The sequence below is a fragment of the Pelecanus crispus genome, chromosome 1 (genome assembly GCF_030463565.1).
Source record: "Pelecanus crispus isolate bPelCri1 chromosome 1, bPelCri1.pri, whole genome shotgun sequence".
Lineage (NCBI taxonomy): Eukaryota > Metazoa > Chordata > Aves > Pelecaniformes > Pelecanidae > Pelecanus > Pelecanus crispus.
In genome coordinates, this window is record NC_134643.1 from 127,157,825 (window position 1) to 127,229,324 (window position 71,500).

Below are 71,500 nucleotides of genomic sequence, written 5' to 3' on the forward strand. Positions count from 1 at the left end.
TGTTTAGGGAGGGGGGGCATGTTCATAATGCATGCCATACCTTAAAGATTTATAGACACTCACACAGACACATATGTGCACACAGATGTGCACACGACCCAGGCACACCTCTGAACAGCAGCTCTTCAGAAACAGGCACAGTTCTTCAAATAAAACACTGGTCTCAATCGCTCGCTCTGGGAACATGGTGTGATTGTGTTGGAGGAGGGGAGAGGGATGTGTAGGAGACAAATAGACCAAAAGCACCGTTTTATTAAGAGAAACAAAGTGATGTGTTGCCTTTGGCCTTCTCCCTAGCAAAGGCAAGGGTCAAGCACTCATACGCTCCAAAGCAAGCAGGGCTTAGCATCTCTGCAGGAATCCTCTTTTGTGGGCAAGTGATTCTGGCTCGGTGGCTTTTCTGCTGCTCATGGGCACCGTTCCTTGGGTGGAGGGAAGGCAGAGAGCTGGTTGCACTGCTGGCAGGAGAGCTGGATGGCAAATGGCAGGGAGACTGTGCCCTGCGGATGAAATGGGGCAGGGGGAAAAGTGTGGAGCCCCTTCAGCCGTGGTGGGTGAAGGCACTGGGATAGATAGTGGGGAGCAGAGCACTGGTCAGAGGAGATGATGATAGAAGAGCAGCAGGAGAAACCAAAAAAAAAAAAAAAAAAAGGTGTGGGGTTGGAGAGAAGAGCTGGGCACAACATTGTGCCCTTTTTAGTGGAGAGATGCTGGGGTTTTACTTTATTTCTGCTTGTTTGCTTTATTTCTCTATGTTCTTGGTCTTCTCAGTTTCTTGTCTGAAAACTTGTTTGCTGCCTATGGGAAGCTAACAACAAACAGCCACTAACAAAGCCCCTCTGGAAGAAGCTTCCCACTAAAAGCCAGCAGCTGTCACGCTGGGAGCCCTCGGGGATGGCCGCGAGGGTTGTCCCTGGTGATGGTCCCTGAGCTGCTCTCCTCAATTTTGAGGCTCAATGTATGCTGTAGAGCTAGCCTCAGTGTGGTGGTGTTGTGTCCTTCCCTGTGTAGGAGCTAGGAAGGGAAGCACTGGCTTGAGCTTGTTTTGTTTGCCTCTTGCAATATCTTGGACTTCAATGTTCACATCTCAAACCCAGTGTTACTGGTCTCAGGGTTTGCCTGGGGCCACCTCTAAGAAAGGAAGGGCGAAGGAGGGGAGGTATGGGCTGAGACCCAGCACCGTGGTGAAAACTTGGGCTGTGCAGGGCGGAATCAAATGGAGAATGGAGAAAGGGTAGTAAAAAATATTTATTAAAAAAGTTTAAAATTCAGGTTTTGTGTGAGGCACTCACTCCCACTATAAGCTGCTTCCATTTCATTTTCTGCAATACTTCAGTGCTGCCCTTTCTCCTGACCATACCATTAATTTATGATATTTGCTGTTTTCCTCAGGAAATGAAATCGTCTTATTACGTGAAAATCTCTAGTCCAATTTTGTTCCTTGGTGAAAGTTTCTGGCTTTCAAAGTTGTAGAGGAAAGCTCACGTACGTGACCAAGTCATGTTCAGAAAATAGGAGGCAAGTAAAAGGAAGAGCCACAAATGTGTTATTTGAAAGCAGACGCTAATGATTTCTCATCCAATCTTTTGCTTTTCTTTGGTCATGACCTATGGTTTTTAGAAACGGTGATAATGCTAACAGAGAGACAGGTGATGGATGATTTTCTAGGTAATGCTCCCAGGGAAAAGCATCACTCAACTCAACATAGTTTTGGAAACTGCAAGAATAGTTAAAAATTTCCCCATTTCATGCAGCCTTCAGTATTCTGGTGGGGCAGATCATGCACCTTCAGTGCTACCTGAGGCTTTTGTCATCCTTTTCACCCAGCATCTGTGGCTCTGTTCTGGCCTCCCACCCTAAAAGCTGAGACTCTTCAATCTTTTCTTGAGAAAATGTGCTTCTGCCTGTTAATGGAAACAGCACTGAATGATCTGTGCAAACAGAACAAATATAAGAAAATACGTACATTCTAGAAAAGTGTTATATAGTTGAGATATTACCTAAGTATTTATGAAGATCTGTCTTTTAAAAATAATGTTAAAATAGAGGGAGGGTCTAGTTTTTTATGTACTGCAAGGAACTGTGCAAAGTCCCTTTATGCTGATCCTCCAGGAATTCACATGGCTAGCTCCGATTTTTATGGGATGCAGGTGTGATGCAGTTGAGGTACAATCTCCCACCCAGGGTCCGAACTCTGCCAATGCACTTGCTTGCTGAAAAGCAACCCCAAGTAGTGAAACATTTCGCAGCCATTCCTGGTGACGTGAGGTGGCTCGGTGTTGTAAGGAGGGGGTGATCGTCAGCGTGCAGATGAGGAGGCACCCAGGGATGAGTCACGGATGCAGCAACGATTGCCTCCTGCTCTGCCCACGTCAGGTCTTTAGACCAGACATAAAAGTGCATGGACACCCCCAGGCCCCACATCTCATGAATGTGTGAAATGCGTTACGCCAGGCTGGCACGGGTATTAGCAACCCTTCGCTAATCTTTGGGTTGCCAAGACTTTAGGGTGTCTGAGGTCTGCTTGTCAGAAAGATGGAAATAGCTGATTTACAGTGAGTCACCGAGCTGCTCAGATGGCAGTCTCCCAAAACAGGCATCTGAAGTAACTTCACTTTCCTGCACCACATAAAATGCCAGGCAGTTTTCTTCAAGTCGAGACATGTATTGCTTCCCTCCCATTTGGGAGCACAGGCTGCGGCCCCCACTCAGGCTTTCCTGCCAAGAGCATGAGCCAACCTGGTCCAGCAGTGGGAATTGACTTTTCCACTTCTTGGCCATCATCCCTCTGAATGATCTAGCGGGTGACTCCAGACACAGTTAATTTCATTTATTTTTTTTTTCTTATCAGCTCTTGAAAGTTCCAGTTGGGTCTGCTAATTTATTCCATGACCTTATGAAAATACAGCTTTTACAGCTGGGCTTTCCCAAAAGCTCTCTACTGGCATGCTGACTTCATGTGTCATTAGCAGCTAGTTAGTGTCTGTGTTTATGTATGTATTGCATGCTTCATATACAGCAGTGCCTAGGGCAAGATTTTGAGGCGCTCAGGTACTCTTGGCTCCATGTCAATACTTCAAATGAAGGGCTAGGAACAGATAGCTGGATTACAGGGATGGGAAGGGAGCGAGAAATAAAGGGAAGAGGTGGAAAATGGAAAACAGAGAGGGAAAGGAGCCTGTAAATCAAGCTGCGAGTTTGCAGGATCACTGCAACAGAAGAGGATGCAGCCAAGCCTCTGTAGGCAGCTGGCAGCACTTGGCACCATGGCATGGGGACGCCCAAGGTCGTGCCTGCTCCCAGCAGGGAGAAGGGAGCCAGGAGAGGGGGTCTCCTGGGGAGGAGATGCAAAGGGCTCTTAGCAAAATCAGGACCTAAGGTTGTCTGTGCCACTGCGTTGCAGAGCCTGTGTCAAGGACCTTACAGTAGTGCCGCAATGAAAAGAAACGCTTGTGGAGGCTGAGCTTCCCCCACACCCAGCAGGGAGCAGGGAAAGGCAATGAGTTTACACTGCTGGGAGACCTTCAGGAAATCAACCTGGGGAGCTGCCAGATATTGCAAGTGCTTTAGAAAACAGGTTACAAAAAAATTGCTAACACAGAGCTGGAGAAAGAAGGTTTTTTTCCTCAGTAGGCAAAAGAGGAAAGTCAAGAAATGCCAGATGCTGTAATGGACACATGCTTTCGTAAAGTGGAAGGATCGCCCGTGGCTTAAGACTGCTCTTTTCCTTCTCCAAACCAGTACTGCACACATGGACAAGTATTTGTGAGTTAACGGAGCTTGCTATTTTTACTTCCCCAAGATTTGAACCTATTAACTGGCATGCGTGAGTGTTGAGACACAAGCGAGAACTACCGCTACCAGAATTTTAACAATTGTAAACAGAATAAAGGCAGTATTATCACCAAGGTGGCCAGCATTGTTGGATTAAAGAGCAAGGCTGGTTTCCAAGTGAGTAATACTGCATCTCCGGCCCACAGGGCTGTGTATCTGCACCCTGCTGCCCCGGACCAGCCACATCAGGAGATGCTGCAGCTCCCTTCCAGCCCACGTTCCTGGGGGTTTGCCATGGAAACCGGGATGCAGGCGATTACAGCTGCACCACGTGGATTGGGGTTATGGCTGGAGTGAGCAATGGACACAGAAAAAGTGAGGTGGAGAGCTGCGCTGCTGCATGGTGAAGGGCCAAACGCAGGCTTCCAGGGCCCATACAGTCAAATCATATAAAGGTCCTGGTATTAATAATTAGTCATTCTGTAATTAGCATTAAATACGATCATTTCCAGGACCGGTCCTGTGGAAATCTGGCAGTCTATAGAAGAAAAGAGCAAAGAAGCGAGCTAAAATTTCCGTATACAGCAAGCCATACGCTTTCCATAGGCTTATGGAAAGGAGTGAGAGCTGGACTGAAAAGGTCAGTCATGCTCTGCAACAGGCGTGATGGAGGAGCTTATGCTGGCATAGCCATCGGTTTAGCTATTAACAGCCTAACCACCATGGAAAGTTAATTCCTGACTCACGGGTTTGTGGGGGAGAAAATTCTAGAAGCAAGAGTGGCAAAACAACAAAGATGGTGAAAGGAGGGAGAGAAAACTGAGCGAAGTAGGGAGAGGAGGAGGAGCTGGGGGAGTGAAGGGGAAACCTTCCCAGCTCCAGGGGCAATCAGGCATTTCGGTAGGTTTGAGGGAAATGGTGTGAAGAGGTCAAGCAGTAAGACGAGGCCCTGTGGGAACATGCAGACAGACACGTGCAAGAGACCTACAGCTGAAGGACCTCCTCCCTGCAGGACCCTGCAAGAGAAGGGACTAGTGGGCAGAGGAAGCAGCTCAGAGACTTAGATATGGAATAGGTAAGGAAAAAAATTGATTTTAAAAATAATATTCTTCTCTGCTTTTTCTTCTAGGAAAACTTTGTTCAAAATATATCACCATCCTTAAAATACTTGGCGCAGGGCAGGGGCAGGCGCCGCGGGCAGGGCACCGAGACGTCTTGCTTCATCACAGAGGACAAGGAGAGCCAAAGTGCAGCAGAGAGTGAGGAAACAGGGTCCAGTGATGACTCATGGAAACGTGTTTCTCTGAGGAAAAGTGAATGGGAGATCTTCCACTGAAAGGTTTAACTTACCTGCCTTTTTTTTCCACACCTAAATCCCTTTGAAGATGACCGCCCTGCACTCCCCAGTTGGTTGTGTAGCTGCTCACAGCAGGTTGCAAGGGACACTTAATTTCTTGAGTGCTGCAGGAAAACTAGGTTTTATAGAGGCTGGGAGTCATGGTCTGCAGTGGGTGCCACCGTGTGAGCACAGTGGCTTCAGGACTGGTGAAGCGAGCCCTGGAAACCCCGTCCCGTGGCTGTAAAAAGGTGACTGTGATTGATGGGAATGCTTCAGAGAAAGGACAGATTTCGGGAGACTACTGCGAAAGGATGCTGCCACCTCAAGATGTGTCTGACAGGGGCAGCTCCTCAGAGGGGCTGCACAGGCTGGCAGTCCATGGGAAAGGCAAGCGGAAGCAGCGGCACTGCTGTCCCTGCCTTGTTCTCAATGGCTTTCTGCCTCGTTCCCTTCTGCATAGTTGCAATCGTGGGCAGGGGGGACAAATTGGATGGGGATGGTGCCATGCCACCCGATGCCAGCCCTGCATGGAGAGTGCCTGGGGCAGCCCTCTTCATCCCTAAAGCTTTACACTCACCCTTTAAGCAGGGTTTGCAGCAGGGGCAGGGATCTCAACCTGTGTAAAGAGAGTGTGGATGTTTTGTCTCTTGACAGCAGTGAGTGTGTACCAAGTGCAAACTGTTTGTGACCTGAATATCCTACAGTTACACCTTGGAAACCCTAATAAAGCTGCCTCTGAACAGCATACGTGGAGCAGATGCTGGGACCAGGAGACAGAGGCACCTTTTTTACTCCTTGGGAGCACCCGCCAGGGTAAGTGACATCTGGCTGGGGCACCGCCAGCTCGTCGGGCCAAAGGCGCAAGCCCTCCAGCCCTCTGAAAGCCACATCTACTTTTAAGGGTTGTGTGTACAAAGTGGTGTGTGTTGGCCTTGGTAAACAACTTAGCACAGAAAGCAAAGCAGAGCTGTGCAACACTTGACGTGCTGCCTGCAATCTGGGGGATAATAGCTTAATGCTGCCTGTAGCTGGTCAAAATTCTCCTTTAAGGCAAACAATGGAGAAACATCGTCTGGCACTGTGTTGCCAGGATTTGGCCCAGCTGATGAACTGTTGAAGGGTTCGATAAGACAGGATAATTCTTCCAAGTCATTTCTTCCCGACATTGCACAGCATATAATGAAATAAGGAGATTTGGAAGGGTTAAACCAGCTAAAGAAAGGCAGCGATCTCAGAGAGCTGCACATCCTCTTTGATGAACTCTTTTGCTGCCTTTCATGCATGGGACTGAGTTGTGCCTTAGATTTCATCAAGCTTTTACCATAATTCTGAGCGCTTAGCTTTTGTAGAGTCATTTTGACATGAAAAGTTCTTGAAAAGTGCAGTAGTCAGCAATTTCACAGCAAAGCAGTTTTTCCACCAAGTATTAATGTAGTTAAGGGGGGGGCATGATGTGTGCTGGAGCTTAAGAAACACAATTTAAATACACAGGGACAATAGATATGACAAGGAGGATGGAGAGGCAGGAACAGGATCATCACCTGGATTTCAGAGCCTGTCTTTTTGCTGGCTGGAGAAGCTAGTCGCTTTTTTAAATAGAAATCAAAAGGTGGATGCTGACCCGTGTGAGATTCTGATCATTAGATGTCTCAGTGATGCGTGATCACATCCTGCAATGCAGCAGTAACCTCGTCCAACCACTCTTGGAGCAGGTCATCACGGGGGGAGATCTCAGCCTCCTCCTCTACAAAACCAAACACCCCATGTGCATCTCCTGGTGTGAGCACTCTTGCTGCCTCTTTGTAAATGGCTGCATTTTTGTCATCATGGCCATCTTCCTCAGCTACCTGCTGCACGCCAAGGTCAATAAAGTTACTCAGGAGTGAACCATGGTAAAACGGGGTTAAAGCACTGCTTAGCAGAGCAGGGTATGAAATGATCAGTTACAGAAGCCCCAGCTTATGTGCGGAAGCAGTGGGGTTGATGTGGAAGGGCTGTTGCATTGGGAGAGGCTGCACCCAGCTCAGAATAGCCATGGGGATAGCCTGCAGGGTAGCCTAGGGGATTAGCCTCCAGGAGAGCTTACAGGATAGCCTATGGGACAGACCGCAAAATAGCCTAGAGTAGCCTCTAGGACAGCTTACGGGATGCCTGTAACATAGCCTAGGGGACAGCTTACAGGATAGCCCTACAGTGGCGAGGGCTCTCTCCTGGAAGATTTCAAGTGCCTGCTCCAAGCTGGCAGAGGAAGGATGTGAAGCAAAGGCTTGCAGCTCCCAAAAGAGTCACCTTCCCGCTGGCTCTGAGGGCATTAGCAGTACCGTTGGCTTCGGTCCAAAAGGCCAGCCTGGCTCTGGCTCCCGGACTGGCTTCCCGGACCCGTTCAGCCCGGCTGGCTCTTGCGAATCTCCTTGGCACCGCTAAGGAGCCCTGCCTGCATGTTGCAGGGGGCAGCCGAGGCTGCACTTCACGCCCTGCCGCAGCCTGCGGGGCCACGTTGGAATTCTCTGCAGGTCAGTTGTGCCTCGCTCATGTTGCAGCGAGGGCCTGGGGGTGGGTAGGGAAGGCAGCACTGACCCCGCTGCCACGAGCCCAACTCTCCCAGACTGCAGCGCAGAAGAGGCCGGGAAATGTTTTTGCAGCTCCTCCATCAGAAGCCTCAGAAAACACCGAGAACTAATGCTCGCAGGACGAGCTGTTTCCAGCCGCTGTGCATGCTTGCAGCCCATCAGGCAGCCTCTCCCCTGCGAGGGCGGAGGAGCCGCTGTCTCCGAAGCGCTCTCCCCTCCATGACCGAGCGTCACCCGCCGCCGCCGCTTCTGCTCCCCACAGGCGCAGGCACTGCAGCACAGACACGCAGCAGATGGCATTTGGCATCCGCTCAGAGAATCGACCGTCGGATGCTTTGCTCCCTCCTGGTTTTCAGCTGCGCTTTCCCATGGGAGATGCCTTTGCCAGGATACTTCATGTTCCCTTAAATAACAAATTCCTTTGCTCCGGGGGTGGCATGGTGGGCGTTGGGCGAGAGCATGGGCTTTACGCTTTCTTCGTGCTTCTGGAGCTTGCAGATTAAAAAAAGCTGCTGCTTTTTCTTTCTGTCCTTGTAATGCTAATAGGAGGGATGTGGAAATTAAGCTGCTGAGTTTGGGCTGAGATGTTCCGAGCCCTGGCTGCGGAGGGTGTCCGAAAGGACACTCCCAGCGCAGGGCACAGCTTGGATGGAGCCTGTCGCACCGCTTGCAGGGTGCGGGCAGCTCACCAGAAGGGTCAGCGCTAATTAATAATTAGGGTCCTTTTTCACCACAAAAACAAATGACATCTCTCACCACCCTGATGAAGGAGGTGTCCGTCCCCCCAGCCCCCCCGGAGGATAAGTGCCACTTGGTCTTGTGTGTAACAGGAGCTCGTCAGCCCCAGGGTCAGAGCTACAATGCGGATGCCCAGCAGCTCTCAGCCCTAAAGCCGAGAGGGGTTGTTGCTATGGGAATTGAGAGGGCACTTGCAGACAGCATCTGGAGCCTGTGTCTTTCCTTGTCCAAGGCAGCTGGATTTGGAGGGAAGCAAAACTAAAAGGAGGTGGCAGAGAGAGACAGAGGCACAGCAAAATGCATGCATGTTAGAGGAGGGACCTTCCCAGAATGAGAGTACAGTGGGATATAGAAGAGCGGGGACACCAAACTGTCAGGCAGTGGTGGCTCGGCTTGGTTTTCTGCTCTGTTTGACACTGGAAAAAGGTCCGGTGAAAGCCCAACTGTAACAAGATGGGATCTGCCTCCTCAACTTACCGGCCCAAGTGTATTTATTTGGATATTGATGGAAGAATTCAAAAGGTACTTTTGCTGTTTTTCACAAAGTAGTGTCTCCAGACGCAGCAGCAGCTGCGGGCTGCGTTTGCTGCACGAGCTATTTCTGTAATGCGAGTTAGACGTCTGTTTGCATTCAGCAGCGTTGTGGGCTTCAAATCTCTTTTTAAGGGGAGGGGGGGGAATCTTGAGTGGCTTCTGCTTTGTACACGGATGTTTATTTAAAGGGGAAGGGGAGGCTGGTAGCAGGGGAGGGCTGGGCGCTGCCAGCTCTCGCTGCCTGTGCGGGGATCCTTGGTTTAGCAGCCGTGTAGGCTTCCTCTCCTGGAGCAGCGTCGCGATGTGTTTACAAAGTTTTGCCTGCAGAGAGGTTTTCACCCAAGCAGTGGGAGCCAGAAAGCACGGCATGCCGAGTTATTTGGAGATTGCCTGTCGGGGGGTTTAGCGATGGGCATTCTCCTACTGCCAAGCTGAACGGCAGGCAGGTGCCCGGCTGTTGTGCGATGGGTTGTGCTGCTGCATCGCCGGGGGGCTGCGGGGTCCCCGCTGCCTTTACCAACTTGTTCGTAAATGACGATAAATGTTAATTAAAACTTTTGCTTCCATTAGCCTGCCTTGTTTGCTTAACCACGGTTCATAGCACAGGGGAAACTGCAGGACAAATGTATTCTGGCTAAAAGGGAGAGCTCTCACGCTGTCGAGCTGACAGCCCACTGCTTTTAAACAGAAACAATGCCGCCGCATTTTTGTAAGTCGTCTTTTTCTTCTTTTTGTCAGCAATTCTTTGGCCACAAACCAAGTGCCTTTTTTATAATAGAGTGAAAGCGGCCGCGAGGCTCAAGAGCAAGTAAACTCTGACTTGCAAAATTCAAATCTCTCCCTCTCGTCTTCCTGTTCTAAATCTTCATTTCACCCAGCCTTGCCTTTTGTTTCTCCTTTAAAAATGAACAGCAAAGATACCCTTTCCCTTCCCTCCCCTTTGCTCTATGAGTGACCGCAGAAACGAGGTAAAGGGAGAGCTGATACTCACAGTCCCGTCCCACCACGAACACCTCCGTTGCCTATGGTCCCCTCTGCCCTGGAGACCCACCGTGACTGCCAGAGTCCTGTCCTCAGGAACAAGGCGTCGGAGAATCCATATCTGCACCAGGTGCCCCACAGCAGGCTGCTCCTCTTCATCCATCTCAGGGCTCAGATGTGACGGTGGTCCCTCTGCCGCCGCGGGCTCCTCCGTACCGGCAGGCGGGAGCGTGCCGGCTCTGCTGAGCTGAAGGCGCCGCTTCTCTTTTGCTGGGACTTAATGAGTTGGTCGCCTGGCAGCCCCCAGAAGCAAGGCTTGTACGGAGCTCCCTGGCACCTTTACTCTTTAGTACAAAAATGTTTCAGTATTTTGAAAGGGTGGCAAGTGTTTCCATAGATGTTGGTAAAGCACATCGTCTGTCATCTACTCTGGTTTTAAAAAAAAATAGCATTTCTCAGAACCAGTCTCTGGAGAGTAATTTTGACACTAAAAATGCAGAAGAGGCACAGTTGCATGAGCAAGCAAATGCAAACTCAGGCGGCATTAAGGTTTTTTTGCTTAATAAACGTTATCTGTTTCTTTTGTCAGATGTGAAATTCCATCTGTGCAATGTTTGGAAGGATTCCTGCAGTAAAAATGCCGTCTAAATGGGGTTCACCCAGGGGTAAGCAGGGCATATCTCAGATTCTCATGCCTCCTCAGTAACAACATCATTAGAAAGAAAAAAAACCCCAACCCTTAATCTTCCAAGGAATGCAGTATTGGAGGCTTCTAAAGGGAACTCATTAAATCAATGCGAATCTACTCGTCAACCCAGTAATGAGGTATGAGCTTCATTGTAGCAGCACTTGTTGAGTTTGAAAGGGCTCAGCTCCAACTTGCAGCTGGCTTGCTGGACACCGCAGAGTCACGCAATAGAACTGGGCATCCTACGTTAGCACTAGCTGTGATGGCAATTATTCACAGGTAATTCTGTGTTTCCTCGGCCTCATTCTGAACTTCCACCGGTGCGGCCATAGGGTATGCTGCCGACTTTGGGAGAAGTTGTTTTGCCTCGGCACTGGGGTAGATGAAGGGACACTCCAGGCTCAGAGAGCCACGTGCCACCTCCCCCGGGAGCCTGCGTGTTGCAGATGAGCACTTGAAAGTGTTCTGCAGCAGGAGTGTTGGATTAAGCTAAGTAGGTTTGTGTGTCAGCAGGTCCAGAGGGGCACAGCGGGGAGGGCAAAGGGACGCGGCAATTGTTGGAGGAGAGTTTTGCTGGCTTTGAAACCCTTCTCACAGTTGTTGAAATACAGGAGGCACCATTAGCAGGGGTTGAACGCTGGACTGCGCCCCAGGCCAGCACATCCCTGAGGAAGGGCTGAGGTCCGTACCTGCAAGGCCAGCGCCATGAACACCCAGGAGTCCAGCAGCCTTCTGCGGAAGGGTGGTGGGAGGCTGAGAGCAGGGGTGAGCTGAGCCCAGTGCTGCTGTGCATCACTCCTACATCACGCTGGGGAAGCCTGGCCCTTGCTGCAATAAATTCCTCGGCTCCTGCCCTTTCCTGTCAGCCCCATCCCACCTGCAACCCGCAAAGGCTCCCGGTCATTTGTCACAGTTTGATAAGCTGACCTTTCAGAGGCATGGGCAGGCACAAAATGGTCTTCACCAAAGCTGACCACAGGGATGGGCTCTCTTCCAGTGGGAAGAGTTGACTGAGCATCTCCCCATGCTGGGGCAGCAAGGGCTCTGCTTGGGGAGGGACATGAGATGACCCACCCCAGCCCAGCAGACACCAACCGTGGAACCCCTCACAGGCACCTGAGCTCAAGATCCCCAGAGGGGTGGCTTTCATGTCCACCAGGGAAAGGCTTTGGGCTGCTGGTAGCTGTGTCCTGGCCGAGGGGCAGGGGATGGGGGGGTCTCCCGTGGGGCGGCTGCCTGCCAAGCTGGTGGAGGTAGAGCCAAACGTGAAGCAGCAGGTGGAGGGGGCAGCTGCGCCGGGGCTGCTGGAGGGGGAAGATCAAAGGCTTTGCAGCATTGAAGCTGTGCGCCAAACCGGGGCTCTCTGCAAACTGGCTTCAAAGAGGCCACTTGTTCTCGGAGCAAGTTGAAAAATGAAGTTACAGCGTAATGCGCTTCCTATCCAGTGCCTGCGTAAAGGGGATGCACACCTGGGGGAAACAAGCGCTGCTCAGTTGGTTTATTTATTTTTAAAGGATCCTCCTGCCCAGAGACACCCAGCAGTTCATTACCCTCTTGCCTGGACACACACTTCCCTCTGCACTTTGCACGTGTGCCTGGGGCTTAGCACACCCGTGAAACACGTCTGTGTCCCACCCCTGCCACAGCCTGATCTGCTGCCAGGAAAGGAGAAGGTGGCGGGATGGGGGGAAGCCGTGGCAATCTTCCACACAGGACAAGGTGATCTTGCAGTACCACCATGAATGGGGATTTCTCATTGTTCCTGGAGTGCCACTAGATGGGGTCCAGCACCCAAACCCCCAACCTGCCAAGGAAAGTGAGGTTTGCTGTGCCAGATTTAAGCCGGATCTGGAGTCTTATTTTCCTTCGTAACGTTATTAACCCTTTGGCTGCATTTTTAAGAAAAATTCCTGTTGAGTCTGTTTCGAATTAGAAATCCACCAGCAAGGAAATGTTCCCCAGCCCATGCCCAAATTTTTTCCATGGAGAAACTACTGGCGAACATTTTTGTTTGACCTTTGAGATTTAAATGGTAGCAGAGCCAAACCAGCCAGTGGCCATATTCCCAGATGGGTGGCTTCATGGCTCTCATTTGCAAATGTCACAGGTAGTGGCTTTGCTCACAGAGTTGTAAGGAGTTCCTCCAAGAAAAATGCTTAATTCAAGATGATTTCTGTTTCCAGTGTCTTAATCAGCATCATATTTGTAACAAGGATGGAAAGTCAGAGGGGTACAGAGCCTGAGCTGACTGGAAAAAAGAAAAGGACCGCCGCCTTTGTCAAGGATTCAAGGAAATCACCCAGGGTGGTATTTTTTCCTCTTCAGAAAGCAAGTAAAGAATTTTGGAGCCATTTTGCTGGTTGACTGACTCATTCTGGATACCAGAGAAATGATCATTTTTTTTCTCAAAGAAATGTACTGAGTTCAACCTTTCTGGGTGTCTACTGTTCTAACCTGTGGAGCAGGACACTGGTCCATCCACAGCCATGGCTTCTCTTGAGGCAAGGTCCATGATGAACCGAACAAAGCTAAAGCTGCGTTTTGGTGCTGTGGTTATTGTATTGAAACGTCAGCACGTAGGAATCATTTCTGTCATGTGAGCTTTTCTTTTTAATTAGAGCAACAGCAACTGTGGTATAAATGCCTAAACTCTAGCAAACCCAACAGATTTTTCCAAAGCTCGCTGTGCTATTTTTAACATGCCAAACTGGATTCAGATTAGAAAAAAAACACAGCAGAAAAATAATGGTGTGATGATCAGTTCAAGGCGATTAAATATTTTTGCATCCCCATGACTCTCTCGTCACTGCAGGGAAGCATGCTCTGCGGTGCCCATGGACCCAATTCCCTGTCCATTTGGACTGGGGATTTAGGGCAATACCCTTTCAGCTGCTGACCATCAGAGGGGTGCATAGAGGCGGGGTTCACAGGCAGCTGGGACATGGACACCTCCAGGGGCCGCTCGGCCTGGCCGGTGTTCACAAGGTCCTCCCACATGTGGACAAGCCAATGCCAAAACCCTCTTCAGCATGGTGAGGCATAAGTATGTTTTTGTGGGATCGAGGCCGTTTTCTTAGTGTTGGCAGATGTCTGTGGGCGAGGGAAGGTGCAAGGTAGCACAGCCAGAGTCTGGCCAGTGGTCTGGGCTCACCTCGGGTCTCTGATTTTAGCTGGCCCCGGTGAATTCAAGGCGGCTGCTGGATGTTCTTGTTGTAAAGCAGCAAGAAATGAACAGCGGGTTCCTAAAACTCCATCACATTACAGCACATAAACATTTTAAAGTGTAAAAATGGCTTAAAACCAGGCTTTTAAAAAAGTGAGAGAAGATGTCATACTTGAGGCCTCTCTCTCTCTTACTCCCCCTTCTCTTTCCTCCCCAGCAAGGGCTCCTCAGAGCATTTCGAGAGCCAAACCATAATCCTAGCACAGCTCCGTAATTCCAGCATAGCTCCATAATTCTTCTGTACCCATCACCCAAGAAGGGTTGTTTACTGCTGTTTATCTGTCTGAAGTCACATGCAGTCTATTAGAGTTATTACAGTTTATGCTCACATTAGCCAAGACGAAGTGTAGGTCTAACACTCTCCTGCTAGCCTTACCCCCCATGGATTCAGACAAGCCAGATGTAGCAACTTACGCTACTTGCATACAAACTCTTTTGGCTTAAAACAAACGAGGCAAAACCATTTTGTTTCTATCACCTTTCTAGTGAACTTACTTCTACAGCTGCAAATTGGCCTTTCACTGGCCTCTCACCATACCTGCTTTTCCTTACTCTGTTAACTAACATTACCCTTCTGACAGTTCTGTATTATCAGGGGTGTTGTAATGTCAGACATTAATTGTGTGAGTAGTTTTGAACCAAACAGCCTAGCTTCACTCACATTTAGTGAGGACATTTGGTGCTAAACCATCCTTATTAACCAGTTTACAAAGCATTTCGAGCTTAATGCACTAATGTGGTACAGGGTTAATTGCACTCAGTACTCCATTAAGAGCAACTGTGTGCCCTTTTTATGTTAAGTAAAGCCAGAGTATAGACATTTCTGTTATTTGTCAAAGGTTGAAATACTTTTATGTCTGCTGCAGAAAATAAGGAACTTTCAGCTCAGCCTCTCACAACCAGCCTTGCTGGTTCCTGCTTACATTCTGCCATTAATCGTTAGTACTGAAGGACTGAATAGTAGCAATTTGTCCCTTAGTATAGCCAGCAGGTTGCACAAGGCTCTCTTTAATGTAACCTGGTTTCCCCTATGAGCCCCAGCAACTCTAAAAAGTAATGAGATCATTCCTTGCTCATAGTGACAAAGCCAACCCCTGCCATGCTGTCCCTCTCAATGGACGTCCAAGATTGCCCTGGGGGTAGCACATATGAGTGTATTGTAGACATTTTCTCTTTCCTGAAATGAGCAAAATCTCTTTTCCCATAGCATTCTGTTCAGGGATCTTATAAGGATGGGAACTGCAACTTACTATGTAGTCATGTTCCTCGGGATCCTGATATGTCAGCTCTGTCTGGTGGCTCCTGTTTCTCATTTTAGGGTAATGTATATAATTAGGAAACTAATGGGATTCACCCCACTTAACCATTAACTGTAGCCATCTAAAAGCTAGTGATGACTTCTCCAAGCTCATCACACAGGTTCCCCTGTAGTCACTGGGGAGGCGGGTGGTACCTCCAGAGAATGATTCATCCCATCTTAAACTGGGTTTTGGAGATGTGTGGGTTGATTTACCCTTTGGAAGTCGTCATCTTTCTCTATGGGCAAGAGATGGAGTCTAGCAGAGCAACATGCATGAGATGCCAAACTTGTAGATGTCTGAAGTTACGTCAGATGAATCCCATCCATACATTTCACTTAGGTGTTGTGTTGAAATTAATGTTGTCAAGCTGTGTCGCTGCCCGAAGGTAAGTCTGAATCAGCAGGACAGCAGAGCTCCGGCTGTTGGAAGTAAAACATCTACCGTGCTCCTCATCCTCTAACAGAAGCAGTGTTTGAAGAGCTCAGGGGAGCCTTCATTTTTGCTCAGACTCTCAGCTGAGGGCTCTCACGCTTTCTTCCCCACACATGCACATGCACACATGCACTTATTCTCTGTTCATCTCTTAGAGAAGCTCCTACTGCATCAAGCAGATGGCAAATCTGACATACTATTTTTAATACTGCCTAACATTTGAAGCTCAGATATATGGAGTGGTTTTCCGAATATCAACTGTTAATTAGTGCAAGAAATAAAAAAATAGGTATTTTGGATATAGCTGGGCTAATGCTATGCCTGTATCTGAATTCAAAGAATGAGAAACCTGGGAGATGTTTAGATGTGGGGTTTAGGTAAGCCTGCTGTTGGATATTGGGAACTGTGACTAATAAGGTCATTTATCACCATTTTTTGAGGAAGACCTATTTGCTTACATGTTTAGAAATATTAATTCCTTCCAGTAATTTCTACAGAATGGTATCTAAAAGTTCTGGATCCTGCTTCATTTTGATATGGACAACGAAGACTGCTGGAGAGACAGGGAAAATCACAACGAAAAATTTCATGTCAGCCTTCTGCCTTAGCAATCCAGAAATCCTCCACGAAAGCTGCTGTTACAGAAGCAGGAAAAATTTTCACAGTCCCTGCAAGATACATAACTGAGTTTTACCAGACTCTTTTCTGACACACTCTCCTCCAATCTCATTAGTGAAAGATTATCATTTTAGATTGTTTCAACTTCGCACTTTCAGCCCCAACTCTGAACATTGCTCACTGAGCTGAATGAAAGACATCACCAAGTGCTAAAAGTCTTGAACACAGCAGGCTGAGACCAGCAGAAGGAAGTAGGACTGAAAACTGAGGATAGACTGGCTTTGAAAATATGTCTGCATTATTTATTTAGGAATTTTACTAGGGTAAAAAAACCAAACATGAGTTAAATTCTTGGAAGAAACCCCAATTACCAACAACAGATCAGAACAGGATAACATTCTGGACAGGGTTTACAGTTTACAGAGAGGATTAGCTGTTCTGAGGATCAAATATAGAACAGAAATTGGATTTGTAGGCTGTGTTTTTACCCATCCTATCTGAAAGCAAAATATAATGTGATTAGTTGTAAGCTGGTAGGTTGCAGACTATATGCACTGTGGTCCCTTAGTAATATCTCCATCACAATCCTTAATATTGAACTGCTCCTTTGAGTGGGAAAGCCAGCCAGAGTAGCAGGGCTCTTAATCCCTACTCTTTCTGAGAGGGCTTTTAAAATCCTTGTCCTCGACCAGAGGTGGATACAATGGATTAAGAGACAATGTCTCCTTATTTCAGAGGAAGATGTTTAAAAAAATGCAGAACTGTCTCCAGGAAAGAAACCAGTCCCACAGAAGTGAGCTCTGGGCCAGGAACCAGGCATCCCCATACAGTCATGCCGTCCTACTTCACAGTCACTGCATTCTTCATCAAAATATTATTTCCACTCCAAAAAGCCTCAGTTATTATTCATTCTGCTTTTCCCCCCTTTGCTTCGTGTTACTTTCCAAGGCAGGCAGACAGTGTTCCCCACTTAAATCAAATGGTTACTTCTTGGTCTTGATGGAGAACTATTGAAATGATCAAGCTGAGCATTCAGGGAAGACTAGTTTTCCTGACATTTTTTTCTACACATGGTAGAAGTTTTGCTGACAGTAACAAGGACAGAAATATGAAATAATGTTAACTCTCAAGTGGAGGAAATTAATTGCTTGCAGATGCTGCATCATTTTTGAGGAATACATTCTTTTTCCCTCTGGCACAAATCCAAGGCAGACGCAATTAACAGGGTTTATATGTGGCTGATTTTCTTCATGGCATTTAGTCATCAATCTGCAGGCTGAAGCAGAGGCCTGTTTCCCTTTCCCATGTGGTGTATCGCCTTTGTGACTCTGCTTAACAAGGTTTTGTCTCTGCCTTTGTTTTCAGAAATGACACTGGCAAACGAGTGTCTTGTGTTGTCTGGTCTTGCAGGAGACTCTCGTACCACCAGGCAACATTGGAGTCCCTGTGTCCACTCTTTCTTGTAGGAGGTGCATCAGGGGCTGCATCTCTGGCTTTTTTGGGCTGTGCTGACCTGCGTGACTATGCACTTTTCTGACACGTATTATGGGGAAACTTGTCTGTGGGGAAACATGCATGATCTTAGCCCACTACCACAGCTGTAGAAACTGCTGTGGTCTCCTGCCTTTGGCCTCTATTATGCGCCATAGCAAGGTCTCAGTCCCGTCCTAAGCACTGATTTCTTCCATCGCTGGGCATTAATGCAGAGAGTGAGGTGCTGTGAGACATGTCACAGCGGCGGCTTGCCACCCAGGGATAGGAACAGGGACCTAAGCAAGACGATGACAGTGGATCAGAGACAGCTGAGACAGGACTGAAAGGAGATGAAGTCCCTCACTGCTGTCTGTGGGTCTGGATCAGACCTGCAAACAGTGCCAGAAAAGTATCATCATGGAGACCTGGGCTGAAGAGCAATGGCTTCAGGACATCTGCCCAAGTGAGGACATCTTCACAGGACTGGGTAAGATGCTCGCCTGTCCACCCAGTGCCAACAGGGCTGCCCATCCTCAAAGCTGCAGGTCAACCATCTTCCCTCGTCACGGGAGAAACCATGTGTCCCATCTGGCTGAAGTATGTCTGCGAGCCAAATGTCACTGTATTGCCTTCATGTTGCTAATGTCCCTGCAATGATAATGGACTTTAGGCAAATAGGATTCCTATACTGTGCTGGAACCATCAATAGTACACAGTATTGTCCTCTTGTCTCTCCAAAATACATTCCAGTCGTATTCCATCACCACAACTGACATTGACTTTATTGGGAACATAAACCTGCAGGCAATAACAGGAACAATTGCGTATTTCTGGGAAATGTCTGAGGCTGGCTGCTTTGTTTTACAACAGACAGAAGTTGGTCAGAAAATCTCAGCAGGTTGCAATAGAAGAAAACTTTAGTAGCATATGCTCTTTAATTAAAAAAAAAAAAAAACCAAAACAAAACAGCTGAGGACAACCATCCTGAGATGAGTATCAAAGTGTGGTGGGTGATTCACAAATCCACTTTTAGCAAACTTGAGTAAAAATGCCAAGTATGGAAAGCTAAAAAGCATGTATGGAGATAGCTCATAACCTAGAAAATAGTATCTACAGTCTTTGTTTTGCTTCCCACTCTTTCACTATTACATGGAGTAAAGGAAGCATTAAAATTCACCCTCAATGCATTGAAAGATCCTGCTGCTTTCTATGAGTCAGGCCAGCTTTCTTCATGTTTTTTAATTTTTTTCTTTTTAATCTTTTCCTCTCTTATCTATCCCTGTCAATAATAAATTATTTCCAGAATAAGAAACCTCAATACCTGAAATAGCACTCCTGGCACATCATAAGCCTTTACCCTCTGCTCAGCTGTTATTAACATCATCTCCTCAGTTACTGCGTGTACCTGTTGTCGTACCCTGCAATACTCTGTCAGATGGTTTTAGCAGCTATCACTCCGGTAGGATGCTGTGTTCTGCTAGGAGCAGGGTTTCAGCCCTATCTGAACTCAATTGGCTATGTTTTATTGCTTTGATTGCTGCTGTATTTTAATAAACAGGGGTCAGTCACTGGGCAAAGCAGGCTTTTAAAACACACCTGGGCATTAATCCCACCCTTTTCCCTGGCAGAAGTTACTAACTACCTCAGCAATCAAGTGCCTTGATGTTTTATGAAGTAAAGATACTGTCTGGTGTAATCTCATCTGGGTTGAAAAACGCGGAAGGGGGTGTGTGCACACACATATCAGTCACAGCCACCTCTTGAGGTGACCAATATCGCTCTCTTCTCTACTACAAAAACCCTGCTGCTTCCCTCAAGAGTAAGAGGGCAGCAAGACCAGACAACACAAGAGGGCAGGCATTAGCAGCTCCTCACTGGCAGAGCGTCCCAAGGACTTTCCCATGGCTTCGTTGTTGCTAGCGGCAGAGGTCCAGGTCAGCACCACACGACACCTCTGGGTGAGAGATTTCCCCTGGTGTCTGAAAGGCACCTTAGAAAAGGCACATGGGAACCATGTTATTGCAAGGCGATTACAATTTAGGAATTAAAGCACTCAAAGGCCGAGATTGCTGCAGTGATGCTGCAGGCTTAATTAACTCCTGGTACCTTTGCCTTTCAGAAGAGTCTATACTTAGATGTCGACACCCTATTTTTCCAGCTTGGTCCTCACCTTGCAGAACACATGGGTCCTGCTTGACTGACCAGATCCGGGGAGGGCAGCGGCAGCCCCTGCTGCCCGCAGCCCCCGCTGCCCGCAGCCCCTGCCTCCTCCTGGCAGCACGAGGCAAGGCAGTGAAAACAAAGGGTTGGAAGGCCATCCTGGGTGACATGTTCCTCATTTTCTGGGTGACATGTTCCTCATTTTCAGGGTCACCAGCCTCAGGGCTGATCTGTGGGCGTGCACATCCCCTGTGCCCGCGATGGATGGCAATGGAAACTGTGCCTGAGAATATAGGATGGTACGGGTGGTCACGAGGGGTGGAAAATAGCATTTCCAGTGAGGCATCCGCAAGGAGAGGACATTTTTGACCTTGATCTCCCTGCGCCTCAGACCTCATCTGCGAAATACCACTTTCTTGCTCCTCCTGAGTTTTGCTGTTAGGTCTCCACAAGTCCCCTTGAGCTGCTGCATCGAGCTGCTGCATCCTGATCCCAGATGCTCTGTGGTTATTTCTTCTTTGGGGGCGTGAGGGAGTTGAGCTCCGGCGTTGGCCAGGGAAGCTGCCCCACTCCACGCCACTGCCTCCCCACAGCAAGCTGGCCCCCGCAGCCGGTGGCCACCCCATCGACACCAGGAGCGCCCAAACAAATCAGCCCCGCCACTCGCTGTTGTTCCTGGCTTTGAGAAGATGAGCTGTGCCCGACTGTAATGAGGCATTTTATTTCCACGGTGGTTTCAAAGCCTCCACCGTAGACATTCAAAGGCACGCAGAGAGGCTTTCTGCCCCCCCACCCCGGCTGCAGAAGAGCTTCTCAACCAGGGATCATCATTGCCCACGTGCCCTGACGGACGCGGGAGTCTTGGGGAAAATCGTGACATAGGATTGCATCATGGAAGGCCGCATTGCAACAGGGGTCAAGGGGCTGTTGCTCTCCCAGACCCACCACTCAGCCTGTCTTCTCTGCATAGGGGCTGCCTGGTGTGCATGGAAGGTTGGGGGGATGAAGAGCTGTTTGGGGGTGTGGGAAGGTAACAGTGGAAAATTTTGTAATTCAAGGTCCAAGCTCTGACCTAACAGCAGGAATGATACAGCCTGATAGTTGGCAGGAAATTTGGCACAACCTGGGTGGGGGGGAAAAACCTGTGTTCCGTTTAAAGCTAGCTTAAGCTGGTGTAGTCCAAAAAGCAGTCCCCTTTTATACCGTACAAAGACCTCCCCAAATCTGGGCTGTTTTCTTCCTAAATCTGGTCTCTTTCTTACATCCTTAATTTTTTAGTTGTTATCATCCTGCAGCAATACTGCATTATGAGATACCTTTTGCTTTCAGTTCACATATGTTATTGCTCTACTTCTGAACAGTGCAATTAGGCCTCCAGAGCTTGCTTGCTTTATCAAAAAAAGCACAGGTATTAAACAGGAACAGAGAAATATTCCAGCTCACAAGTCAAATCAGATAATTGAAGTGGTAGGACAAGCCTTAAAATTAGCCCAGTTCACACCTGAATAGAGCATTTCTCACTGGGAACTAACTGTCCTTTCTCTTCTTTGTCTTCCTTTTTTTTTTCCCCTGCTGCTCTTCGGTTTGGAAGGTGATTTTTAGTAAATATTGCAACTCCAAAGATATCATGGACCTCTTCTGCATCGCAACAGGGTTACCAAGGTAGGTCTGTCTTTTCATTTGTGACATTTCTTTCACTTTTGTTCCTTTACTTCTGGGGACAATCTAAAGACGGCCCCAAATGATGCATTTACCTGCTATTCAGGCTTCTCTCTCCTTCCAGTCTACTGGAAGAAGAAATTGGGGTAACCCAGAGAGCACCAGCTGGAAAAGTGCGCAAAGCTCTGGCAGGCGTTGAGCCACCTCAGTGCCAGCTGTGCCTGAGGAACAGAGTGGAATAGAGTAGAACAGAAGAGATATATTAAAAAAAATAAAAGCAAGTGCCAAAGCCCAGCCCTGAGTGCACATGGGTTGTGTGCGCCTACCAGTTATCCCTCAGCACTACATTTTTGCTCGTATCAAGTGAAATGCAACCATATGTTTAGAACCTGTTCTTTAGGGAAAAATTTGGGGGCAGTGAGAAGCATTGCCACTAGGTGATAAGCTTTCTATTTAGATACAGTACAACCCAGTCCCAGGTATGGGATAGTCAAACAAAAAGTGCCGCAGCAGAACCATTTTATAGAACATAAATATCCGCAAATCTACTGCCCAGGCCAAGTATTTCCTAATTTATGTTGTCCTGCAAAGTCCATGCATCTCTCCTGCTGTAATTTCCTGTAGGGTCTGTTTCTCTTACCTTCAACCTAGAGAGCAGCATCCAGCTGAAATCTCTGTGTTGAGAGGGATCCAGGGTCAGGTGTAGGTGTGTGTCGGGGTGGGAAAGGCGGCACATGGTGGAGGGTGGCATGATGTAGCACCCAGCCACTTCTGCACCGCCTGTCCAGGGCAGTGGTGCAGGGGGAGGGAAGCCCCTTAGTCACATCTGGAAGGGGGCATCTGCTGTCTGCGTACGGGCCTTGAGCAGCACAGACCAGATGCACAGCAGCATGCAATAAGCCATAGTCTTTACCTTTGTACATACAGGTTTACAATACAGAAAAAGCACAGGGGAAAAATACACCAGCCTTTTAATCATGGGTTTACTGCATGATTCCAGTTCTGGGGATTGAAAGACAAAATTGTCCATATTGACTCAGAATTTGCATAAACTGCTGGACAGAATTAATGTCTTTTGCTGTTTATCCTAACGATTGCCTCCCACTTGATATCAGAGAGGTTAATATCTCTCATTTGCCTATGATGTCAAATACTTCCACTCTATCACCCAGGAAACTTTGTTTAGCAGTTTTAGTCATTCATGAAGAGGGTGTTCACTGTGTATTTGTCATTTTATTTTCATCACCAGACTTCCAAAGAACTGTTCATTTCAACCAGGCTCCTGGAGCCAGAGTAAACCTCCAAGGTTTACTTGATCTTTTCAAGATCACACCTAGCACAGTATAAAAAAGAAAAGGCCCCATAGTCAGCAAGACATTTGTTTTGTTTGTTTTGGTAAAGGAGTAACCAGACAATTTCAAGACATTCATAGCACTGGTAGTCATTTATATAGTGTGAGCAATATATAGCTGCTGAGTCAATGTGTCACAAAACTAGCTTTTTAATAGAAATATATTTCTATCAATAGAAATATATCAAAGGGGGAAGGGGATATAACCAGGATCACTAGTGAGGCGCCTGAGGGTGGCATGGCAACGTTGTGGGTGAAATTGATAGCCTAGCTCAAGTGCATCTACACCAATGCACGCAGCATGGGCAACAAACAGGAGGAGCTGGAAGCCCTTGTGCAGAATGACTTAGTCACCATCACAGAAACATGGTGGGATGACTCTTATGACTGGACTGCTGCACTGGATGGCTATAAGCTCTTCAGAAGGGATAGCCAAGGAAGGAGAGGCGGTGGGGTGGCTCTGTATGTTAGGGAATGTTTTGACTGTATAGAGCTCAACAACTGTGATGATGTCAAATGCTTATGGGCAAGGATGAGGGGGAAGGGCAACAAGGCAGACGTCCTGCTGGGAGTCTGTTATAGACCACCCAACCAGGATGAAGAGGTAGATGAAGCATTCTATAAGCAGCTGGCAGATGTCTCAGAATCGCTAGCCCTTGTTCTCATGGGGGACTTCAACTTGCCAGACATCTGCTGGAAATACAACACAGCAGAGAGGAAACAGTCCAGGAGGTTCCTGGAGTGTGTGGAAGATAATTTCCTGATACAGCTGGTAAGTGAGCCTACCAGGGGTGGTGCCTCGCTTGACCTGCTGTTTACAAAACAGAGAAGGACCCGTGGCAGATGTCATGGTTGAAGGCCACCTTGGGCTTAGCAACCATGATATAATAGAGGTTTCAATTCTTGGCAAAGTAAGGAGGAGGGCCAGTAAAACAACTACCATGGACTTCCGGAGGGCAGACTTTGGCCTGTTCAGGACACTGGTTGGGAAAGTCCCTTGGGAGGCAGTCCTGATGGGCAAAGGCGTCCAGGAAGGCTGGGCATTCTTCAAGAAGGAAGTCTTAAAGGTGCAGGAGCAGGCTGTCCCCGTGTACCATAAGATGAACTGGCGGGGAAGACGACCAGCCTGGCTGAACAGGGAGCTTTTGCTGGGACTCAGGGAAAAAAGGAGAGTTTACCACCTTTGGAAGAAGGGGCAGGCAACTCAAGAAGAGTACAGGGATCTTATTAGGTCATGCAGAGAGGAAATTAAAAAGGCAAAAGCCCAGCTAGAACTCAGTCTGGCCACTGTTGTAAGAGATAATAAAAAATGTTTCTACAAATACATTAACAAGAAAAAGAGAGCCAAAATGAATCTCCATCCTTTGTTGGATGAGGGGGGAAACATTGCCACCAAGGATGAGGAAAAGGCTGAGGTACTTAATGCCTTCTTTGCCTCTGTCTTTAATAGCCAGACCAGTTATCCCCAGAGTATTCAGCCCCCTGAGCTGGAAGACAGGGACAAGGAGCAGAATGGAGTCCTCATAGTCCAGGAGGAAGCAGTTAATGACCTGCTACGCCACCTGGACACTCACAAGTCTATGGGGCTGGATGGGATCCACCCAAGAGCACTGAGGGAGCTGGCGGAGGAGCTTGCCAAGCCACTCTCCATCATCTATCAGCAGTCCTGGTTAACAGGGGAGGTCCCTGATGACTGGAGGCTTGCCGATGTAACGCCCATCTACAAGAAGGGCCGGAAGGAGGACCCGGGAAACTACAGGCCTGTCAGCCTGACCTCAGTGCCAGGAAAGATTATGGAGAGGTTCATCTTGAGTGAGCTCAACAGGCAGGTACAGGTCAACCAGGGGATCAGGCCCAGCCAGCATGGGTTCATGAAAGGCAGGTCCTGCTTGACCAACCTGATCTCCTTCTATGACCTGGTGACCCGCCTAGTGGATGAGGGAAAGGCTGTGGATGTCATTTACCTGGACTTCAGTAAAGCCTTTGACATCATCTCCCACAGCATTCTCCTAAGGAAGCTGGTGGGTCACGGCCTAGGCAGGTGTACTCTTCGCTGGGTAAAAAACTGGCTGGATGGCTGAGCCCAGTGTTGTCGTGAACAGAGTTAAATCCAGTTGGTGACCGGTCATGAGCGGTGTTCCACAGGGCTCTGTTTTGGGGCCGGTCTTCTTTAATATCTTTATCAATGATCTGGATGAGGGGATTGAGTGCACCCTCAGTCAGTTTGCAGATGACACCAAACTGGGTGGGCGTGTTGATCTGCTGGAGGGTAGGATGGCCCTGCAGAGGGACCTGGACAGGCTGGACCGATGGGCCAAGGTGAACCGTATGAGGTTTAACAAGGCCAAGTGCCGGGTCCTGCACTTGGGTCACAACAACCCCATGCAATGCTACAGGCTTGGGGAAGAGTGGCTGGAAAGCTGCCTGGCCGAAAAGGACCTGGGGGTGTTGGTCAACAGCTGGCTGAACATGAGCCAGCAGTATGTCCGGGTGGCCAAGAAGGCCAACAGCATCCTGGCTTGTATCAGGAATAGTGTGGCCAGCAGGAACAGGGAAGTGATCATCCCCTTGTACTCAGCACTGGTGAGAGCACACCTGGAATACTGTGTCCAGTTTTGGGCCCCTCAATACAAGAAAGACATTGAGGTGCCAGAGCAAGTCCAGAGAAGGGCAACAAAGCTGGTGAAGGGTCTGGAGCACAGGCCTTATGAGGAGCGACTGAGGGAACTGGGGTTGTTTAGCCTGGAGAAGAGGAGGCTGAGGGGAGACCTTCTCACTCTCTACAACTACCTGAAAGGAGGTTGTAGTGAGGTGGGGGATGGTCTCTTCTCCCAAGTAGTTAGCGATAGGATGAGAGGAAATGGCCTCAAGTTGTGCCAGGGGAGATTTAGTTTGGATATTAGGAAAAATTTCTTCATGGAAGGAGTAGTCAAGCATTGGAACAGGCTGCCCAGAGAGGTGGTGGAGTCACCATCCCTGGAGGTATTCAAAAAAATGGGTAGATGTGGCACTTTGGGACACGGTTTAGTGGGCATGGTGGTGTTGGGTTGATGGTTGGACTGATGATCTTAGAGGTCCTTTCCAATCTTAATGATTCTAGTTTTTACTTTCATTAAAAAATAATCCAGTCTCCAAGCCAGGGAACATGAAATTACTTCTCTACCCTTAATTGGTTTAGTGGTGGAGTTGGTAGTGTTAGGTTAATGGTTGGACTGGATGATCTTAAAGGTCTTTACCAACCTAAACGATTCTGTGATTCTATGATTCTGTGATTCTGTGATTCTATGATTCTATGATTCTATGATTCTACGATTCTATTCTATTAGTTGATGAGTCAACAGAATGCATGAGTTAGCAGGGAGCAAAGTCTGCTCTGAGATCAGAGATGACCACACTTAACTTTTTACCAGAAATATCTCTGGTAATTAAAACTGGTGAAGCATCAAGCCTATCCCGTCCTGTGCTTTGACCCTTTCTGCACCAAGGTAAAATGCATCCAAGACAGTACCAGGCCAGGCCAGGAATGCTGCAGGAGACAAGATGGCTATGCACCATATGCAGCAGCACAGAATTTCAGCCAGCATTTCTAGGTCAAATAAAACTCTTTGAAACATGCTTTTCAGGAACACAACAATCTCTCTTTTGACGGCAGACAATTGTATGGTATCCATTGATCCAACAATGCCTGTAAACTCAGAGAGGTAAGTCTTGCTGCAACCTGCTCTTAAAAATGGGGTCAAGCCCAAGGGAAGGGGTGGTGGTTGCCTGCAGATGCCTTTTGTGTGCAGTGGGAGGTAAGCAGCTCCCTGGAGGGAGGGAGATGACAGCAAGAATTGCATGCTGGCTTATAACACTAATGCCTGCTGGTTTTGAAGATTTTCGCTTGTTATTAAAGTAGGAGTAATTGTCTGAGGAAAAAATACTGCTTTTAAGTGTTTAATGTAGAACATCTGTTCCCATCCCACCCTGTTCGCTGTCAAATGTGAAATACAAATTGCTTCCTGAGTGTTGCTATCATCACCCCTCTCTGACTCTTCCAGGTCTCCATACAAAGTGATACCTGTTGCCACTGGGCAGCTCTCAGGTAAAATGACCCTTTTGAACTGAATTTACCGCAGCTGAATTTGCAGGCATTTGCACATGGAAATTATGTGGCTATGATGCAAGAAAGAAAGATGATGGTGTCATGGTTGTAGCTGCGGCAGAATAAGAAGTGGTTGATCACAGTGTTCTGGAGGAAAGCTAAAAAAAATCCCCAGATTTAAAGTATTTGAGGGTGAGGTGGAATGGCTGGGGTCCAGGGGACTTTCACAGTGCTTAGCTCTGGTCTGACTCAGCACCACTGATGTCCATGAGGGCCTCGCATGGAGCAGTGGTTTTTTTCAGGCAACACAGCTGATGTTTGAAAGCCTGTCCTGCACTGTTTTGTTAAACTTGTTCACTGCTTGGCAAAGCTCTGCTGGAAAGCTGAGCACAACATTTGAACCCCATGTTATTTCCAAATGGCTGAGGAGAGAGCATAATTTCTGTTGTCGGCATGGTAGCTTTAAGTGTAATAAATGTTTAAATACACCTGACAAGACTAAAGAAGGCCTGGATGAAAGAACACGTGGAACACATTCCTCAGCACACAGCGCTGTTGTATTCCACAGGCAGGGCTGAAGTGACAGTTCTATCATTTCTCTTTGCCTGCTGGTGTCATGCTCAGGCCAGTAGCTCTCAGACACTGGAGCAGAACATTTGCTTGGGGCAATTCCTGCAGAGCATCTGGCTCAGGTCTCCCTTATCTGTGCAACTGCAGTATCTCCTGCCACTCGCTCTGAGGCAGCCTGAGCAAGAGCCCTAGTCTGTACACTGTGGAGCTGTAGGGAGAGGCTGGCTGCTGAGGCAGGGGCTGCAGGAGGGTAGAAGATATCAGCTGGGGACACAGTTTGGAGCAGTAAAATGAGAAGATAGAAGAGGCAAGGGCCCAGAGGTTAAGATTATCTTGGAAACATAGACTTCACAGAAAGAACGGGAGGGAGTCAAAAAGTCTGGGGCTGGAAAAGTAGTTTGCAGGAATGGGTGAGGCTCTTGGATTATCGACAAGGCTGTTTTGCTGGTCCCACCTTGTCTTCTTGCTAATGTTAATTGCAGGTCCCACCTCTTCTTCTTGCTTAGTCTCCTGTGTTACGCAAGAAAACAGTGTCTCACAGCACTGCCTTTTTTTAGACAGGGAGGTAGAGGGAACCAAAGCTGCTCTCTGAGGTACCCACGTCTGCTGCAGCAGAAACATCTGTAGGAAAAGGGCACAGCAAGGCAGTGTAGGAGGATTGGGGAGGGGGGCGGAGAGGCAACAGCGGGGACCTTGTGCATGCAGAGAGCAAAGACGAATGGAGAGCAAAAAGAACAAAGAAGCTAGGAAACAGGGAAGAACTTTATCACAGTCAGATTTGTTACAAGCCATAAACAGGTCCCATGTCAGTGATTGCCGCTGTTGCCAGAAGGAGGTAGTCAAAGCCGAGGGATGCACGTGACTGCTAAGGGAAAAGAAGCTGTCTTCTTATTGTAACAAACTCTGCTGGAACAGCATCACTCTTCTGGTCCGGGTGTACACTATTTGCATTATCAGATCAGAAAAGGCAGGGTCTTAACTGGAGCATGTGTCTCTCTGTACCAGCTGGCCATTTGCCCCAAGACAGAGAAAGACAAGTGAATAGGGCCGGCTGTTCTTGGGGCTGGAAAAGGGCAAGAAAAATTCTGGCGGTAGGTTGCCAAAGCATAAGACAGAATCTGCTGTGGAAAGAGGAGGAAAGTTGAACTGAGTGTGATGGAACTAATGTTCCTTGGTATCTGTTTCTCTTTCACATGGGTTGTCATTAATCTTAAGCATTCCTGACATTTTGCTGAGAGTAGGAAGAATAAACAGAGTGGGAAATTGTTCCTCTTCATTAAAAGAAAAAAAAAAAAAAGCTCTGTTCTAGTCTTCACTTCTTAAACAACTCTGTCTGCATGATTCTGCTTCCAAAGCAACTCATCCAAATACATGCCAAAAAAGGGGTCACCCCAATTTTCACAGCAGTGGGAGGTAATGCACCTCTTTTCAGCAGTATCCCAGGCAGCTGGAAAAGAGTGACGCACACTTCAGCGGAACAAAGACCGTAAAAGGTGGGACTGGAAAATACGATCCTTTGGGAGGAAAATATAAGCAGTGGCTTTTATGCAGCAGAGGAGATATCCACTGGAGTCCTGCTAAGAAACTGTTCTTCATTTCCTGGCCATAGTCATGGGAGAGGGTTGGAATTAAAAAAATTATTATTCCAGCGAGTGACCATTGGATGCAGCAGCGATGGCCGTATCACCGCGGGGTCAGCTGTCTGCAAGGCAGAGGCGGGGGCCCAGCTGGCCAGCTCTGAGCCTGTGGGGCCATTGCATCACGTGCTGTCCCTCCTCCCGCGGCCCCGGACCAGAAGGCTATCAAACCCCCAATGCCAAACCCTTCCTTCTCTCCAGGGCGTTTAAACTCCCAAGCCCATCAAACAGGCATCTTCTCTATCCCGACAGTGGAGAGGCTCCGGTCGGCGTCCTTGCAGTGGAACGGGCTCAAAACTCACAAACCAATGGCTGTGTTGTGGCTGTAATTAGTAGGGTTCAGGCACTCTGCAATATTGCTGGAGATGCCAATTAAATGAACAAATCCTACTAGCAGCACACTCTTGAGAAATAAAATTGAAGTCTGTTACGTTTCTGATAGCGCAGAGAAAGGAGCTATTGTGGAGCTCAGGTGAGCCTGATCCACCGCGGTCCTAAACTGGGGGGGAAACATGCACAGGGGCTCCGAAGTTAGGGCAGCAAAGCACAAGGGCGGCTGAACGAGCCCTTAAATATCTCACCAGGGATGTGACCTGAAAGAGCATGACGTGCCAAGCTCAGCCCCAGCTCTCTCTGCACCTCTGTCTCCAGCTTGTTCCGGTGGGTCCTTCAACATAAGCATCCCCTCATCCCTGGGGAAACAGGCGAGGAAACCCAAAGAGAGCAGTGCCCGATCGGTTTGGAAGGCAGCACGCGGGGAGAGCTCACCACCTGCTGCTCCTCGCTCAGCAGCCTCAGCGCCGGGGAACCCCGCCAGCGTCAGAGCCGCTTGACCAGGCAGAGGCTGTAGGCAGCGTCTTTGCTTCCCACTTGGCTTGCTGGTCAGTTATTTGCCTTTTCATCTAAGAAGCTATCTAGCGCTTGCACAGAGGAAAACCCATGGTCTTTCCCCAGGGATATCGGCTTGCAGCGGGAGAGCTAGCATGACCAAGACCTGTTTAGCTGCCTGCTAGAAGGCCCAATTGAATTGGTGCTAGCCCTGCCTTGCCCGCCGCTGAGCCCACCGATGACGTGTATAGCTGCACCAGAGGTCTCCGGGACCGCTTTTTTCCCCCAAATGATTAAATACACAAGATCTTGTGCGGACTGCTGTTGGTAAAGTGACAGAAGCTTGCCTCTGTGTCTAAATCTTATTCTGGGAAGTCTCTCTTCTCCTTTTGGAGGCATATTCACACTTGCAGCTCAGGCAAGAGAAAAAGGCAGAGACTGTGAGAAAAAAAACCCCTCCTGCCTGCTGCTCCTTATACGCATCCCACGTGGGTACGTGCATCAGGATGGGGGCAACTGCTCAGCTGCTTCAGGATTACTCACATAAGCAGGGAATTACATGAGGTATCCCAAATTAACCTGAGTTGTCAAGCGTATTTGGCGCTTGATATGACGTGATTCACGGACGTGGGCTTGGAGTTGAAACACACCCCTTCCTGAGGTTTTTGTCCACTGGGCTGTTTGGTTTTTTTAATTCCTCTGACTGGCCGGATCCAAACAAACTGCAGAAAGGGAAATACAGACGGGAGCCCGAGGCAGAGGTACCTGCACACATGAGAAAGAGACCGTGTGGCAGGAATTCGCCAGCCTGACACTGGCAGGCAAAGGCGGATGCCCACATCCTCACAGCCTTGCTTGGTCACAGCAGAAAAGATGGGGGGAACCAACCCACCCCCCCAAACTCATGCAGTCCCCGCTTACACCTCATTGAGGCTGGCAGGATGGCGAGCGGAGCTGGCAGCGGCGGGAGGATGGAGGTGGCTCCCCGGCCGCGATCCCAGCGTGTAAGAAGGGAGAGGAAGAGCCACTGCCAAGAAGGGCGGTGTGAAGAAGAGGGTGCATGCCAGTGGGTTATAAGCCATCTGTGTCAGTGCACGCGTAACCTCAGCTGCCCCAGCATGTACCTAGTCCCCGTCTGGCAGGGAATGTGCGCGCTCGCTGCCAGCCCTCCGATTCGGCCACGGCAGGAGCCGCAGGAAAAAGCCCTGCTGCCATATTCCCCTGCACCTGCTTTCTGCCCAGACCTGCTGGAGACAGGGCTGCAGGGAGGGAGGGCAAAATGGCTCCGTGCTCTGTGATGCCCCGGCCAAGCTCCCTGCCGAGCTCAGCAGGGGCCAGCAGGCGAGGAGCCGAAGTCCCTGTGCCTGCAGCGAGCGTGGGAATGAGCCATGGGAAGCCCGGGGAGGCCTGAGCTGGCCAGTCCCCTGCCCAGCATTACGCTATCGCAGCATCTTCTGGGGGGGGGGGTTCTATTTTTCATTTGTCAGCTCTAAAATGCCCTGCGTATTGTGCAAAAATCTGACTTGCTGAGAACCTGCATTTGCAAATGTTGCACATTCACGGTGCTGGCGGGATGTGAGCCGAGAAGAGGGTTGCTGTTGGCTTTTCGGTTACTGCAGGCAGGAACCGGCAACCCTCGGCAAGGTGCACGGATTGCACCTGCCCATGCTACGTGCAGTAGGATTTCCTTTTCCCAGATGGAATCGCAGCAAAACAAATGAAGCAACTGAAGGAAAAGGTGGCTGTGTGCACCTGGGGTATCAGCCCTGCCCAGGGGTATAAAAAAAAGAAGACAGAAGGTAATGAAGTAAAAGGACACCTAGCTTTCCGGTTTTGCAAAGGAGTGGGCAAGCGAAACTAAATGATGTTGGTGCGATGTCTCATTTTCTTCAGAATGAGGGGTTAGCAGAGGTCTTCCCCTCGGAAAGGAACAGGACAAAGAAATGGATCTTTGTCTCTTTAAGATGAGACGAACTGCCACTCTTAGTCATATATCGTTACTGCACCCTAGGGTTATAAAAACATACATCTTCATTTTGAAAGTCTTTTATTACATCCATAAACATCAGATTGCAGCTGACTGTTCCCTGGATGAGAATGTCCTGGTACTCCAAGTGAGTTTTGACAGGGGGAGGGAGTGAAAGTAAGACTGGTTTTTTTTTTTTTTTACTGGAACGGTGTTTATAGGGAACTTGTCAGTCTCTGGCATGCTACAGCCTCTGTTCAGAGCTGAGCAGCACCGAAGTGAGAGGACACAGGTTTCTCTGCTTATTCGCACTGTTGGACTCGGGTACCATCCCAGGTGCTGCATACGGTAAGCTTTCCTCCTGTCTTAAATAGGACGCGGCGTTTGCTTTGTTTCAGCGTTTGGGTTTTCAAATGGGTTTTGTAAGAAAACTGAAAAATGGGTCTCTGTGAAAAGAACTAATCTCTTCATTTGCTCTGCTAGCCACTCCTCTGGGAGTTGGATCACAGCAAAAAAAAAAAAAAAAAAAAAAAGGAGGAATTAGATATGAGAGTTTCAGAGCACAGAGTGCTTGTTCCAGTTTAGACGCATGGGGGTAACAGCCAAATTGTTTTGACCAGAAAAGTGAATGCTCTTGGCAAGTATTTCTGACATCTCTAACACCTGAGGAATTACAAATCCCTTCAACAGGTACAAGAGCTATTATTTAGAAATACGTTGTAAATGCCGGGCTGTATTTCTGTCTGACGTGTTTTGCCTGGGTGATTGCACTCGTGAAGCATCATGCTCCTTCAGGCAAGTGCAAGAAGTAGCTTCAGAAATGCCATCAGGGTGTTTCTACGTAGGGTATAAATGGGTGTTCTGTAATCTGCAGCGTGTATATGACAGCATGCAATGTTTCTGCTCCTTGAGCATGAGAAACCAAGAGTACATCCACATTGCAGGCATGAGAATGACTGCAGCACAGTACAGTTTAAATTAGCTGGTGGGGGAAAGTGGGAGCAATCTTGAAACAGCAGCTCACAGCTCACAGCTCAGCAAAGGTGATCTATGCTGTCTGTGTGCATACAGTGTGGACAGACTGAAAGATGAGAAAACATTGCTATCATACTTCTTCTTCCTTACTAAAGTGTACTGTACCTCAAAATTTAGGGTCTTGTTTTAAGGACTCGTTTGTTTTTCTCTGCGTTAGTGATTGCAGTCCTGTGATGGTCTCAGGAAGGGGCTGGGGCTTCACCTCATGGCTTTCCTGAGCCGGCTGAAGTGCCTGCGAGCGGGAGTTGGCAGTGGGATGCGGGGAGATAGCGGTGTGAGTGCCTCCAGTGCGGCCACTGCCGCAGCAGCTCAGGCAGCGATGGGATCCCCACGGGATCCCTGTGGCGGCTCTGTCCAAGTTACGTTCTGAAGGGAAAAGGGGCTGGGAAACTTGTGCCCTGCTGTGTCCATCCCACAGGAATGGCGAACCTCATTGGTCTGCAAAGACAGTCACTTTGGCATCTCACGTTTGCCTGAAGTTTAGCCTTATGAATTTGCACCAAAAAATTGGTCTCCAGGATAATGTCCCAGTGTAAATCTGAAAGGCAAGCTGGGTTTTTTGTGTTCATAAGTTCCTGTGTTGTTCATGGGCACTCTGGCATGGTGTGCTGATGGTGGAGAGGCAGTCCTTGTGAGCCAGACCTTTCAAAAGCAGACAGCAATTCTGGGTGTCCCACCCAAAAAATGCAAAAGGGGTCTTCTTTCCAGAGAGTGCTGCCTTAAAACAAGCTACCTCTCAGAGACCCAGCACCACCAAAAAAAGCTTCTGAGAATCCTTGACTGTAATCTGCAGGCAGAGGAAGGCAGGTGAGATGAGGAGTCATTCCCAAATGCTGTCACTCTTCAAAGGACCAGAATGACTTTTTGGCTAAATGCATTGTCATCAGAGCTGGAAGTCTGGGGACACCACTTTTCAGGGGGGATGAGGATGTCTTCTTTCCTCTGTCATTTTCTGTTATGTATCCCTCCTATTTTTTTCAGAGAAAGAAGAATTGTTCCAGAATTTATTGGGACAGATTGCCGAGCAGTTCTCGAGGTAAGAAGCTGAACATCATAATTAATTTAAAATGCTATTTCTTTTATCAGCTTGAAGTGAAATTTTCACAAGAGGCAGAGGGGCATTTAAGATCTCTTTCAAATCCCACTTTTCTTGCCAAATTTAGGCCTGGTACACACATGATTTCCTGCTGACAGCAATACAGTGTCTTAAACCAAAAACGATTTTGGCAATTTCCTTTTATCTAAAAAGGAGATCAAGTATTAAATACAAATATTCTTATTGTGCTCCTGCCTTCTTAGGAAGCAAAAGAAATGCTTCTTTGCTGAACAGTCAAGTCATCTGATTTGTCTCATTTTTCCCTTTATCACCCAAAAATGTCTCTCCTCCAAGAGGATTTCTGAACATCTGTAGAGCCATTTAATTTATTCCAGTTGTTTTCAATAAGACAGATCAATCCCACCACAGCTCAGCAAATCACCAGCATAACTCAAAAGGAGGAGGGCTTCAGAGTGTGTGAACACCAAGATGCTGCTGTTAGGCGAAGCATTATCAATTTAACTTTGCTTCCCTAGGGGGTACAGTAACAAGTCACTGAGGAGAGAGGGGGTGATGAAGTGTTGCAGAGCCACAGTACATTCCCAGGGCCATAACAAAATCATTTGTTGTTAATTTTTCTGAAAATTAAACTCGGGTGTATTTTCTGCACGAATTTTAGCATTTCCATGGAAAATTTTCCTTTTTCTTATGGCAACCATCATTGTACTGATCAGTCCTCTGAAAAATGTAGACATTTCTAGCAAAAGTCCTTTGCACCTAGGGTAGGTACGGCAGTAAATGTATAACATTAATACATGAGGGTTTTCTTTTCAGGGTTTTTAAAATCAATGAGCTGAAAACGGAAGTAGCTAATCACTTGGCAATGCTGGAGAAAAAAGTTGAATGTGAGTGTCCCTTTATTCGTATCACAGCGGGAACCGGTGCCTCAGAAGCCCCCCGCCTCGCTGCCCCCGTTGTACCCCCGCTCCATCCCGCTCCGCACAGCCCCTCTGCTTTCTCCAGTCGCTCATAATTTGGCCGGCCTTGAGCCCGAAAGGCCGCAGGCCAGCCCGGCGTGAGGCGTGGGGAAGGCGGGAGCCTGTGGTGGCACCGGCCGGCGGGGCGAGGCCGGGGAGGGACGCCTGGCTTCCCAGGCATCCGAGGCGCCCCGGCAGGCTCCCCTTTGAGGGGCCATCAAGCCCCCAGCCGAGCTGTGGGCCCGGGGCCACATCCTCCTGCTACCACGTCCCCGTGGCAGAGGGTCTCCGCCGCCCACCTCCCTGTCCCCAACCTCCAAACCCCCTGGCCTGCCCTCCCGCATCCCCTCGTGCCCCAACCCCATCCCCGTCACCTCCCCTGCACCCAGCAGTGGCCCCCCCATGCCTCTGCACGGGCACTCTCTGCAAAACACAGCCCCCCTAACACACCCGGGCCCTAGTGCTCCCCGCTGCATTTTCTAACTAATTAAAGGAGGGTGCAGCAGCTGCCTTCCTTCTACTTGAAGTCAGATATTTGCACAGGTCAAACACGGTGTCTTGCGGAGAGACTTTCTGCTTTCAGAAATGCGTTTACTGCGTATTAAGCAGTCGGGTCGATCCTCACTGCTGACCGAGGCGCAGCGCCAGCGCTGAGACCTGACTGTATTTCTGCTAAGTGTCATGTCGCGCACCTCCCTTTGCCGGGAAAGGGCCCGAAACGGGGTGAGGCCCTTTCCCCGCAGCACGCATGCATGCAACACGTGCAGCACAAATACAGCGTGAACGCTGAAACGTCCATGAACGGGTGGCATAGCAAGTGCTCAAGTACAGCCAGAGGGTACACCTCGTTGTCCTGCGAGGCAGTAATTTCTGGGCTGCAAACACGGGGGTTCACCCCTTGCTGGCCATATTGCCTGGCAGACTACTAGGAAGCATCAATTTCCTTGCTTGTTCAGTGTGTTAACAGTAACACAACCGCATTCAGTTACCGTGCAACAACCAAGTTAAGTTCATCTGGTCAAAGAGCTCCTTTTCTGGTTTTGGTTTTTTATTTTTTTTAACCCCCATGCAGCATCTGACGTTATATTTCAGTATATTATGCAGAAGAGACCCCAGAAAGGCAGAGAAGGGGTATGAATAAGGTACTGTCGCACAGCACAGTTTTGACACCAAAGGCCACGTCCTCGCTGATACACAGCATTTAAGTCAGGAGCGGGCAGAGTCTTCCCCGGCATCACAGCTGCAGCAAGCACTTTCTCACTAGAGCTGACTGGAAAAAGAAAAAAAAGTTTCTGGTTCATGGAAGAAGTTGTTTTCTTGACATTTCCCCTGACCAGAAGCCACCTTGACCCTGCAGCTGCTCCGTGAGACTGATGCCTTTGTCAGCAGGGAGAGGAGAAAATGTCCTTATGCAAAGAGCAGCTGTGGGGGAGCCTCTCCCAGAGGCCACCCCAGCCGCAGGCTCCCGGCGCGGTGGGCAACGTCCATGGAGGGGCGGCCGCCTGCGTCCTGCCTACCCCCGGCACAGGCCTCTGCAAGGAGCCGGGGTAGCAATCCCTCCCAGTCTGCTTGGCTACAGTTTACCCGCGGCTCCACTGATTTATTCTTTTGTCCAAAAGAAAAAAAAAAAAGAAAGGGAAAAAAAGAAGAAAAATTAGCTCAGTCACTCCGCATTTTCTGTGAAACTTCTGGCCAACTCCAGTCCTCAGGGCTAAGTGCCATGGACTAGAGCAAATGAGGCAAGCGTTCCTGTGGGTCTTCCTATCCCCTTGGCAGCCCAGGCAAGCAACTACCCCAGCCAGCTAGGGGCTGCTTTCGGCTCTCCCCGATGACCCCCTGGGACCCCCGGCTGCACCCTGCACACACGCTGCCTTTCAGCACTGGCAGCCCGCGGCAGCGGAGGCAGATAACAACGACTTGCATGCCTCTGTCAGCGGGGAAGGGTTGTGCGTTTGCACTCTCCGGCAATTTATTGCTGGTTTAGGGAAGGCAGCACACCCAGAGCTGCCGTGCTGTGCAGGTGAACTGAATTTGCTGCTCCCCAGATGAGGCTTCTTTCTGTAAGTGGGTCTCGCCGCTGATGGAAATAGCAGCAGATGTAGCAATCTGCTGCCATTCTGCCTGAGCGCTCACGATCCCATCTCCGGCAGCCTCAGCCTGTGGGAAGGAGCTCCCTGGGTTGCCTGTCTATAAGTGCACCCATCTGCTCGAAATTGGACTTCCAGAATTTGCAACAGAGCCAAATCCGCATCATTTTGAAATAATCCCAGGCTTTCATGTTTAAAAAGCAAAAGTGTGAGGCGAAAGGAATGTCCAACCTCCCTACTCGAGCTGGGCTCCCAGAAGTTGCTTTAAGAGCCGTGTTTCAGTGCTGGATTCAGCCCAAGGATTTCTGTAGACAGCACAGGGTCTTTTCAGAAGGTATTTCTTGCTGCAGAATAATATAATGGGCCCTTAATCAGTGCACATGACAAGGCCATTTACCACTTGTGAGCCAAATGTGAAAAGAATTGTGCTTTTGTTTTGCCTTTTCTCCTACCTCGTTCGGAGATCCCTTTTCCATCACTTTCACATGTGATGTCCAGGATTTCTTCCCCAGAGGGGATGTGTGTGTGGGGATAAGTGCTCATGACAGCACTACATCTGCACCTCACATAAAATGTTCTCAGTGTCCTTCCTGTTACTGTCTAGAAACCACATCACAGAGATGTGTTTTCAAGGAGCCAAATCTTTTAACTGATTTTTAGATCCCATCTAAAGCTTGTGACTTCCCCTTGGAAAATGCATGCACGCAGGGCAAGCACTGGGAATGCTTTGTCCTGTGGCTTGACTTACTCTGCTCCAGTGTTCACGCAGCAGCCCACACATGAATGAGGAAGCTGGCAAAAACCCTTTACAATTTGTAAGCATCTCACATCTACTTTAAGAAAATAATTATGTAAATTCTCTGCTCCCCTGGAGAGGTTTTGGAAGAAAACTGAAGAGATGCAATACGAAAAAATGCTCAGGGCTGCCATTTTGCACCATAACTCCTCTTCTCTCTGCAGTTGCCTGCCCCACTACCCTGCTGGTCTGATAACTCTGCTTTGCTCCTACTGCTTCAAATAGGCACTGGCCACCATTTAGGCAGCTTGGCAAGTGGGCTACCCACGAAAGTCTCCTGGATGAATGCACCGAGGTGGTGCATAGCAGTGCAGGGCATGCACGTCAGCTGCAGCTGATCATTGGCAGTTGAACTGAGTACCCAAAAAAGTGCAGCCAGATATCCAGAATGAAGATATTAAATAAGCAGGACAGGGTCTTGCCTGTATCATCACATTATGATCACCCAAAGAAATTGCTTGTAACAATGCTAGACAAAAGAATATTAATCTGGAAATGGGATTTTTAAGTGGAGGGTGTCCCTGTAATCAAGCGTAAATCAAAACCTTTTCCCTTTCCTCTCCTAATATGTGGCATTTTTGACTCAGTTCATACACCTCTGTGTTTTTCCCCTTTCCCAGTTCCAACAGCAATCTTTGCTGATACTAGCATAAAGAAAACAAAACTGAGGTCTCTGCTTATCTACAGAGTTGTGCCCTTCCAAGGCAGTTTTTTATCACTTACATGCTACCCTCCAGATAAGTGTGATTTTGACTATTATTTTCTAAGAAAGTGAATGAATACTGATTGTATGATTGCACATTCCCTTGAGTTCCCTGAACCACAGCTTGTCCGTGCAAACAATGAGTTCAGTAAACAAATGAGCTGTGAAATGATTGCATATGAATGACATGTACTTAATAAATGGCGCTGCATTATGTCCTTGAGCATGCTGATAGTTCAACGAGAGGGAATGAAAAGGGAGAATATTCTCATACATGCACTGAGTTAGGTTCTCACGGCTATGTGGAATGAAGTGCATTGCTGCATAAACAGGGTATCAAACTTTTTGCCTTGTGGCTCTCATAATTACATACAGAAGGGTAACATAGGATTTTTTGTGCTGCATGCAGAAATAACCTTTGATTACAAAATTGATTGGCAAAAAGTGACAGCTCTTCAATACTTAAAAAAAAAAATGAAATCAATCATTAGAGCAAAACTTTTCAACATTTCTCTCTCTCCTGCATTCTCACTTTGGTTTCTCTGTATCTAGCAATGCCTCTCAGAGCTCCTTAATGCTCTGCATGAACTTTCAAATTAAAACCTTTTATCCTAATGGGAATTCTAATCCTACGGGGACATGTTTGCCTAGCTGCGCTTATCATCCCATCACGGGAGGGGTTTTTTTTTTTCTCAGGATTTCCTTTGATTCGTATTCTACAGCAGAGAAGTGAAGGCATCGCAGCTGACTGCTGCTAACAATCGTGGAAAAGCTGAGACGTTATAGCTGTTCTGTGAATGAAAATACTGTAGCTATTATCTAAAATTGGCAGTAGACAATTCCTATGGGTTTTCAAGATATATCGCTTTGGCGGCACCTGCATATGTGAGAACCAGGGCAGACCGTAACCGCTTGCTGGCTCACTGGATAACCGAACTGTTAAAGCCCTTTGAAATTTTGCACAATTGGGAAACGAGATCCTTTGACTTTCACCATGGTAACACCCCTGTTGTTTTCCTTTGTTGACAGTGGAAGGCCTGAAAGTAGTGGAGATTGAGAAATGCAAGAGCGACATTAAAAAGATGAGGGAGGAAATGGCAGCAAGAAGCAGCAGGTAAGTTCTGCTTTGGACCTAACCAAGGAAATAAGCATCTGGTTTCAAACCCTAATGCAACGTTTCCGCAGAATTGAGTTACCTTCTGGGCTTAGAAGTAAAGGAGCAAGGAAACCAATAACCATTAAAGACAGTGGCTCTAATTTAACATTTGAAGATCTATTAGCCATTCATCTGTTAAAACAGCTCAGGCTGCGGGAACAGAGAAAAAGATCTTGCAACTGAGCGTTATTTTTCACCATACAGAATGGGAATTCTTCATCCAGATTTACTAGGAGAGGGGGAAAGGGAAAAGAACTTCTGCAAAGTGTGGTGTTTGGTTGGGAACCAGCTAACGCTCGAATCAGCTCCAATATATTCTGGGAAAATGCCAAATAAACATGTGGCAGCTCTTCTAGTTATGATCTCATGCTATTATAAAACATCCATTTCAATTTCAACAAGAAATTGGGAATTTACTAATTCAAGGGCTCACTGTGATTGTGAAGCTTGGTTTCGCTGTAATTAAAACAACAGCAGAAAAAATTGCATTTTGTACGGTATGCGGTCTCAGCTGGAAAGTCTGCCCCCTGTGCCACTGAAATACCCCATTAGGACAAACAAATCATCACTGTGAGATTATGAATACTTCTGGGAAGGTTGCTGAAGAGGGATATACTGCATTGCTCAAAGTGTGGGTGAAGGGGAAATGTAACTCATCAAATGTAACTATCTCAACAGCCTCTCTCTTTTTCTTCATTTGGGGTCAAATTCTCTGACCTTTAATCAAAGCTATTTCCTATTGAGGGCAATGGGAGACTTGCTAAAAGAATTAGGCTTTATAATCACTCACTTTTATAAGTTTTGCTATCCAGATATGTCAGGAGGCATGGTGTTAATACATTCCTGTTAAGTCTAAGGCCAAATTCAGCTGTCATACTAGCATAATTGCAGAGCAACATTATTAACCTCAGATCTGCTCCAGATTTATACCAGTAGGATGGATGCAGTTTGCCCTGGGGCTTGCATAATTTCTTGTTCAGGTGTGTGAGGAATTCTCATTAGAAAAATCAGAGCTCGAATTGGCAGCAAACGCAAAAACACGTACGCTGATTTGTGCCGGCTGTGATGTGAATAACGTGTGTGCCTGTGCATGTGTCTTTACTTTTCTTCAACTGTTGTGGGGAGATGGGAGAGCTGCATTTACAAGCGCAGTGACGCACAGGTAGATAGGGAATTAGAACAAAAAAAAGAAGTTATGGCAACCCAGTTGCCGCCACACACATCAGGAAGTACGAGACTGTCCCAGCAGCAGCCATGACTCATTCCTGTCCCAGACCTTGTCACCTGGCAATCTATATTTTGTAGTATAAACAGCAATCTGTTAACAAGAAAAATAGGAATGGGGAGTGTTGCATCTGCCCAGTGCAGCCAGCTCCAGCTGAGGTGCAGTCTTTGCTGAGGGCTTCTAGTGGGATATGACAGCCACCAAAAGCCAGAGACCGGCACGGAGTGTGATGCTGGAAAGCTGTGCTAAAAATGGGTGCAGTGCTCAGCGGCAGGTAGTGCTGGGCACAGACACCCAAGCTAGATCGCTCTGAGCTTGCACTGCATAGCTGCTTTAGCTGAAGCAGGAGCCTAACTCACTCTGCTCGGCATCACTTCGTGCTGTATCCATGTGGCAGCCACCTGTCACAGCTCTTCTTGGTTGCCTTGAGATGGGTCTTCCTCCTCCCTGCTGCACAAAACCTCCTCCTCTTTGCACAAAATTCTGCCCATGGTCATCTGTACCCTAAGGGCTTGGGTCTCAAATCAGCAGCTAGATGTGGCCAGGTTCAGCGTATAACCAGGGGTAGCTACAAGTCACCTGTTTTTGTTGTAAGAGTGAGGAGAGGATGCTCCTTGGTGGCTGGCCATTAAGAGGGACCCCATCGGGAGCTGCTAGGAATAAGCTGTAGTTCCCTATTCCCGAGAGACCACGGCTCCACAGGAGCCATGCCACTAGCCCACGGTGACCCCAGCCTTGGGGTGCTTCACCCCAGAGAGGCTGAGCAAGCTTTCTCCCATTGGCGTGAGGTATGTGCATGCTGGTGGGGGGGACAGAGGCATCCCAGGGCAAATAATAGAAATGGTTTTGCTCCTATTTAGACTTGTCATCCCTTGTGCAATGGCATTTGCTAGGTAATGTGTTACAGCTGCAATGAGAGATCACATCTAAATTTAATTAATGTATATAAGTATGTGTGAGTGCGTGTATTCCTTCAATAATATCACAGTGTATGCAGCTGTTTTCTTGTACGTTTACATATTCTTGCATTTGCTGTTACATTAAAAACAACAGAGTAAGGATGAACAGCTAAGCTTATAGAGTAATCACACACAGTGAATTGTGCATCTCCTCTCTTCAGAGGAGGAAAGCAGCCCCACTTGCATCCCCTCAAATTGCTTTTTTTTGCTAGTCTGCTTTTTGTGCTCACCACAGATACTAATAACATTATAGTGTCATTTAAAATCATGATCATTTGCAGATACAGTTATACATTTGTAAAGGCCTGATGCATCCTGGCTCTGGTGTGTTCCCCAGTATGATAGGATGAAGGCTTCAATGTCTTACTACAGCTGGGAATTACAGATAGTTGGCTGACCCTCAGCTAACCCTGGCAGCCAGTTGCAATTAGGGCAAGGAATGCCCCAATCTCACTATTTTTATCCTACTAATACCCCTCACAGTGGTGTTTTGAGGAAACAGCTTTAGAAACGATTAAGACAGCTTTCCACCAACTGAGAATCTCCTTAAGCAGGGCAGGGAAAGGCAGCTGGTTGAAGCCAGCTGACCACTATGAACTATAAGATGACGTAACTTTTGCAGGATTCAGACAACACCATCAGAAATGATAGCAGACATCAATGTTAAGAGGAGGAAAGAGCCGGACCAATTCCCAACAGAGAAGCACTAAAAGAGACACAATACAGAATATGTGAAATAATTTTAAAAGGGACAAATGAAGTTTATGGAATACTTTGCTTGGCTTCTTTGGGGGGTTTCTTTTAGCTTCATTTGTCAGGAGGCTTTAAAAATGAGAAAGGACAATCCAAACATTAGGACTACAGGGATCAAAGCAAAATGCAAGCAGATCAACATCGCATAAGAGTTATTAAAGTCCATGTGACCAACTACTTGGGAAACACACGTTGAATTAAAGTATCACAATTGCCATGGGTGATACCACAGCGCTCTTAGTTTTATTGCGTCCCCCGTGGCTGTAAGGCAAGAAACTGCTCTTGCACTGCAACGCAGCAACCTAGATGTTCTGCAAAGGTTGAAAGGCTGGCGTCATGGTCCTCTGCTCAGATGGGATAGCATCAGCTTGGCTCTTCTGCATGCAGAGGAAGGAAGAGTAGATTATTGGCAGTGGGTGCTGGTGTTAATAACCAGGCAAGAGTTAATTACCTGTAATTGCTGGCAGCGGCTCCCTCCCTCCAGGACCTGGGAGCCAAGCAGACTGTGTCTGCTGAGCCTGTGCCTCACTGCTGTTGTCCTGCCTGAAGGGCAGCAAGCAAGATGGTCATGCCATCGAAATGGATCATCTTACCCAAGCTTTTATGGAGGCCTGGAGCTGGGCTGCAATAAGCCGTGGGCTCAGTGGGTGCCAACACTAGTAAATAAGCACAGGCCTGCCAGTGTCCATACTCAGCGTGGCCCCAGGCAGAGCTCTGCCATCCTCGGCCAACTATGCCCGCCACAGACAGCAAGCTGCTCGCAGAGAGGAAAGTTACTTGGTTTAAATAGAAGTGATTGGGTATCCATGGATACTTCTCTGAAGACAGATGCTCTTTGCTTGAATTCAAATAGATGGAGAATGGGTGACAGGAGTATTGCACAAAGGGAGAAAATCCTGATGAGGATCACACTTTTAAAACATTTGAGCAACACCACATTAGAAAGGGAGAGGTTAGGGACTGGGGTAATTCTCCGAGTGATGCCTCCCGAGAGACCAGAGTACTTCGGGCATTTTTCAAGGCACTGCAGTTCTATTCCCACAACATTAAGCACGGAATGTTTCATTTCAGGACTAACTGTCCCTGCAAGTACAGCTTTTTGGATGAGAACAAGAGGCCGACTCCCCGGCGGGATGTACCATCCTACCCAAAGGTACCACACAATGCTTGCTCTTCCCAGAATCCTACCATGCGCTTGCCATCCTGACAAGTGCTAGTTTACAACGCATGATTCCCTAGCCATCTACCTCCTAGTTATTCTAAACCCAGGGCCTGATCCAAAATCCCTGGAAGCCGATGGAAAAAGCTGTCATTGCCTGTGGTGGCTTGAAGTTGGATCCTCAGTAGTCTTTAATACTTGAAAGCTCATTAGTGTTTGAAATGCTAATGAACATTTTGCATTCATCAACATTTAACGTTTTTTTGTCTAATTATGATTGTTTATTCTCCATGCTCGTAGCAAACAATCAAAAATAGCCTATAATGTTGTATCCCAATTGAAAATAGTGTCGCTGCCTGTTTTCTCCTAATGGATTATTTTTTAATTTAAAAAGTAATTTATGGAGATGCTTCACCTAGGGAAACAAAGAGAAAATGCGACATTGGATTCTCTCCAGAATGATTCATTGTCCCTGTGAAAATAAGTTAGTGCATTTGCTAGAGAAAACAGTAATGCTTGAAGAAAAATGTCTACTGGGCAAGTACAAGCACAAATCTGCAGTGATGAATGAGGCTGAAACCATGAAATACACAGGATCCTTGGTCCTAGCACCAACCGTCTTTGCGCACAGGAATTATTCAAAGCTACCAGGTTACGTCTGCTCAGTGCCCGGCTCACGCCTTGACAAAACACCAGCTCACACACATGCAAATCATAGTTTAACAGTGGGCATTTGCCTGCACACATCAAAGCTGGCTGAGCTGCTCTCAAGTTCACGTGGTCCGGTGTGATGCAGGTGTGTGATATGGACATGCATCCTGGCATATTTGTCTTCGGGGCCTTATAGAGCAACAGATTGTAAGTTCTGCTGTTTATTCTGCTCTGCCTAGCAAAAGTGACCTCTAGGTCTCTGAAGCAGACATCATGAGACTTACATTTCTTTTAATTAACTTGCGCTCCTGACACTGACACATGTTTTTGCAAAATGTGTCAGTTCTAAACATTATTTTTTCCCTTGATAAATATATATGTGAGGTCAACCTTTGATCTACTGCTATGATATTAAGATCTTGAATTAACAACAAGTACAACGAAGAGTTGTACTGACTGACTGCAGAGTAAACTGGTAGTCTGTGTTGTCCCTAGACCAAAGCTCATAGGAGTTTTGGTTTCAGAAGTTTGGGTTCTGATTGACAGATTTACAAAATTTGTTATCATTTGTCAAGTGCTGGATTTGTCCAATGTCAGTGAGGCTAGGAAGTGATGAGTACACTGAAAGAAGATGTCATTACAACACTGTTATCAAATAACAAATCTGTACTGCTAATTCACAGATTTCTTGCAGAACATCATATCAAATGTACATTATACAGGCAAATGCAAAAATCATTGCCTTCTCAAGAAGGAAAATTAATCTTCAGTGTTATTCTTCTTTGGATTAAGTATCAACAACTTGATGGCTCAGAAAATTTCATTCACCAGCTCAGTACAGCAAGCCCAAACTAATTAGAGACAGCCATGGTAAACAGGCCAATTAAAGCTACAAGGGATTTGTGTCCCAGAAAGACTCTGATCAATAGAGCCTCGAAAATATGATTCGGTAGTCCAGACCTCCCCTGGTCTTTTAACCCCCTACATTCCTTTTTTTTTTGTTTTGTTTTGTATACAAATCATAACTGGCCGATGAGCTTGATTTTGTTTTAAGCCTCTGAGCATAACGATAAAAGATCACTTGAATATTGCAGGCTGAAAACCAATTTGAAAATGTGGGTATTCTTGAAAAAATACTCAAAATGAGAGCATAAATCATCTGAAAGTAAATATATCATACCCACTAGCTAATTTAATGCTATAAGCATAGACACGTCACACCATCCAGCCATGACTGGCTGCACTCAATGTTGCTGGTGCTCTGCAGGCAGCAGAACCAGTGCAGCCAGGGATGGATCTGTGCCCTGTGCCCCTTACAGCCCCTTGCTGGATCTACCTGCAACCCCATCCATAACACCTCCGCTCTCCTCCCTTTTCTCCCAAACCCTCCATGTCGCTGCTCCGTAAGGATCTCCACCTATCAGCGGCCTGCCAGCTGGTTCTGTGGCAGGCAGCGAGCTGCCTGGGGGCTTGTTGCCTGCCAGGTGTGGGCATCCTGGTGTGACCACAAGCAGCTGGTGGGGAGGGAAAGAAGAGTTGGGCAGGCAGAGGGAGAGATCAGTTGCTCTATCTTTGGGAGATATGGCTAAAACCCGCGTGAATGGGACATGCCAACATGAGTCATGTGTCAATGAGACATGCCAGGAGTCCCAGGGACATGCCCACAGCAGGTCCCACACCGGGGCAGGGACCCTCACTTACACTGACTGCCTTTTTGTCTGCAGTACATGCTGTCCCAGGAGACCATAGAAGCGCTGAGGAAACCAACCTTCGATGTCTGGCTGTGGGAGCCCAACGAGGTAAGGATGCCTTGTTAGCTGGGTTAGCACTCTTTCTGAGAGCCAACAAGGCCAGAAGAGCCCTCTGGGATGGTCTGCAGGGTTTTCCCCCTTTTCTGCCCCTTAAGCGCTCTATCTTTTTTATTTTCATATCACACCAGAATACGGTACTTTTTCCCTACAGATGCCAGATAGATTATGCTGATTATCATAACCTGATCCATCTTTATTTTTTCTTTAATCTCTTCCTAGTCACGTCCCACGACAACCAGTACACTAGCATTACTGCCTCATGAGCTCTCTCATGCCATTTTATCTGAACAAATCGATACCTACCAAAGTGTATGCTTAAGCACATCATCAATAACTCTACTCAAATCAATGAAACTGTGTGCCACTGTGTGAAGCCAGGCAGGCATGCATGCATTGATTCACAGCCTTTTAGGCAAGGGGTTTTCTGCGGTGTATTCTGAAGAGGTTGCAAAGCTGCATGCATGCATGGCCTATTGGCATTTTCTTATTGCTTCATTTTCTTATTTTTCTTATTGCTATTAGTATTATTCTTTGTTCATCATTTGTATTGCAGAAGGTTCTGGAAGGCCTGTGTGTAAACCTCTGCAGAAACACGAAGCAGAAGGATGTTTCCATAATGGCCAGCTTACAATAAAATGTAAAACTAGATTAAGCAAATACAAGCAAATATCACCTCGGAAAAATGTAAGGAAGGGCAGGACTAATGTAGGGTTTCAGTGTTGGGTTTTTCCCAAGGGAAGGATCCAGTAGTTCTAGCAGTACCCACAGCAGCAATCACCTTAATTACCTTCTCAATCAGATGTTGTGCGTACAAGAGTCATTCTGGCTCAGCACCTGTAGATCAACATGACAAGGAAAAGTACCCCATACTGCACCCACAGGAACAGCATATTCCCTTCAGGATACTTCATCTGGCTGGTAGAATAACAGAAGGACTCTCTGGCGGTTTTATGTCCGTCTCCCATTCGCCGAGGTTGGCAGAGCTTCCCTTGTGCAGTCCCTGCCAAGCTGAGGCTGGTGCTCTGCAGTTACTGCTCCCTCTCCAGCCCCTTTTCTCTGTACCATGGCCATACAACTGCTCTGGCAAAATGGCTCACCCCCGGCTTTTGAATGCCTGTCAGGTCTTTACAGCGAGAGAGAATTACGACCTGTCAGGTGGACCATAACACTGTTGGCTCATTGTTGTTCCGACTATTAAGAAAGAATAGGGAGAGACAAAAACCATTATCCACGGATTCTTGTGTGCTGAGGCATAGTATTTTAGCACAGTAACTCATTCAGAGTACTAGGAAACACTATGTGGTGGCACGAAGGAGGCTAACAAGAGGGTGCGGCAATTAGACATGCCCTGCAAGGAGGACTGCTGCTCAGAATTAAGATACCACACAAGCTCTAGTGAGCCAAGCGCCATATGGGTTTATCTCACCCTTTTTAGCTCTGCTTTATGTTTACAGAGAATATTTCAGTTCTGTCAATGCTTGCTTAGCAATGAGCATTTACCCACGTGCTCAATGTGGGGCAGGCAGGTTATAGACCATAGTCTTCTGTAAGTAAATTAATAATGTGCTCTGCAGCATCTCAGTAAACACAGCTATGCAGCAAGCTTGCGTTCTCTTTCTCAAATGCCCACTCACTTTCAAGCCTTAGAAGAGTCCAATATTCAAGCTTTTGCTGTTGACCGAGAAAGCTAAAAATGAAAACTGAGATCCTCATGTGTTCAGGGGCGGGAGCTTTGGGACTCAGAGTCACCCTGCCACTCACCCAAAGCTCTCTTGGCAACAGCTGGAGGGAGATGGGCAATTCTGAGGGTAGTTCAACCCTTTTGGATCAAGTTTATTGTCTCGGAAAGTCTTTTCTGAAACTACGGCAAACCATATATTCTACCTCAGGGACTAGGAACAAAACAAGGTGGTCTACAGCAAAATGCTGTCCATGTGATCTGGGCACAGTTCAGCGCGTGACATTGTCCCTCAATCTTGCAGGAAAGTCTCTTTCTTCCTATTTGGATGACTCAAAACCAGCCCCCTTGTTACTGCATGAACTCTGTACATTCCCTGGATAAATACAAAGTTTCGTTAGATGAAATCATTCTTCTGGAGAGCTTTTAAGAGTCTAAATAACAGAAACCTAACTAAAAATGCCTCCAAGGCCATATTTGTGACATTATACTCATCATGTTAAAACCCCTGGATCAGTCCACAGTCTAAAAACTGCATCTGCTAATATAATGGCTACATTTCATCCCCTGCAGATTTTGCTTTCAGAAGTGGGAATGCAGATACATAAAGTCCTGAACTCCTGGAGGCCTGTTCATTTCTGACTGGTGGCAGCTGTTAAGTGCCCAAACACATCAGATTATCAATACCTTTCTTCTGCAATATTTTCAAACCCAGCAGATTAACTGGGTGGTAGTGCTAAACTGTCTGCATCCCCCCTTCCTACCTCTGAGTAGCTGTTGTCTCAAAAGACCAGCCTGCCTTTGCATTTCAGCTATTGGGATTCACAGTCACAGTTTACGGGAGTGGATCGTCACAAGCCTGCTGCAATTTTTTAGGGTTATAATGGGAGATCTTTTGTTGAAAAACAAATCCGAGTTAAGATAGAGGAGTTATCTCATGAGAAGTCATCAAGAAAGAAGATATTGACATGTATCTAGAATAAATATTTCTTTAAGCATCTCTTATTTTCTGCTGTCATTTTCTATACAGCTAGGGCCTCAACCATTTCTGTACAGCTAGGGCCTTTGGAGTCAGTGGAAAAACTCACACTGATTTCACTGAGCGTTAGAACATATCCCAGCTGAATTAGAAAAATGGCAATACTTTTTGACGAGAAGGAAGTGCTATGATATGCATGAATCACAATTACTAAGGAGAGCTGGTGTGATTCAAAGCCCTGCACAAAACCTGTGAAGTCAACAGCAATCTGTCTACTTCAGGAAGCTTTCAGAACCTCTCTGTCTCCCCTCTTGCACTGTCTTTAATCATGCAATCTTTGAACATCTTTCTTTCATCTTAACAAGAGGGCTCTGCAATTATTCGATGCTTGCAAGGAGGAAATTCACTTTGCAATGTATCATACAGTAAAGTGACATTTACTAAGCCAATAACCTGTCTGTTCCTGGCTGCAGATGCTGAGTTGTTTGGAACATATGTACCATGACCTTGGGTTGGTAAAAGACTTCAACATCAATCCTATCACGTTAAAGAGGTGGTTGGTAAGTATTTCAAGTTCCTGATATTTGCAATTTTTCAAATTCAAAAATCAATAAACAAAACATTTAGTCATGGAATTAACTTGACTCACATGAGTAATCCCACTGAAAGCAGTCAATCTATACAAATTCCTAAAATATAAGTACTTCAGCAAATGTTTGCATTCTTGAGGTAACACGACTTTTTTTAAACTGTTTTACATTTGTTTGCTGAGCTTTCTATTCCTGAAAGCAGTTAATTTCTGGTGAATGCTCTTGGTACCTACTGTAAATGGAGACAAGATGAGTGTCTTCAGTTATGGCCAAAAAAAGCCAGTATGTGCAATAATCATTAGATGTCCTAAATCACAGGGAGTAAAAGAGCAAGGCAGGAAGGAAAAGAAATTGCTGAGAAGTTAAATAACTTTCTTTGCCTTGGTCTTTAATGTTGAGAATGTTGCAGAGATGCAAGACACGATAAAGATGAGATCATACCAAAACTGAGATGTCTAAAGAAGAAACACTGGAGTATTTAAAAGTCAGTAAGTTATGAGGTCCAAAGGAGAGCATAAGAAAGAATTTGCTGAAAAGCTGAAGAATATATTGGCTTTCTCAGAAAAACCCATCATGTTCCTAGAGGACCATAGAACAATAAATACTAGAACAGTAAATATTTTACCCATTGTTTAAAAAGGATCTAGGGATACCCTGAAGAATTATGGTTAGAAAAACTTACATCTCTACCTGACAAATTGATTGAAATGATAATTAAAAACATCATGATGTGAAGTTCATTATACAGATGTTTCATATGATTCCTGTAGCGAAGAATTATATCTCACTAATCTCTTCTAATTACCTGAAGAGTATGGACAGAATAAAAGGAACTGTTTTACATGATTGATGTAGACTCCTAGAAAGGCCTAAACAAATTCCACAAATTCAGAAGGTGGCTAGAAAACACAAAGAAAAATACTGCATTCATCATATCGTGAAGTACAGCAAGAGCAAAAAGCACCTGGGCACCAGCATAGGCAGGGCAGTGACTGTCACTGCTCAGTGTGCTGCTGCCGGCTGAAGCTAACAAGGCATTCAGTTGATCGGAGACTGGAATAAAGGATAAAATGGACCATTGTTACCATGTCTCCATAGAAGGCATAAGGCTTACCTGGAATTATGCCTGGGACTGGTTAAGCCTTTTTAGAAAAATGGTATGACTACATTAAAGGAGATATAAAAAATGATCAAGACCTAGGAAATCCCTCCCCAAAGAAGGCAGATGAAAAGCTCAGTATTGTTGACCTTAGAAAGCAGCTGAACAGAAGGGATGGGATGACACCCAATACCATCAAGGCTAGCACAGAGTAGATAAAACAGAAAATTTCCTCCTCCTGTCTCACAGCCTGAAAACATGGGAAACAAGGTAATATGTCAACACACATCAACATGCCACCCACATATGCAGGCAGGTTCCTGTTAGCTTGTATCTCCAAGTAATTTGTTACCGCTAGCATTTAAGACAGCCTCGTTCTGAACGACAAGGGGAGTTTATTAGGTATTTTCTACAAAGGTAAGACAGGGTGAGATTTCCTTTCTTAAATGCTAGCTTTGCAGAAAGCCAGCCCCAAGGACTCTACTTCAAACTATGATACCTCCCCAGGCACAGTACGGGCACCAGTTTGAACTTAAGTGGGTGAGAAAAAGCCACCTCATGCATATGCTTGCTTTCTTGCTCCCACATCCACTGGCTACAGAAATGTTCCAGAAAGGGGAGGAAAGGATGACTAATATAGTCACTCCAGCCCTTCAGTGCTCTGAGTCAGGAGTCCCCTGGGATGCTCTGGGTTCCACTGCTGGATGTATACATTACATTGTACAGTGCCTGGGCATGACCATGGTGTCCATGCAGAGGCTGTGAGATACTGCCCACTGCCTGTGATCCTGGCTGTCAGCCATATTGTGCCATTAGTTATTCATTTTAAAATAATGTAATATATTTCTAAAGTCCTTGCTGCAGAATAATATGAACAGCTTTTGCAATGAGGCCCCCAAATATTGAATAAGCATTGAAAACCCACGGTTCTCTTGACCTCATCCAGAGCTTTGGGGCTTCCTAGAAGTCAGGTCCCAGGTTGAAGGGTTTGATCCTGATGGGTCTTGAGGAATCATGAAGTAAACTCACTATTTAGCTGGAGAAGGGGACACAAATTCCATCCATGTCACTAATTCAGGCTCAGTAATTGAAGCATGTGCAAAAGGGCTCTCTAGGGTCCAGGTTACGGCAGATTCAGCAGAAGGGGTCCAGCAGTGCTGCTGATGCTTGGCCATTTTGTGCAGGACAGGATTCCAAAGGCTATCCAGTGCATTGGAAGAATGACCGTGGTATGTGTTAACCCAGCTGTGCCAGCTTCACTCAGTTTGCCCAGCTGACAGTAGCGAGGACACATGGAAAGATAAGCTTTAGCTTGCATTTGTAATGAGGGCACGTAGCCAGGATCTGTAGAAAGTTAAGACACAAAAATCAGTCCCATGTGTCTATATGGCTAAATCTCTCCCATGCTGCCTGGCATAGGAAATCCACACAGGTATGCTAGTGCATGTGCATTCACATCTTCACTTTGCCAAGCAACACATCCCAAAGTGCCACCTCTGAGCATTTGCAAATGAAATAACAGCTACATTTCAGCCTTGAAGATTTCAAAGCTGCAATTTGCATTCAGTGAGAGAGGGGAACAGGGATGTACTTTGAGTTCTTGACACACCCCAAAGTCACCGTTTAACCACCGCACAGTTTGAAATACAAATTCAGGATGAGAGCAGAGAGTCCTATCTCAAGACTGAGATGCACTTGCAGCTGTGCTGGGATGTTTACCCATTGCTAGCTGGTAAGAGAGAAAAATTGCTGCGAGCTTTACCTGCTGACAAATTCTTGAAAGGCAGTAATCCCTCACCCTCCCCCAGGAAGGCAGAGCGCCTCAGAGGGCCTTGTGCTGTCACTCTGTCCTAGCAGAAAATAATACCGGGCTCCATAGGACTCCTGTAGGGGTATACAGTGCTTCCAGGGAGGCTGGGAAGCGTGTGTAATCATGTTTTTATAAAGAAAGAGCTCTCCTGCCTCTTACAGCTTCATTCCCTCTCTCTGCAGCTGTGTATTCATGACAATTACAGAAACAACCCCTTTCATAATTTCCGGCACTGCTTCTGCGTGACCCAGATGATGTACAGCATGATCTCCCTCTGCAGCCTCCAGGTATGCCCCCCACCTCAATAGTATCACTCCATTTCCATCATGGGACACATGTTTGTCCACTGAGCACCACGACACCTGTGCCACTTTTCTTGCAAACCAGGCCACCAGCTTGCTAGCAAGTGATGAGCCAAAGCAGTAGCTTCACTTCTTCAGTCCCTGGGGAGAGGAGGAGAGGTGTTGCATTTCCACCTCTGGCTGCCCGCTCAGCCATCCCATGCTGGGTCCCAAGCACCTACACAGCTTTGTGAGGCTGCTGGGAGCTATCTTCACCTCCTGGATATCCCACATTTGTACACTGAAGATCTTTTGACACTCCAATAGCATGAAACATCTTATGAGTTAGATCCAAAAACCTACTGAATTATGGTCTGCAGATATGGTCTTCATCTGTGACACAAAATGTTGCCACAGAAGGTTTTCTCCAAATGTGTGCTTGCATCTGGGTGCAAATAATGCCTTGCATGTACTGTATGCAAGATTCACATTTGACCTGTACTTTGCCCAAAACTATAGGCATCATTTATTTTCATTGACTGGATAACATGTGTCTATATATTCATTTAATTTCTGTACGAACAAGATTTTATTCAGTTAAAAACTCTCTTTCTTCTCCATAGTTAAACATCTCAGTTACTGACCTAAGTCTATTTTCTTGCCAATAAGAGTATGAAGAAAGACTTGCTTTAATGAAAGTTCATCCTATTCAGAAGCTGTGGGAATGCAACACAATTTTTCTCACTCTTTCATAGCTTTAGTTAATGCAGAATGCAATGGCAACTAAGCTACCTTCCAGCCCTCCCTTAACTAATCCGGATGCTCAAATGACTTGTAAGAGGCTGTACTAGTATCTCAGTGCTTTTATATGATCTCTGCAGTAATAGCAAGTTTCAAGCAAATTGCCTCCTCTGAGTTGCTGTTATTTAATGCAACAAAGGCAAATCTGAGTCATTTTTACTGGAAGGGAAGGCAGAATTCTCTTTCTTGACTGAAGAAAATTGATCTATGGAAAAATACTTCATTTTGCTCAGATTTGCGTTTCTCTAAAAAGCAAATGTGGGTGGTTTTTTCACTTCTTTTCATTTCTGGGGATAGGGGAAGTAGAAATCATAATACTACATTAATGTTTTGTATTTTACAGGAGAAATTTTCCCAAATTGACATCTTGATTCTCATGACTGCCGCAGTATGCCATGACTTGGACCATCCAGGCTATAACAATACGTAAGTCTGTCTCTCGCTTTCTCTTCCCTTAAAATTTATTGGGAAAGTAATGCCACCTGGCATTTTTGGTAGATCAGGTTTTCCTTCTCACAGCTTGAGCTGGCCACAACCTTCCCCCAAGGCCCTGCTGTTCACTCACATATGGGCCAAGGCAGAGCTTCATGCAGAAAACTCAGGTCTGGGTTGGGGTTGCCAGCTGTCCTTGGCTCTGTAAGGAAAATATTTTTTCAGATTTCTATTCCAACACTTTCCCCCACTCCTGAGAAAACACGGTAAAATGTTTTACAGCTGAGAGAGAGGCCATAAATTATTATAGCTCCATTGAATGAAATGGAATAATTACACTAAAATGCAAAGGGTGATTTAAGTTACATATTATTTCATAATTATAAATCATCAAGTGCATATTATTTTATTTATTATCATGTGAGGAAATGAGAATGGTTGACCCATGGACACTTTTTTGTGCATGTGCATGTGTATGAAAAAGAGAGCAAGAGATACAAATCTATTTGTAGCCATTGATAAATAAGGGCAGAACCCAATCCTGACAGGGATCAGTGAGACTCTCTCCACTGACATTAGTGGGGTTCAATGAAGCCCAGACAGTTCCTTCTGTGTTTGTTCAATGTCATTTTATGCTACAGAGATTTGGTAAAATTTAAAAAACACCCTACAGGGGAATAGTGCCTGAGATGATACTAAAGTAGTAGCTATCTTCTCTAAAAATCTGATTTAGTATTAACAATCAAAAATCAAACTGGAGCTAATTGAATAAGTATTGAAAAGAATGTAAATAAAAGTAAGCAGCATGGTTTAGAGCAGCTGGTGTGTGTCTGCAGGAGTTCTCATTGTTTTTCTTCACATCAGCTATCAGATAAATGCACGAACTGAGCTTGCGGTACGCTACAATGACATCTCCCCACTGGAGAACCACCACTGTGCTGTGGCTTTCCAGATCATTTCCCAGCCAGAATACAACATTTTCTCCAACGTCGACCAGGACCAATTCAAACAGATAAGACAGGTATGAATGCTGCTCCCATCTGTGTCGTACAAACTGTTCCTGAAGATGTAAGCATGTACAGACTTCCCTGCTGTACAATGCGCGTGAATCATTCTCCCTAGAGGGTAGCACTGAAAAAGCCCCTCACACTGGAAGGATCCAAGAGGGACTCTTGGAAAACTTCCACAGCAGCACTCCCTGGAATGTCTTGCTGAGAAATAATGAGTACATCCTGACTATTAAAGCCTACGACATTTTGGGGGTAGATATTTATATTATTGAAGGAGCCAATTAGCTCTGACTGGGAAAGGATTAAGCTCTCATGGTAGAAGTTTATGCTTTAAGAGAACACTGTATTAATTTTAAGAGGGCCCTCAAAATGGGAAAAGATTTTCAACAGCAGAGCACTTGTACTGTTGGAAGAGGCTCTGGTGGAGTGGGAGTCATCACAGTTCTCTCTGAGACAGTGAACAATGCTACTATTCCCATTAGAGCACTAAGGGCCAAAATTTGGTCTTAGTTTCCACCTTACACACCAAATAAAAAAGCAGACCAATGTAAGGGCTCAGATACTGCTCTGGTTGGAGTTACTGATTCGGCCAGTGCATGGGAAGCAGGCATGGGCCCAAAATGTATAGATCTGTATGAAAACCCACAACTTTAAATTAACCATGTTTTCCCATCATAAACTCTGCCTAGCAGGAGGATACAGAGCTCCTAACACATTGGCTGCATCTGGGTATTTCAAAGCCCTTAATCCAAGGAGGATGAGCACAGAGGACATCCGCATCTACTGACCTTTGTCTTTTCCTAGGGCCACTAAAAGTCAGCAGCAAAACCTATAGTGCTTTCCAAGGAGCCAAAAGTGGATATTGGCAAACAGAGTGTGGCTTTTAACATCCTGTTGTACATTTTATTTTTTCACAATTAGTCAATCAGAAAGGAAAAACCTCAGTGCCTCTGGAATATCACACCAGTGTTACAGATCGATCCAACCATGATCTTCATATAGCATGAACTCTTTATAAGCCTCTTCCAGTTTGGTTGGCAGTTTCAAGTCAGAAACTTCCCCTTTCGGTGTTAACAATGTAATGCATCTGAGGCTTTTTTTGCATAAGACAGACACCACTTTGCTCTGCAAGAGTAGACTTTGTTAAGGATGTCAAGTTAATACGTGAACATGTTTTCTTTGCTAGGGGATAATTACGTTAATCCTGGCTACAGACATGGCGAGACATGCAGAAATACTGGACTCTTTCAAGGAAAAAATGGAAAATTTTGATTACTCAAATGAAGAACACATGACCTGTGTAAGGAGGTTTTGTAGATTATTATTTTTCTGTGCATAGTGTGAAAGCTTGCAGATTAATATTTGTTTGTTTAAAAACCAAGATTTAATATACTTTATCAAAAACAAACCCTTCCTACATCCTCTGCCCCACCAGAAAGAATTAAAGTTTGGAAGTGCTCTATACAAAATAGATTATTCCAGCTTTAGAAATCCTGGAGTCCCATCAAGAAAAAAAAAATATTTACTCTGTCAGGATACAAATTCTTATTGTCCATTACTGTGGGGCAAAAAGTTATCCACAAGAGTACAAACTCTAGTCTCCTCTACATCCTCTGACGCCCAGGAAAGCCTCTCCCCAGCTGCCTCTGAGTGCTCCACAAACAACTTCATGGTCATTTGTGGCTGAATCTCTTCATGCAGCAGATAAAGGCACATCCCACTGTGGCACATCCCAGTGCTACAGACAGGGAAACCGAGGCAGAGAGAGGATAAGTGATTTATGCAGGGTAACTGAGAGAGTGGAAAAAAATCCAGATCATTTAAGTCCTCTGATTTAATCCTAAAACTGTTCTTTCTGTTTGAAAACATTGTCTTCCACTGCGTTGTAAAGACACAGGTTCTGGATGGGGGGAAAAGGGCTGGCAATAAGACTGCAGTATTAAAGTATTATCCTCTTTCAGCTGAAGATGGTACTGATAAAATGCTGTGATATCTCCAATGAAGTCCGCCCGATGGAAGTGGCAGAGCCCTGGGTAGATTGCTTACTAGAGGAATATTTCATGCAGGTAAGAATGAGGGAGAGATGCCATTGCACAAATTGCTGCTTTTCCTGAATCCCACCTCAGCTACAGGTGCTCTGCTGTCTGACAGCCCAGTCTAGCTCTAGGATGGAAAGGCTTCTTTTACAGAAAGCGGGAGAAGGGTGTCAGCAAGAAAGGCTGTTCAGAAAGCAAGCGAATGCAATTGACTGTAATTTGCAGATGAAAGACAATAGCAACCTAGAAGTCCTAATGCTAGCAGACTGAAGCTTGTTCTCTGTAAAGTGGCTGCTGTACAAGTTAGTTTGGCATATAAATGTTTTTTGAGCCAAAGGGGCAAGAGCCGTAGCAAGAGAAAGCTGTCAAGTAAATGATATCAAATATCACACAGGAACTAGTTTAGATAATTTTCACTGTGTGTGAACATTTGACTAAAGGGAAAGCAGATGCTTGCTGAGGTGTGCAAAGTCAGACTTTGTGCTCCCCAGACCATTGCTCCTCACTGGATTCCCAGCTGGACACAGTTTCTGGTTGCTTAAAAAAATTACAGTATCTGTGTGCCTTGCTGTTTTGGCCACCAGCAAAAGCATTATGTGCCGAAAGACCCAATAATTGAGAGAGAAAGTCTGCTACAGGATATCTTTTTTGCATGCGCAGTCTGCGACCTCCTTGCACATGAACCCACATAGAAACAGTGAGTTATGTGGCCAAGTAGGTAGCTTGGTAAACTCATTGTAGTCGATGGAACTGTCCTCCATTGACCCAGCTAGCCAGAACTAGTTTTAATCCTTAGTAAAGAAGGATATGTAATTTCTGGTTGAATACCTGAAAATAATCTCTCTCTGGAGTATGATGAGGAAATCAAAGACCTATTCCTTCTCCTCCAGAGCAGCAAAAGCCATTACCATCTTTCTGAATGCTCAGAAATATTTTACCTCACAAGTCCCATGGGTTTGCAAAGGGAACCAGGTGGCCTCATTGTCCTGTAAGCCTGGAGGTGAACACTCTCATGCCAGTACTGTGCAGATGTAACTGAACAGAGTTCTCTTTATTCAGATGCTTGCTCTCAACAAAGCAGGGTACATTGGCCCGAGGGAAGCATATTGCTATTCTGTGCTATCTTCAGACACCACTGAGATCTGTATCTGAAGGCTACTGCTCTTTAGGTAGTGATCTGCTTGGTACGTTACTGTCCTCACAGGCTTCTAAGCCAAGATTAATATTTGTTAACTCTGGATTTGTTCCAGAGTGACCGAGAAAAATCTGAGGGGCTTCCAGTGGCACCGTTCATGGATCGTGACAAAGTGACCAAGCCGACAGCACAGATCGGCTTCCTGAAGTTTGTTCTCATCCCCATGTTCGAAACAGTGACAAAGGTAAGTCGCCCAAGGTCAGAAGCAGAAGTGGAGGCATGCAGAGCTTCATCGTTTGCTCTGACAGGTGTTTAGTTAGCCAGTGAAATGGGTATGTACAGTTCACACCCTGTCTTTCACCCCTTTTCTAGCATGTACAAATTAATGAATACAAAAGGAAATGTTCGTATTCTCTCCCTTGTTTTCACCTAGCTGTTCCCAGAAGTGGAGGAGGTGATGCTCCAGCCCCTTTGGGAATCCAGGGACCGCTATGAGGAATTAAAACAGATAGATGATGCTATGAAAGAGGTAAGCTCTAAATATCTCTTTGGTAAAGCAAATGTTATGACTAAGTCAAACATTATAATTTAATAGCAGCTTAATTCCAAAACAGTAGGAATGCCTACGGCATAATCATAATAATGAGAAACACATTCGTTATACCTGGCTGGAGAAAGGCACGTACCATGAGCAGTAAGTGGGCACAAAGGTGTGCCCTTGCAGAGTAGACCAGATACCACACTAGCACGGCCGTGGGAAGGGAGCTGCTCGCAAGAGAGGGACCTCGAGACAAAACCCAGAGATAACCACGTGAGGGGAGTGTGTTAGCAAACACCTCTGCCTGGAGGGAGCTGCCTTCCCCTGAGTTAGCCTGGGCTAGATTGCAGCAAAACATCCTGGGGTTGGGTAGTTCAAGGCACTGCACCACCAACATATAAGTTTATTTTCTGGGAAGAAACTTCCACTCACATATCTATCATCAGGGATGTGCTTGAAATTTTATGAGATTTACCCTCTAATACACAGCACCCAGTAGGATTAAACATACAACCAGTGAAGCCATTTTATGGCCCAGGCTGAGTGGGGACCTCCATTTACAGAGTGTCTCTCATTTTGACATGTAAGGCTTAGAGGAGGCAGGATATACATGTAACCACGTTTGCTGTCTCCAGCCACATCTGCGTTGCCTCAGGAGCCTGACAGGGCAGAGACCAGGGCCAGGCCCCGGCAATGCAGCAGCCAGCGTGCTGGTCCGGCTCCCGCAGCGCCCTGCAGCCTGCGGCACTGGGCCTGCACACCTTCCTTGCACGCCTCTTTGAGTGCTTCTTTTCCCTGCCAAGGCAGATGTCAAAACCAACGCAAATGGCATCATGGTGTAGGGGGTTTCTGACATGAAGAAATTTATCATGTAGACAGGATACTATCAGTCACTCTGTCACTAAGATAAATCAGGAAGTGCCCTGGAGCTCTAGTTGTGCTGATATTGTTTGATATGTGGGAAATGAAGGTTCATTCACTTTATCATCCTTGGCCAGATGAGGGGAATAGTAGCTTTCTGGTGTAGCTCCCACCTCTTCCTAAATGCTTTGGAGGAAAAGCCCCTCAGCGGCACAAATACTAAGGCAGGTTAATCAAAGAGCACATGCTTTGACGGCACTAAGTTATAAAGGATAAGAAAGTCTTTTAGACGTTCTTCAGTTTAGAGTGCAGCATTTCTCAAAGGAGGGAAGAGGAACTCAAATGTGACTGCCAGACTTTCTAAGTCCTATTCATTTTTCAAGTTGAGCTGAGATTTTACTTCTGGTTTACAGAAGCTGTCAAAACAGAAATTTTATACAAACTGATGGAGCTTTAATCATGGTGTATTGGCACAAGAGGTCTTAGGAAAATAGGAGCTGCCTGAATTCAGAAATATCCTGAAACAAGAGGAGTTAGTTAATAATCCTAGAGCCTAGCATGACAGATGACGAGAAACACCAAGCGCTGTTTACTCAGGACATACATCCAGAGCTGTTTGCATTAAACGGTGCCTGTGACATACCATGCTGCTGCCTGTTATTTCCCAAGAAAAGTCACACATGCCTTGTAGAGAGATGAGCGTTCAACTCATAGCAGCAGTGGAAATCAGCACTGTGTGAGTCAGCGGTATTAATCCTGCTTTGCTCTTCATTTCAGTTGCAGAAGAAGAAAACTGAAAGCTTGACCACTGGCAGTACCGAAAAGTGAGACCAAAAAGACTTTGAGCAAAACATAAGCCCTAAGGTTACTCCATTTTTGAGAAATACTAAATTTGCCGAACAGATGTGGTGGTTACGTCAAAATCCAACTGGGACGATGTACGTGGAGAGGTGGCAGGCATGGATGCCCTGCCTGCCCGGGCGCCTTGTCTACAGCCTGCAGCCTTCTCACACAGGTGCTGCTGCCACCGGGCACCAAAGGCTCCCCTCACTCTGGCATGCCCACCGCAGCCCCCTGGGCAGGACTTTCCCTGCGGACATTGCACAGGTTGCAGCATGGCTCAAATCTTCAGCAGATTTGCCTTTTTGGTGACCACACTGACCACAGTCTGTAGAGACAAAGCAGAGTTTAGCTAAGGAGCCTTTTCTGGAAAATGATCCGCCGGCATCCAAAACCAAAAGAAAATGTTGTTTCAGTCAAGATACTATATATATGCGTACAGCAGTATGCTAATTACAGCTTAACAGATACTTATATTCTGACAGGGGTCCTGGCATATATTTTTGTTTGCCTAGTAGGCCCTAATGACACATTTCTCTGTATTATACTCTGAATTTTATAGTGTTCACAGTACATTCAGAAGCCCAGCATAGTGGATACAATTTTTTTTTTTTTTCTACACTAGAAGATACCAGAAGAAACCTTAGTGAGTTTGCAGGTTCGCTTTGTGGCCTGGTACAGCTAGACATGATGGGATCCTTCAACATGAGCAAAGAAGGAAGCACAAAGCTGAAATCACTGTGCAAACATATTTTTATCCTCGTGGATGCAAAAAGCAACAACAAGAAAAACCTTCAAAGATGTACAGATTTTTTTTTTTAACTTTTAAACTGATCTGCTAAATAATATATTCTTCTACAGAAATGGGTGTTGTACGTGTTTTCTTATGCGTTCATGTGAGAACTGTCTCTGTTCCTAAAGACAAACACTTTCATAATGAATACAAGGTAAGGGACTGTAAAGGAGAGGGGAGGGTCCATTCTCCTTAAAGGAGAAGCTTTAGAAACATTTTTTGTGCTTATACTTGCATCATAAGCACAATACTGAAAGAGCTTCACTTCCCTTGATGACTTTGTAAAGGTTGGGAGCCAAGTTCTGACTGGAGTTGCAGTCATGCAAACACACAGCAGGCAATACCGTGATTGACTCCTGTGCACCGCCTCACCACAGCGGGGGCCAGAAGAAATCCCCCTTCATTGCGCCCATGACAGGTGAACCACGGCCACTCTGCTCACCTGCTCCTGGTTTCTCCCGCCAGGAAAAGGTTGCCCTCCCTGGGGGTTTCAGCGAACAGGATCAGTTCCTATCATGGCATAGCTGCTGAGAGCAGTGACTCGCATGCACCCTGCCTTGCTGGCATTCCCCCCCCAGCAGCTGTAGGCATGCAGCCAGCGAAGCATCGGGCATGTTGCTCCCGTCCTCCTTGGCTCAGTTCCTGCGGCTGCCCCATCAGCTTTGCTAGGTGCGTTAGCAATAAAGGTAACACTGAGTGCTCTGCCTCTGTGAAGTCCAAAGCTGCATGCGTTGTCTCAGCTTGTTTTTCAGACAGAAATGAGCAGGTGGGGGCCAAGCTTTCCCCCCATGACCCAGGACATGCCTTAGGAAGCTCAGCCTCTCTGGTAGGTGTCTAGTACCAAGCTCACCTCTGAACAACAAACCCAGCCTCCTGCTCTGGAAATTCAGACTTATTCTCTTGTTGTTTCTGCACATTAATTCTGAGCTTAACTCTTGTTTCTCCTCCAATGCCATTTCCCATGTTTGGTCTCTTTCTTTTGCACAAAACTGTATTACTTCAGCTACTCTCCAGTCTCTCAGGGAGATCAACATTACCTTGAAACATCCATCCCTCTACCCTGTTCCTGCTTGCCCATTTCCAGAGACCCAGGACAGACCCACAGCTAGTTCTCTCTGCTGGTGCCTCTTTCTGCCCAAGCTGCCTTCTCCTTTAAACAGCTTTTTGTGTGTGTGGTTTTGGGCTTTCTGCTGCAAACTGGAAAAGGGTCTGTTCCCTGGATTTGAACAGTCCTGGGGGACCCCAAGGGAGATGGGAAGATCCAAGCACAGGGCCATCTCCAAGCTACACAGACATCTTCATGAATGGATGAACTAAATGCCAGTTTTGATTAACTTCAAACTTTTGATGCTTCAAAGATGGATCTGAATTATGTGGTTTGGGCCTTTTTTCTGTACTAAATCTTATAATCCAAAGTGCGTTGTGACCCAGATTGTTCTGCTGTGGAATTCTTCACTTTTTTTTCACAAGTAAATCAAATTTACCATCTCCATTCAAGCAGATTTCTGTCACAAATCAGCTCCCAAAGCAGATGCACTGTGCAGGAGCTATAAACAATTGCTTAGGATATGCCAAGTCCTGCATTGAGCTAGTTACATTAGATGAGAAAACCCACTGTAGGAACTCCAGTGCGCCCTCCTCCCACTAAAACCGTTTAAGACTTAGATCCTGACAGGAAGTTTTGCTTCAGTTGGAAGGATTTTCTCTAACCATAAACCCTTATCCAACAAGTATTTATGCATGTGCTTAACTCCTACAAGCCTAGTCATGGACTCCGGTGTACAGTAGCTAATTGCACTGTGCAGGCTCCTTAGCTTTCTCTAATCGAAGTGCATGGGAGTTGGAGAATTGATGGCCCTTGATGCTTGTTTTGGCTCCATCATTTTTAAGAGCAACCTGAAAACTCTTTACTGGAGAGAGATGATCAGAAGACATTGGTGAAATCCTGCTGACTTTATTGGAGCTGCATCAGAAACGTGGAGAAGGGAATGCAACCCTTCCTCAGGGCTGCACTAGTGACTGTCACGATGCTGTAACACACTGAGCAGCTTATTGAAATAACAGGCAACATCCAGGCTGCTATTCATAGACAGCTGTAGAAAAGACCACAAGCGATCACAACCGGCTATTGGTATAAATGGGTATACCACAGCATTTTTTAATCTCATTTGCCTTTGTAACATCAGATTTCTAAGAGACGATCCTCCCAACATATGTTTAACCACGGGGAATGCAAGGCATTCCCTCATAATTCTAGTTTCTTATACTTTTTCCATAATATTTGACACTGTGATTCATATGCAAATTAGCAGATTTGAGAATCTGGCAATCAGCCCATTAAAATGTCACACATTTTCGGGATGACATTTTAAAACTACACTTAGCATGAAAATGAAGCTTTTTGAGGCAGCCAGACAGATATCTTAAGTGTGATTTAATCTTTTCTCTCCCTAATCCAATGAATAAGAGTGAATATTATATCTCAATGGTGTTGTTTCAGCTTACAGTAGGTGCCTTACAAAGAACTTTCTATGATCTGTTGCATGCATCTTTTCAGCATCGTGACAGTGCCACATGCATCCTAGCCTTACATTGCTACTCCTATACTTGTGACCAAAGATGAACATGAAACGGGTTAAAACTATTCCACACCATTTAGCTTGGAAAAATAACAATGAGCCCTGGGATTTTAGTTCTTATTTTTTTAAAACGATGAGATCCCACAGCCCCATACTCACTTCATTTTTTAGTATGGCTTTCATAACCAGATCAAACAAAGGCTGTAGTATAACTACATGTCTTGGGAAGGAAACAGCTTTTTAAAAAAGTGAATACCCCCACAGCAGCCAATTTGCAATGAAAATTTAGTGTGTGTTAAATACACAGGTTATGTAATGCCAAAGAAGTATCTGTACATGGAAATTGTTAATCTGAGTGCTGCCTCTGAGCAGCAATAATAACAGCATCTGTTCCATATGGGATCGAAGCAGTGTGCTGGTGCAGAGTATGATCCCATCAGGAGAAGCGCTGTCAGGCAGTATTCAATTTTCCTGTTTAAACAGCGGGCTTTTACTGCAAAATGCCCCTTCTATCTAAAAACAGCTAAAGAACAAGTCTTAACTTTCTGTCTGGTTTGTGGTACTAAAAGCACACAGATGCTTCTTTTTATCCTCCTAGCATATTGTTCTGTTTTGTTGTGAAGGTTTCTGTGAGGGAGCAGACACAGTGGGGCAAATCACCTACGCTACTAAGGTAAAATCTCCCCATATTTACCTCTTTCCCAAGCTATCATCACCTTGATTTCCCTGTGGCAAGGCAGGGTATAAAACACAGCAACATGCCTGTTAGTGACAAGGAGCACTCAGCCCCAGCCTGCAGGAAGGATGTACGTGAAAGGACAGCTCTGATGTAGGGCCATCCAGATGCTGCTCTGACTCCCAATGTAAAAAAAAAAAAATCCTTTCCAAGAGGTTGCTCTGGAATCAGGCACATCCCAGCTCCAGGCTGTGGTCCAGAGGCCACCAGGCAGGTTCTGCCCTCCTGAGCCACCCCTCTGCCATGCAGCACCCTTGTGATTAAGGCCATTCAGCGCCAGCAAAGTGAAGACTTTCTAAAGTGTGCTTAAAACTGCTTGGATGCTGCTTTTCTAGGCAACAGCAGGCAATCTCTCCTTTCTCTCAGCTCTCCAGGAGTGCCTAGGCAGAGGTGAAGTTTGTACTCTGAAAAACTGGTGCATTGGAGTCCTGGTCTGTGCGTGGGTGCTATGATAGCACAAGAAACCAGTAAGTCTTAATAATAAACCTAGCTCTGCCACTGGCTTCAAATACTGCCTGGGGCAACTCACCAAGCCAGGGCTTCCCTCTCCTTTCAAACTGAGACCCACCTCTGTAAAGCACCTTGCAGTATTCGGATTTAAAACGCTCCTCACCGCAAGAACCAAGGGTTACTATTTTCAGAAAATATTACTTCATAGAAACTTCTGGCCAAAAAACTTATTAAATGTTCTCATAAATGAAGAAGCTGTAACTGACAAGTCAAACATCTCTTTCTTTGTGATCATGTTGTAGTAAATCTGGGTCTTTGCTAGTGAGAAGCCATACTTCTCACTATCTCACACACACAAAAAAAAAAGCTTTCTGACTATTTTGGCATGTAATCAGGAATTACAGGTGTACTCAGGCACATGCACACGCAAAAAACAGCTATCTGTAGACATTTTTATAATACCGCTCTTGGCTCTGTTGCAAGACAAACTTAGAACCAGGAGGGTTTGGAAAGTATAAACTAGTCTTGTCACAGCCATCGTTTGCTATAATGTCTCTGAGGAAAAAAGTCTCTGTTTTCCAAACTGTGTGGAAGCACACTTACTGCCTGGCTGACAGACCCAGCAGATCCTCTGCCCTAAAGGAAGCTCCAAGGTGACAGGGACTTGGGCAGCTCTATTTCTTTCTCGATGAAAAAAGCTTGCTCTCAGCCCACTGATGGTGTTCTGGGCTCAGGACAGCTGGGACTCATTCCAGGCTGAAAAATGCAACAGGAAAATCAACATGGAAATGTATAAATCCTCCTCAAATCCGTGTGCCCAAGCCATGCCTTCTAGTATGCTGAGTTAATAGCTCCCCTGGTTAACCCTTGCAAGCCAGATGCCTCTCCAGCTCATCCCGCAGCGCTTGTGCCATCGGAGAGCTGCCAGGCTCTGCAGCCACCCCATAGTGCACAAGGATGTTCTAAAGCACCCATGACTAAAGGGCTTACGTATGGACAACTAAGCTATAAACCATTAGATACGCATGCATCTCAGTGGAAAGCCAGATCCAGACCTGCCCCCTGGCCTGGCCTAAAAGAAGAGAGCACACCGTGTCAGAGGGACGGGCAGACAGGTCACTGTGTGGTATGGGGACATAGCATTCCCTTTACAACTTTTCAGCCTCAGATATTATGGATTTTTTTCAGGCTTTCCCAGCTAGGTTTAGTGTTTAGCAGCGCATGGCTCGCTCCTGGCATGGTGTCTCCGGCTGTTTGCCTGCTGCCGGACCTCCCCTGTTCCCCACACCCGAGAGGTGAAAATGTCCCCCTACGAAGGATTGCTGGTGACGGACACGTTGGGCTCTGACCACTGTGGTTCTTGTGCCCAGCCACGACTGCCCTCAGCAGCCAGCGTTGCAAGGGCTTCAACGCGAATGCAAAAGACTGGCAAAGCGGCGGCCACACGCACGGGAGGCTGGCTCTGAGGCCGTTCTGCTCCCGCCAGCTTCGTATCAGGGAAGCTGGTTGAGGTTGCTTTTTCAAGCGGAGTTTCTTTTTTGGGCTGGGTGAGGTTTTCTTCAAGCACTTTTCCATCTGGCCCTGCAGCGCTGGGTCTGCTTTTCGAATCAACGTGCTGGAAATGTTGCGGCCACGTTTGTGTACGGCTGCAGTCAGTGCCTGGGGATGGGCCAGGCTTTCTGTCACACAAAAGCCGCCTGGTCAGGCCTTCACATTTGGGGCCACGTAAAATGGCACCGGGGGCTGAAATCCCCTCTTGCAGTTTAATTACAAACGTAGCCTACAAGCGGGCCTGTGGCTCAGTGGGGAAAGAGGGAGCAGGGCACCTCTAGGCCGCCATCGGGGTTTCCCGGCTGCTGGCCCCAGCCTGCGCCCTCAGCCACGCTGGCCCCTGCAGCCACCCGGGCTCCTAAACCAAGGGAAGGAGGGCTCGACAGCCTCACAGTTTTGGGAATAAAAGTTACCAGAATAAGAGATTTTCTGGTTTGATAAGCAAATTCCTCTCCCCCTTCCCCGCCCCCCCCCCCCAAATTTCTGCACTAACTTCAAAACTTGACATTTCATTTTCTTTACTAAAAAATCCTCAGCTAAATGAAACGAACATTCAGAGCAACGCTTATGTGTTGCGTCTTTCTTGAGCTACTATTTCCCTTTCAAAAAATGTTATTAATTTCGGGCAAGGTTATCCTTGAAACAAACCAACCCACAACGTCCCTGTTCGAAACGTTTCCACCACGTTTCCTTGCCCTGCTTCGAAACAGCCTGCCCGATTTGACTTCAACCCACAGGCGACGCCATGGTGGCTGCCGGCCATGGCGGGGACCCCTCCTCCGGCACCCTCGGGCCCCGCGGAGGATGGCGGGGGGCAGAGGACGGGGGTCAGGCTCGAGGAGCTGTGCGGGCAGCGGGTAAGCGCTTTGCACGCGAGAGGAGGCCGGCGCGCCCCAAAAAGCGGGGAAGAGGGACGGGCGCTGGTGGGCCCCAACCCCACTCGCACCAGGGGTTTGGTGCCTCCTTGCCCAGCGGCAGCCGTCCCCGCGCCGCTTCCCAGCACCGCCCAGGGCACCCGGACTCACACGGTGCCGCCGGGGCTGGCCGGCGGGGTTGGGCTGCGGGGAGATAGCTGCTTATCTTGGGGAAGAGCTGAAGAAATATGTTCCTGAAGGTTACAGCACAACAAGTCTAAAACACTGTGTACTTCGGAGAGTTCACCGGGGCGATGTGCCTGTCATAAATGACAATTTCATTTCTTCAGGCCGCATTTTTTTTTTTTCCCCCTCACTCAAGACTTCCATCCTCCTCGTGATGCTGGCTACTCTGTGTGTTGCCAAGGGCAGATCTCTAGCTGCAGTGACTCGTCCGACTCGTCCCAGCTCCGTTGCTTGCAGAGGACACGGCTCTCACTTTAGGGGAGGAGAGCCAAGGGTGCGTCATCCAGGGCTGACCACGCTCTGCCAGAGAAGGGCGGTGAGTTTCGTCTCCATTTGGAAGGCAGCCCGAGTCCAGGGATATCCCAGTCTGTAGGACTTCACTGGACAAAAAGTACAGGAATCTCCCCTTTATTTATAGCATTTCATTCTATCCTACCAGCTGTTTCATTTATTCATCCTGCCTGGTGATATTCATTGACCTGTGCTTCACATTGCCATTTCCACCCATGCAGAAAGCGTCAGCTGCTGCCCAGTCTCTGCACCTTCACGAGAGACAGGGCTATGACAGGTTATAGAAGTTATCATAGAATGCTTTGGGTCACCAAGCTTCATCCCCTGGCAAGTACATTTAAAAAGTAGCAAAAATGCATTCCTATGCCTACATCTTATCTTATTTATGTATTTCTTTAACTATTTTGACTAAGCAGAAAATTGTGAACACTCAGATAGTGGCACCCACAGTTTTGTACTGCACCGAATTACAGGCATTCATATAGCTTCATTTAGGTGTTCTACAGAATCAAGGCTCAATGTGTGTCTTTTGCATGAAAATACATAAAATCAAATTGAAAAGTTTACAAGCTGATTAATATAAAAAGTTTGTACCAATTACTATGGTAGAGCTCTTCCTTTTGAACATCAACTATGCAGGCTAACGCAGGAGGCTTACTTTTTTCAAAACTGAGATTCAATCCATTATTTCCAGTGTAATAACCTTATGACACCTCTGAATTTATCTCTAGGACAAAGGTCTTTTCTCATCCCATTTGTTAAAATTTAACTAGGGAGACAATAATCATCTCGAAAGACACATTGCACACAGAGGAGGATTCGGTGGCGTGACTTACAAGAGGAACTCAAAGTCTTCAGAGTACAAATGGTGTTTGCAGACTGTAAAAGAATAATAACTGCTGGGACATTCTTTCAAAAAAGAGGTGAATCCTGTGCTGTGCTGCAGGGGAGGATTTGTTCTCCATACAGTGGGGTCCAAATCAAAGCTTGTTTCCCAGATGCGGTTTGCTTGACTTTTAAAATTTTTTTTCTTTTAGCCCTGCCTTGTTTAGAGCTCAGTAAAAAGTTAGGTTTCACCACCATAAGTTATATCAGAATTTGCCCTCTGAATGCACGTTTATACAGTGCAGTCTTCCTGAAGCTGCGGGCAGGTGCCTCCAACTAGTTGCCTGGAAAATCAGCTTATCTGCAAACAAGGCAGATATTCAAGAGCAGATAGAAGTGCATGGGTTAGCCCTGGGTATGCGTGCACATGCTGCCCTTACTCTACTTATCCCAACTGTTGCTGTATTTTTACCGCAAGGTGACTGGCAGCATAGGCACGGATGCTCTGTGCTGTGGGGCTCCCCACTCCTTCCTTGCCCAGAGGAGGAGAGGTATCACGGTAGGCATTAGAGGGTGATTAGCAGCCAAATCCTTTTACTGTTTCCCTCAGCGCACCACAGGAGCATTTTGGTCCACAGGAAGGGGAGCTCACACTCCAGTCTGTGCTCCCAGCAAGGCCAGCCCCCTTAAAGCACCACAGTAGCACAGCTCACCCTTTTTTGGGCGGTAGACATGGCAATGATCAAGGCACAACACCGCTAAGGATGGCAGCACGGCTGTGACCTTGCTGTCAACACTAACACGTAGGGAAGCTGGCAGCTGCCAGGGCAGGGTTAGCCCCTGCAGCAGGGATGCAGCTATAGCAAAAGGAAAAGCAAACTTGGCACCCCCAAAATCCACACCCCATGGCCCCAGCTTCACCCCCAGCCTTCCTGGAGGAGGAAGGGGTCCCAAGGTTTGAGGCTGCACACGTCTGCTCTGCCAGTGCTGCTGAGACCCTCAGGGAGTATCAGGCTTGGGAAGGGCAGTGGAGTCCCTGCTGAGGGTCTCCTGTTGCATGGGGTCCAGGCAACACGCACCTCCCATGGCAGTGGAGTTAAGAGCTGGCACCGCAAAGCCGGAGGAGATAGGACATTGGCACTCCTTACGTAGGCTTTGCCTGTAAGGAGTAAAACTGAGGACTGTGCTGGCTCTAACTAAGGAACAAAGTGCTGGACACTACTGCCAAGAAACCAATGCAGAAAATAATAAGCACTGGTCACATGGACACAAGAGTTAAATGACTTCCTGCTGTTGGTGTGTTTTTCAAGTTGCAATACAGCATTTAACGAAGTAGGTTTGGTGGTTAGGTTTGCATACAAATTTGCACACCGGCATCATTAGACCAAATTCCAATTAAGCATTCAGTGCATGCAAGGATGGCAGACATGCAGGCCTGGTAGGTGTACCATTTTATGCTATGTGATGGCTGTGGTGTTTACATCGGACATGATAATACCCTCTTTTGCCCAAATACAGATTCATGAGCTTGCATCAGCTCCATCCATTTCCAGCATTTTCCAAATCTGAAATCTTTTATCTTCTCCAGTTTCTCATTTTTTCAGAATTATATTATTATCTACTCTACTCCATTAAGAACACCTTTTTAGCCCATCTGAATGTATTCTCTTGTACGTAAAAGCAGCATAATACCAAGGAAACATATAGGAGCCTGACATTTCTTTTCATGCTAGTACTTGCTGTTCAAAATGTCCTAGAAGAATATTAATGATGTCTGTCTTTTCACAGGTGAAGGGGACTAATCAGTTGAAAGGACTCTCCATCTTTGGAAGCGTGCTGCACCAAGCAGGCCGTTTCATTATCCTTTTGCAAAACACATTGAAATCTCTTGGATGACACCCACATCAGTCTTCTCACTCCCAAGTGCACAACCACTGTGTTAAAGAACTGCCAAGGGAGGATCAGAGAAGAAAATTAGGCAAAATTTTTACATTTTCTGATTCTTAAGGAGTTAGCAGGGTGGGGAGGATAATAGCCACTATCCTCAGTGACTGCATGGTGCTGGCAATAAACAACTTCTGTGACTGTCATATGTCTGTAAAAGCCCCTGATCACTTCAAACTTCTCTTCCAGGAATACAATTCCGTAAGTAATGTGCATCAGCCACCCATAGGCTCCAGGTTTGAGTGGCCCCACAGGTGCAGTTCCCCAGAAAGACAAGCAAGCTGCACAGCCACTAAAACCACAACAGTTAAAGATGGAGCCAGTGCTTACCCTCTCAACACTGAGACTGCCATGAATTTTTTCCAGTATTTTCTTTCTCTAGATCAAGTTGAGATTAACCAGTTGGCAATTTTACAGTAATCAGAGATCCTAATGAGGATCTCCAATGTGAATTGTCCCAAATGGGCTTGGCTCAGTTGCAACCCTGACCTCAAATCTTAGACTGTATCTACCAAATCTAAACACCATTTCTTTGGTCTAGCTTTAATAAGGGCACTTCTGCAGTGGTTATCCACATGGGTACGTAAAACAGTAACATTTCACTAGAAGCCTCTCAGTTTAAAATTCATCCAGTTTTCTTCAGGGACAACCATGTTCCACCAGGAAACAAGCATCTGTACGGATAAAATGGAAACGGGTGTCTCCCCTTCCTAGCAGAAGTTAGAGTAGATGTCATTAATTCTCTTTTCACTTCTAATCCCCCATATTGCTTTCTGCTGGAAGAAGACTTCATACCATGGTAGCCCCAAATTGCTGGGCAGTCTGCAGATGTTAAGAGAAGCACGGGTTCTACCTCAGGGAGTTGAC

The 71,500-nt window shown here is 46.6% G+C and overlaps 1 protein-coding gene across 1 annotated transcript; it reads left to right on the forward strand.

The window, feature by feature from the left end:
* Window positions 1–8,874: 8,874 nt before the first annotated feature.
* Window positions 8,875–60,352, forward strand: PDE9A (phosphodiesterase 9A). Its single transcript, XM_075714217.1, has 18 exons — window positions 8,875–8,943; window positions 21,423–21,493; window positions 26,465–26,542; window positions 26,882–26,925; window positions 33,943–33,997; window positions 34,832–34,902; window positions 39,590–39,674; window positions 43,725–43,806; window positions 46,188–46,262; window positions 49,405–49,491; window positions 52,613–52,717; window positions 53,856–53,938; window positions 54,809–54,965; window positions 56,141–56,254; window positions 56,916–57,020; window positions 58,241–58,369; window positions 58,559–58,654; window positions 60,302–60,352. The coding sequence occupies exons 1-18, from the start codon at window positions 8,875–8,877 to the stop codon at window positions 60,350–60,352; spliced, it is 1,557 nt and encodes a 518-aa protein (XP_075570332.1).
* Window positions 60,353–71,500: the final 11,148 nt, after the last annotated feature.

Bases quoted from the DNA above. Each gene is read 5' to 3' on its own strand.
- PDE9A (XM_075714217.1), top strand. From the start codon at position 8,875: ATGGGATCTGCCTCCTCAACTTACCGGCCCAAGTGTATTTATTTGGAT. The intron at 21,494-26,464 runs GTAGGTCTGTCT...CATGCTTTTCAG, and splicing joins ATCGCAACAGGGTTACCAAG to GAACACAACAATCTCTCTTT. The intron at 52,718-53,855 runs GTATGCCCCCCA...TGTATTTTACAG, and splicing joins TCTCCCTCTGCAGCCTCCAG to GAGAAATTTTCCCAAATTGA.